Source organism: Lepus europaeus, unplaced genomic scaffold (genome assembly GCF_033115175.1).
Source record: "Lepus europaeus isolate LE1 unplaced genomic scaffold, mLepTim1.pri SCAFFOLD_35, whole genome shotgun sequence".
NCBI classification, from domain to species: domain Eukaryota; kingdom Metazoa; phylum Chordata; class Mammalia; order Lagomorpha; family Leporidae; genus Lepus; species Lepus europaeus.
The window spans coordinates 2,166,502-2,238,590 of NW_026909223.1; the positions used below are offsets into that span (position 1 = coordinate 2,166,502).

The following is a 72,089-nucleotide window of genomic DNA, read 5'->3' on the forward strand; positions in this document are numbered from 1 at the left end:
CATGTTTGTTTGCCCCAGTTCCTCTAGCTTTCTCACTAGGATATATGAATGTGTAGAATTGGTGTCTCCATGTGGAAACAATTATTGTTTCAAAGCACAAAATTATATGTTCCCTGTTAAAAATATTCAATACAATAAAGTAAATCGATAGTATCTAGAAAACACAAACACAGATCTGTTACAAGATCTTGGATTGAGTTAGCCAAAACAAAAAGGATATTTCTGGTTTCATCCAGTCGAATTCGGACAAAGTGGTCTGGAATTTGTACACGATGTATACAGACAATCACAGTAAACATGGTATTGGAGAAAAGCAAAGTCTTTTCCTTGTTTAAGTGCATAAAATGTCATCAATAGAAACAGAAATGTCACGCTTGTTTGTGGGAGTTCCTCTAGCATTCTCCCTAGAAAATATGAATGTGTAGAGCTGGTGTCTCCATGTGGAACCAATAAGTGTTTCCAAGCACAAAATAAATGTTCCCTGATAAAAACATTCAAAACAATAAAGTTCGTCGATAATATCCAGAAAACACAAACACAGAGGCTTTCACAATATTTCGGATTGAGTTAGCCAAAACACAACTGGATATTTCTGGTTACATCGACTCATATCCGGACAAAGTGGTGTGGAATTCGTATGCATTGGACCGACATAGTCACACAGAAATTGGTTTTGGAGAAAAGCAATGTCTCTTCGTTAGGCCAGTACCTAAAATGACATCTACACAAACAGAAATATGATGATGGTTTGCCACAGTTCCTCTAGCTTTCTCTCTAGAAAATAGGAATCTGTAGAGCTGGTGTCACCATGTGGAAACAATTACTGTTTCTCAGCACAAAATTCAATGCTCCTTGATAAAAAACCTTCAAAACAATAAAGTCCGTGGATAATATCCAGAAAACACAAACACAGGGGCCATCGCAAAAACTGGGATCGAGTTAGCCAAAACACAACCGGATATTTCTGGTTTCATCCTCTCATATCCGAACAAAGTTGTGTGGAATTCAGATACAATAGATACAGGCAATCACAGGAAAAATAGTTTTGGAGAAAAGCAAAGTCTTTTCTTTAGGCAAGTGCATAAAATGTCATCTACAAAAACAGAAATATCATCTTTGTTATCAGCAGTTCCTCTAGCTTTCTCCCTATAAAATATGAATATGTAGAGCTGGTGCCTCAATGTGGAAACAATTAGTGTGTCCCAGCACTAAATTAAATGTTCCCTGATAAAAAACATTCAAAACAAGACAGTATGTCGATAATATCTGGAAAACACAAACAGAGAGGCTCACACAAATCTGGGATTGAGTTAGCCAAAAAACAACCGAATATTTCTGGTTTCATCCAGTCATATCCGGACTAAGTGGTGAGCAATTCATAGGAAATGGACCGGGAAAATCACAGTAAAATGGTTTTGGAGAAAAGCAAAATCTTTTCGTTAGGCAAGTGCATTAATGTCATGTATACAAACAGAAATACCAGGTTTGTTTTCTGCAGTTGCTCTAGCTTTCTCCCTAGAAAATACGAATGTGTAGAGGTGGTGTCTCCATGTGGAACCAATTAGTGTTTCCCAGCACAAAATTGAATGTTCCCTGATAAAAAACATTCAAAACAATAAAGTCCATCGATAATATCCAGGAAACACAAACACAGAGGCTTTCGCAAATCTGGGATTGAGTTAGCCAAAACACAAACGGATATTTCTGCTTTCTTCCAGTCATATCTGGACAAAGTGGTGTGGAATTCGTATGTAATGGACTGAAAATTTCACAGTAAAATGGTTTTGGAGGAAAGCAAAGACTTTTTGTTAGGCAAATGCATAAAATGTGATGTATAAAAAGAGAAATATCATGATTGATTGCCGCAGTTCCTCTAGCATTCTCCCTAGACAATACGAATGCATAGAGCTGTTGTCTCCAAGTGGAAAAAATTAGTGTTCCCAAAGATAAAATGAAATGTTCCCTGATAAAAAATATTCAAATCCATAAAGTCCTTCCAAAAATATCCGGAAAACACAAACAAAGCTGCTGTAGCAATATCTGGGATTGAGTTAGCCAAATCAAAACCGAATATTTCCGGTTTAATCCAGGTATATCCAGGCAAGGTGGTGTGGCATTCATATGCAATGGACTGAGAAAAAAATGCAAAAAGTGTTAGGAGGAAAGCAAAGTCTTTTCATTAGGCAAGTGCGTAAATGTCATCTATAGAAACAAAAATATCATCTTTGTTTGCCACAATTCCTCTAGCTTTCTCCCTAGAAAATATGAATGTGTAAGCTGGTGTCTCCATGTGATACCAATTACTGTTTCCAAGCACAAAATTAAATGTTCCCTGACAAAAAAAATTGAAAACAATAGAGTCCTTCGATAATATTAGAAAACACAAACACAGAAGCTGTCGCAAAATCTGGGATTGAGTTAGCCAAAATAAAATCGGATAGTTCTGGTTTCATCCAGTCAAATGCAGACAAACTGGTGTGGAATTCATATGCAATGGGCCTAGAAAATCACAGTAAAAATGGTTTTAGAGAAAAGCAGTCTTTTCATTAGGCAAGTACAAAAAATGTCCATCTATACAAACAGAAATATGATGTTTGTTTGCCGCAGTTCCTCTAGCTTTCTCCTTAGAAAATAGGAATGTGTAGAGCTGGTATCTCCATGTGGTACCAATTAGTGTTTCCAAGCACAAAATTAAATGTTCCCTGATAAAAAAAAAAACTTTCAAAACAATAAAGTCCATCGATAATATCCAGAAAACAAAAACACAAAGGCTTTCACAATATCGGGGATTGAGTCAGCCAAAACACAACCGGATATTTCTGGTTTCATCCAATCATATCTGGACAAAGTGGGGTGAAACTCTTATTCAATGAACCGAGAAAATCACAGTAAAAATGGTTTTGGAGGAAAGCAAAGTCTTTTCGTTAGGCAAGTGCATAAAATGTCAACTATACAAACAGAAACATCATGTTTGTTTGCCGCAGTGTCATTAGCTTCCACCCTAGAAAATACGAATGTGTAGAGCTGTTGTCTCCATGTGAAAGGAATTAGTGTTTCCCAGGACAAAATTAAATGATCCGTGATAAAAAACATTCAAAACAATAAAGTCCCTCGATAATATCCAGAAAATACAAACACAGAGGCTTTCACAATATTTCGGATTGAGTTAGCCAAAAAAAACCCGGATATTTCTGGTTTCATCCAGTGATATCCGGACAAAGTGGTGTGTAATTCGTATGCAATGGACTGAGAAAATCACAGTAAAAATGGTTTTGGAGAAAAGCAAAATCTTTTCGTTAGGCAAGTGTATACAATGTCATCTTCTCAAACAGAAATATGTTTGTTTGCCGCAGTTCATCTAGCTTTCTCCTTAGGAAATCCCAATGTGTAGAGCTGGTGTCTCCATGTGGAACCAACTATTGTTTCCCAGCACAAAATTAAATGTTCCCTGATTTAAAACATTCCAAACAATAAATTCCATCTATAATACCCCGAAAACACAAACGATGCTTTCGCAATATCTGAGATTGAGTTAGCAAAACACAACCGGATATTTCTGGTTTCATCCAGTCATATCCGGACAAAGTGTTTTGGCATACATATGCAATGGACCAAAAAAATCACAGTAAAAATGGCTTTGGAGATAAGAAAAGTTTTTCGTTAGGTAAGTGCATAAAATGTCCATCTATACAAACAGAAATATCATGTTTGTTTCCCGCAGTTCCTCTAGCTTTATCCTTCGAAAATACGAATGTGCAGAGCTGGTGTCTCCATGTGGAAGCATTAATGTGTTTCCAAGCACAAAATTAAAAGTTCCCTGATAAAAAACATTCAAAAGAATAAAGTCCATCGATAATATCCAGAAAACACAAACACAGAGGGTGTAGCAATATCTGGGATTGAGTTAGCCAAAACACAACCGGATATTTCTGGTTTCATCCAATCATATCTGGAGAAACTTGTGTGGAATTCGTATGCAATGCACCGAGAAAATCAGAGTAAAAATGGTTTTAGAGAAAAGCAGTCTTTTCATTCGTCAAGTGTATAATATGTCATCTATACAAACAGAAATATCATGTTTCCTTGCCGCAGTTCCTCTAGTTTTCTCCCTAGAAAATACGAAAATGTACAGCTGGTGTCTCCATGTGGAGTCAACTAGTGTTTCTCAGAACAAAATTAAATGCTCCCTGATTAAAAAAAATTCAAAACCATAAAGTCCATCGATAATATCCAGAAAACACAAACACAGAATCTTTCACAATATTTCTGATTGAGTTAGCCAAAACTCAACTGGATATTTCAGGTTTCATCCAGTCATATCTGGACAAACTGGTGTGGAATTCGTATGCAATGGACTGAGAAAATCATAGTAAAAATGGTTTTGGAGAAAAGCAAAGTCTTTTCTTTAGGCTACTGCATAAAATGGCACCTGTACAAACAGAAATATCATGTTTGTTTGCCGCATTTCCTCTAGCTTCCTCCCTAGGAAATACGAATGTGTAAAACTGGTGTCTCCATGTGGAACGAATGAGTGTTTCCCAGCAGAACATTAAATGTTCCCTGATAAAAACATTCAAAACAATAATGTCCATCGATAATATCCAGAAAACACAAACACAGAGGCTGTAGCAATATCTAGGATTGAGTTAGCAAAAACACAACCAGATATTTCTGATTGCATCCAGTAATATCCGGACAATGTATTGTGGCATTTGTATACAAGGACCGAGATAGTCACAGTAAAATGGTTTTGGAGAAAAGCAAAGTCTTTACTTTAGGCAAGTGCATAAAATGTCCATCTTTACAAACAGAAATATCATGTTTGTTTGCCAGAGATCCTCTAGATTTCTCCCTAGATAATACGAATGTGTAGAGCTGGTGTCCCCATGTGGAACCAACTATTGTTTCCCAGCACAAAACTAAATGTTCCCTTATAAGAAACATTCCAAACAATAAAGTCAATCGTTAATATCCGGAAAACACAAACACAGAGGCTTTCGCAATATCTGAAATTGAGTTAGCCAAAACACAACCGGATATTTCTGGTTTCATCCAGTGGTATCCGGACACAGTGGTGTGACATTCATATAAAATGGACATAGACAATCACAGGAAAAAATGGTTTTGGAGAAAAGCAAAGTCTTTTCATTAGGCAAGTGCATAAAAGTCCATCTATACCTACAGAAATATCATGTTTGTTTGCTGCAGTTCCTCTAGCTTTCTCCCTAGAAAATACGAATGTGTAGAGCTGGTGTCTGCTTGTGGAACCAGTTAGTGTTTCCAAGCACAAAATTAAATGTTCCCTAATAAAAAACATTCAAACAATAAAGTCCATCGATAATATCTGGAAAACACAAACACAGAGGCTGTAGCAATATCTGGGATGAGTGAGCCAAAACACATCCGGATATTTCTGGTTTCATCCAGTCATATGCGGACAAAGTGGAGTGTAATTCGTATGCAATGAATCGAGAGAATCACATTTAAATTATTTTGGAGAAAAGCAAAGTCTTTTCGTTAGGCAAGTGCATAAAATGTCATGTATACAAACAGAAATATCATGTTTGTTTTCTGCAGTTACTCTAGTTTTCTCCCTAGAAAATACGAATGTGTAGAGCTGGTGTCTCCATGTGGAGTCAACTAGTGTTTCTATGGTACAAAATTAAATGTTCCCTGATAAAAAAATTCAAAACAATGAAGTCTGGTGGAGACACCAGCTCTACACATTCATATTTTCTAGGGAGACTGCTAGAGGAACTGCAGCAAACAAACATGATATTTCTGTATGTATAGACGGACTTTTATGCACTTGCCTAAAGAAAAGTCTTTGCTTTTCTCCAAAACCATTTTTCCTGTGATTGTCTATATCCATTTTATATGAATGTCACACCACTGTGTCCGGATACCACTGGATGAAACCAGAAATATCCGGTTGTGTTTTGGCTAATTCAATTTCAGATATTGCGTAAGCCTCTGTGTTTGTGTTTTCCGGATATTAACGATTGACTTTATTGTTTGGTATTTTTTTTATAAAGGAACATTTAATTTTGTGCTGGGAAACAATAGTTGGTTCCACATGGGGACACCACCTCTACACATTCATATTTTCTAGGGAGAAATCTAGAGGAGCTGTGGCAAAAAAACATGATATTTCTGTTTGTAAAGATGGATATTTTATGCACTTGCCTAAAGTAAAGACTTTGCTTTTCTCCAAAACCATTTTTACTGTGATTTTCGGTCCATCGTATACGAACTCCATACCACTTTCCAGATATGACTGGATGAATCCAGAAATATCCGGTTGTGGTTTGGCTAACTCAATCCGAAATATTGTGAAAGCCCTTGTGTTTGTGTTTTCTGTATATTATCGATGGACTTTATGGTTTTGAATGTTGTTTAACAGGGAACATTTAATTTTGTGCTGGGAAACACTAATTGGTTCCACATGGAGACACCAGCGTGACACATTCATATTTTCTAGGGAGAAAGCTAGAGGAACTGCGGCAAACAAATATGATATTTTTGTTTGTATAGATGACAATTTATACACTTGCCAAAGGAAAAGACTTTGCTTTTCTCCAAAACCATTTCACTGTGATTTTCTTGGTCCATTGCATTCGAATTCCACACCATTTTGTCCGGATATGACTGGATGAAAAAAGAAATATCTGGTTGTGCTTTGGCTAACTCAATCCCAGATATTGCTACAGCCTCTGTGGTTGTGTTTTCCAGATATTATAAACTTGCCACATTTTCTCTAGACTTTCTACGGACAAAATTAAATGTTCCCTGATAAAAACATTCAAAAGAATAAAGTCTATCGATAATATCCAGAAAACACAAAAACAGAGGCTTTCACAATATTTTGGATTGAGATAGGCAAAACACAACCGGATATCTCTGGTTTCTTCCAGTCATATCCTGACAAAGTGGTGTGGAATTCATATGGAATGGACTGAGAAAATCACAGTAAAATAGTTTTGGAGAAAAGCAAAGTCTTCTCCTTCAACAAGATCATAAAATGTCATCTATACAAACAGAAATATCATGTTTGTTTGCCACAGTTTGTCTAGCTTTCTCCCTAGAATATATGAATGTGTCACGCTGGTGTCTCCATGTGTAATCAACTAGTGTTTCTACAGTACAAAATTAAATGTTCCATGATAAAAAAACATTCAATACAAAAAGTCCGTTGGTAATATCCGGAGAACACAAACACAGAGGCTGTCGCAATATCTGGGATTGATTTAGCCAAAACACAACCGGATATTTCTGGTTTCATCCAGTCATATCTGGACAATGTGGTAAGGAATTCGTATGCAATGGACTGTGAAAATCATAGTAAAATGGTTTTGGAGAAAAACAAAGTCTTTTCGTTCGACAAGCGCATAAAAGGTTATCTATTAAAACAGAAATATCATGTTTGTTTGCCGCAGTTCCTCTAGCTTTCTCCCTAGAAAATACGAATGTGTAGAGCTGGTGTCTCATGTGGGACCAATTAGTGTTTCAACGGTACAAAATTAAATGTTCCCTGATAAAAACATTCAAAACAATAAAGTCCATTGATGATATCCATAAAATGTCATCTATACAAACAGAAATATCATGTGGTGTGGAATTCATATTCAATGCACCTAGGAAATCAGAGAAAAATGGTTTTGGAGAAAAGCAAAGTCTTTTCGATAGGCAAATGCATAAAATGTCATCTATTCAAACAGAAATATCATGTTTATTTGACGCAGTTCCTCAAGCTGGTGACTCCATGTGGAACCAATTAGTGTTTCTACAATACAAAATTAAATGTTCCCTGATAAAAAAACATTCAAAACAAAAAAGTCAGTTGATAATATCTGGAAAACACAATCACAGAGGCTGTAACAATATCTGGGATTGAGATAGCCAAAAGACAACCGGATATTTCTGGTATCATAAAGTCATATTCGGACAAAGTGGTGTGGAATTCCTATGCAATGGATCGAGTAAATCACAGTAAAAATGGTTTTGGAGAAAAGCAAATCTTCTCATTAGGCAAGTGTATAAAATGTCATCTATACAAACAGAAATTCATGACTGTTTGCCTAAGTTCCTGTAGATTTCTCCGTAGAAAATTAGAATGTGTAGATCTGGTGCTCCATGTGGAGTCAACTAGTGTTTCCCAGCACAAAATTAAATGTTCCCTGATAAAATCATTAAAAACAATAAATCCTGTCGATAGTATCCAGAAAATATTATCACAGTGCCTGTAGCAATATCTGGGTTTAAGTTAGCCAAAACACAATTGGATAATTCTTGTTTTATCCAGGCAGAGGCGGACAAAGTGGTGTGGAATTCGTATACAGTGCACCGAGACAATCACAGTATAAATGGTTTTGGAGAAAAGCAAAGACATTTCGTTAGGCAACTACATAAAATGTCATCTATACAAAGAGAACGTCATGTTTGTTTGCCGCAGTTCCATCTAGCTTTCTGCCTAGAAAATACGAATGTGTAGAGCTGGTGTCTCCATGTGGAACCAATTAGTGTTTCTACGGTACAAAATTAAATGTTCCCTGACAAAAACATTCAAAACAATAAAGTCCATCGATAATATCCAGAAAACACAAACACAGAGGCTTTCACAATATTTCGGATTGTGTTAGCCAAAACACAACCGGATATTTCTGGTTTAATTCAGTCATATCTGGAGAAAGTCGTGTGGAATTCGCATGCAATGTACCAATAAAATCAGAGTAAAAATGGTTTTGGAGAACAGCAAAGTCTTTTCGTTAGGCAAGTGAATAAAACGTCATCTATTCAAGCAGAAACATCATGTTTGTTTGCCATAGTTTCTCTAGATTTCTCCCTAGAAAATATGAATGTGTAGAGCTGGTGTCTCCATGTGGAGTCAACTAGTGTTTCCCAAAACAAAATTAAATGTTCCCTGATAAAAAAAACATTCAAAACAATAAAGTCTGTCGATCATATGTGGAAAATATTATCACAGAGCCTGTAGCAATATCTGGGATTGAGTTAGCCAAAACACAACCGGATATCTCTGGTTTCATCCAGTCATATCTGGACAAACTGGTGTGGAATTCGTATGCAATGGACCGAGAAAATCATAGTAAAAATGGTTTTGGAGAAAAGCAAAGTCTTTTCGTTAGGCAAGTGAATAAAATGTCATCTATACAAACAGAAGTATCATGTTTGTTTGCCGCAGTTCCTCTAGTTTCTCCCTAGAAAATACGAATGTGTAGAGCTGGTGTCTCCATGTGGAGTCAACTACTGTTTCCCAGCACAAAATTAAATGTTCTCTCATAAAAAACATTCAAAACAATAAAGTCTGTCGATAATATCCAGAAAACATTATTACAGAACCTGTAGCAATATCTGGGATTGAGTTAGCCAAAACACAATCGGAAAATTCTGGTTTCATCCAGGCAGAGCCGGAAAAGTGGTGTGGAATTCGTATACATTGGACCGAGACAATCACAGTATAAACGGTTTTGAAAAAAAGGAAAGTCTTTTCGTTAGGCAAATGTATAAAATGTCATCTATTCAAACAGAAATATCATGTTGTTTGCGCAGTTCCTCTAGCTTCTCCCTAGAAAATACGAATGTGTAGAGCTGGTGTCTCCATGTGGAACCAATTAGTGTTTGTATGGTACAAAATTAAATGTTCCCTGATAAAAACATTCAAAAGAATAAAGTCATCGATAATATCCAGAAAAACAAACACTGAAGCTGTACCAATATCTGGGATATAGTTAGCCAAAACACAACCGGATATTTCTGGTTTCATTCAGGCATATCCGGACAAAGTGGTATTGAATTCATATACAATGGATTGAGAAAATCACAGTAAAAATCGTTTTGGAGAAAAGCAAAGTCTTTTCATTATGCAAGTGCATAAAATGTAATCTATAAAAACAGAAATGTCATGTTTGTTTGCCACAGTTCCTCTAGCTTTCTCCCTAGAAAATACGAATGTGTAGAGCTGGTGTCTCCATGTGGAACCAATTAGTGTTTCCCAGCACAAAATTAAATGTTCCCTGATAAAAAACATTCTAAAAAATAAAGTAGGTCGATAATTTCCAGAGAACACAAACACAGAGGCTGTAGCAATATCTGGGATTGAGGTAGCCAAAACACAACCGGATATTTCCAGTTTCAGCCAGTCATATCTGGACAAAGTGGTGTGGAATTCGTATGCAATTGACCGAGAAAATCACAGTAAAAATGGTTTTGGAGAAAAGCAAAGTCTTCTCTTTAGGCAAGTGCATAAAAAGCCATCTATACAAACAGAAATACCATGTTTATTTGCCGCAGTTCCTCTAGTTTCTCCCTAGAAATTACGATTGTGTAGAGCTGGTGTCTCCATGGGGAACTGTAGGACCCCCAGAGTTGGTGTCCCACAAATCGACCGAACCCCAGATACACGAGCTCCACACCAATCGATGCAAAGGGCAAGAGGGAAGTTTATTTCATTTGCAAATGGGCCGTCTCAGCAGCACCCTCTAGTGCGGTGCAGTGAGAGCGGCCCCGATCATTAGTTTTACAAAGTATTTAAAGCTTAAAACCACAACATTAGCATACTTTAACTATGTTACAATGTCATTGGGTAACTTAAATGATTACAGGATACAGGGAGAAGTTACATGCTGTACGTGCCTTGTGGTTTTCATCTTTAGCTTGAGCAAGCAAGGGCAGGGGTCGTAAAGCCGGGTATGTAGTGTGTGGTAACTTGTAGTGTTGTAACAGGATATAGGTTGGGTACATTTTCTGTTAACTTCAGCCTTTATAGTTCCTAAAAACGGTTACATATTGCAAGCTCAGCCATCTTATGAAAGCGGTCACATTTCTTGCAAGCTTATTGCAAGCCCAGCCAATTTGTACAGAAGCAGAACAATGTGCGGTTAGTTTGAGCAACTCCATCTTAAACCAGCCTAATCCTTTCATTCCCTCCTTTTGTGTTTGGCAATTTTTAATCTTAAAATTTAAAGAATAGCTGCATCTTCCGTTCTTACACTTTGGTACTGGTGGGTCAGAACCAAGGCGTGGGTGATAGATAATCTATCTTTAACAAACTGAAGAAGCCTATTTATTATGCAGGGTCCAAAGGTTAGAATTAAAAGTAATATTATTAAGGGTCCTGTAATGGTGGAAATTAGGGTCGTTAACCAAGGGGATGAATTATACCAGCTCTGAAACCATGACTGTCCTGCCTCAAAATGGCTCTGTCGTTGTTTTAGTCTTTCCCTTAATTTTGTCATGCTATCTCTGACTACTCCAGTGTGATCCGCATAGAAACAACACTCTTCCTTTAGGGCTGCACAGAGTCCCCCTTCCTTTAAAAATACCAGGTCCAGCCCCCTTCTATTTTGTAACACTACCTCGGAAAGTGATGTTAAGGACTTTTCTAAAGCACTGACAGTTTCCTCTAGGGCTTGTAAGTCTGAATGCATAGCTTTCTGTAACAATTGAAACTGATTTATCTTTGACAGAGCAGCGGCTCCGGTACCTATGCCTGCTCTGATACCCCCGACTGTGAGTCCTCCCAATATGAGGGCTAGCGTCATGGTTAGGGGTTCCCTAGGGAACCGGTGATTTCCCTCATATTGTAGGTAGACTTCCTCAGGGTTGTGTATTGTGACCCGAGGCCATACCTCAACCAGGACACACCATTCATGAGTTTGATTATGAGCTCGTCCTGCCAAACAGGGGGTCAGACCTGTGTTGCATGCCCAAAATGTCCCATTTGGTCCTGTTAAGTAATAGGTGCCTGGTTTGAGAGTTATAGTTTTATTACAGAGACCCTGATATTGAGGGGGAACGGAGCCTACGCAAAGCCCCTGTCCTGATACTTCTGTAAGAGTTAGTCGGTGGGATGGCAGGTTGGAGCACTGAGGAGGGACAATAGTATGGTTGGTCCAATTCCCAACGACAGCTACTCCCTCATAATAAGGGGGTGGTGAGGCAAGGCACAGCCAGCAATCCCGTGTCCTATCGGGGTCAGAGCCATTTAGTGCTTGGAAGGCCCCATGTATTAGGTTTAAGAGGCGGTCTCCTGTGCCCGGCCGTGGAGCAGGAGATGAGACCAGCCGTGGGGCAGGAGACGAGCTAGGACTCACAGCTGCCCCTGTCGTCAGGGAGGGTGGAGAGGTCGGGGGTTGGCCCTGGGATCTTGGGGGTGTAACCCTAGACACAGGCCTCTGATCTGTTAACACAGGCCTCGGCCTCTGATTCGCCAACACTAGGTTGGGGCCTATAGACTGAGAGATAGCTTTTTCTTTAAGTTGAATTTTAAATAGGAACCCAGGATCGTAGTCAGAAACATAAAACCTTAAACCCCAAGTCCTTCCCCTTTGCCAGTCAGCAATGTTGGCCTTTTTTTTCCCTTTTCTGTGAAGGAAATGTTTAGGGGCATAGAGCAGGAGGGCCCTGTTCCTGGGGTGAAATTACGGTACACAGTAATCCAATCCCAACTAGAGGAGGGTTTCCAATATGCGTGACCCGTGGTCTCACATCCCCAGGCTTTACAGTAAAGAGATTCTGGCCCCCCGCACCTCCATCTTTCTTCCATTTTTCTGCCATCCTTAGGGCACACGTAAAACTCTTGTTGTTGTAGCTGGCATCTTTTTGTCTTATATCTGCACCCAAGCCACCCAGCGCCGTAGACCATGGGGATATACCCTCCAGCGGCGCTGGCGGGGACTCCTTCCTTGGGGAGTTCGGCTGGGCTCCAGTCCGGTATATCCCAGGTGTCTATTCCTGCTACCAGCTTACACACATCAGGGTGCAATGAAGGCCACCACGTCCCAGAAGGGGCCACGTGGGAAACGGACCACACGACCTCAGCGGTACCAGATATCACCTCCCACGTGAGCCTCCTTGGGGTATGTGGGCTGCCCATAATCGGGGTAAGAAAAATCAAAAGTATTACAAGTACTAAACAGTTTTTAAGAGTCTTATCTTGAGTGGGTTTTGAGTGCGTTGTGTCTTCCATACTGTCCGGTCAGCGGGGCAATCGTCCTGAGTTTTGTCCTCCTCCAGTAGAGCTTGCTTCACATGGAACGCGTGGACCCAGGCGGCGAATCCGTCGACTTTTACCGCGGTTGGTGTGGTCCAGCGCGGCTCAAGAGTCCTGGTTTGGGTGCCCGCGAACGCCAGCTGCTTTTCTATATGCTTATAAATCAGCTGCAAGGCACAGAAGCAAGTCTGCAGGGTAGGGGAAGTTGCAAAAAAGTCAATACTGGGTCCTAACAAATCCGTCGCGGGCGGGGGACCCCCCATACAATATTTTATGAGGTGTTAATTTACATATAAAAGGTGTGTTGCAAGCCCTAAACAAAGTCATCGGCAGCAATTTGACCCAGTCTCTAGTGCCAGTCTCCACTATTAATTTAGTTAAAGTCTCTTTAATTGTTTTGTTTATACATTTTACCTGACTAAATTTTTAGCACCTTGGCCACCAACTAACTTACCCTATAAACACAATGTAACTTTTTATTTTGAACACCTGTGTCACCATTTGACTTACCCGGGGACGAAAGCGGGTCCATTGTCTGACCCCTGGTCTAGCTCCCCGCACTCTTATTTTTTAGGTATTTTGGAACATTTAGGCTTTCTCCAGGTGGAGGACTGGTTACCGCCCTATGGAGGGCCTAATAATTTTTTTTTTTTGGTAAGGGCGGCGGTGCTGTTTTTACACCTGCCGTAACCCCCTTTTTATTTAATTGAGAATGGCCTCTGTCTTAGGTTGCCCTCAGTCATCGCTGTCCTTACCCATCATCGGTAACTCTGGCAGCTTGGTCTAGAGCCCTGTCTTAGGTTGGTGCAGGATGCTGAGTGTCTTACCCGTCTTTGAGTACCATTCCAGTCTAATATTAGGTGAAAGATAAAACATACAGCCAAATATTAATTATTTTTAATTATAAAGAAGGTTTGGTAGTAAACTTAATCCAATTTTTCGGCTATATTGAACAGTTCAATATCAGTAAGATTAATTGTTTTGGTTACTAACGTTTGTTTCCTTTTTTCTTTGGGCGGCATTTTTGTTTGGACAATCTCTGGCCCAATGTCCTTTTTCTTTGCAACACACACACTGGTCTCGTTCTATTCGTGGTCTATTATCGTCTCCCGGATATTTTTCTATTTGACCTTTATTATAACCTGACCTGTCCCGTCGGTTGGAGATATTTACTGCGGTGACCAAGATTTTTGTTAGGTTTTTATATTTTTTACGTACCTTAGCCAAATTGGTAGGGCATCTCCCTGCCCCTCTGAGACCTGTCAGGAGAATCTGGTGATAGAGACGGAGTCGTTCCCTACCGGCTGCCGTATTGAAATCCCAATCTGGTCTGGTTAACGGAAATGCTGCGTCAATTTCGTTTGGCAGTTGGGTGGGTTGAACATTGTCCCCCGGAACACTCTTTCGAGCTTCCGTGAGAACTCGCTGTCTTTCTTCCGTGGTCAGGAGGGCCTGCAGAAGCTGCTGGCAATCATCCCAAGTTGGTTGGTGGGTTAAAAAAATGGATTCGATTAACCCTGTTAAGGCCTGTGGGTCTTGGAAAAAAGTCGGGTTAAACGCTTTCCAATTGTACAAGTCTGAAACTGAAAACGGTAGGGGTGTCGCGGATAGGGGCGGAGTGGGTTTGGGGCCCGACTCCGCCGCCGGGGTGGTTGCTGGCAACTCAGGACTGGGCTCCATCCTCAGGGCGGTGGCGGGTGTAGCGGGACCAAGCTCCGCCACCACCCTGTTGGAGAAGAGAAAAGGTTTTACCCATTTTGGGGGATTTTGCGCCAGGTCCTCCCAAACAAAGATGTAGGGCACTTGATCCGGGTGCCCCTCTTTTCCTTCCTTACAGACCTGGCTCTTTACCTGTAAGATAATATGAGAGTCAAAAGTCCCATCCCGTGGCCACCCGATATTGAAGGCTGGCCATTCGGAGGTGCAGAAACCCATCCAATTCTTTTTCCGCACCTCCACGGACAAGTTTTGGGCTCGCTCTCGGACCTCTTCCCAATGATCTAAAGTGAGGCTTAAAGGTGTAGTTAATTCCTGTCCCATATTGGGAAAGAAAAATAAGTAAATTATAACACAGAACGCAATTACAAAATATACAAACATACTGCGCGCAACAATGGAACGAGACAAAACTGAAACTAAAACCCTAGATGGGAGCGGCCGCCTGACAGGCAGGCTCGGGAGCGGCTGTCTAGCAGCCAGGCTCTCCCTTTGGCTCGGGAGCGGCTGCCTAACAGCCAGGCTCTCCCGAAGAAGGAGGGAGACAAAATCCACCTCCTTCTCCTCCCAGACTGCCACTGGAGCGTCCTCCAGAGGCTCAAGCCAGGGGGTTCGGACACGTCTGTCCCCTCCTAGGCTCACTACAGATACAGGTCCTGTACAGGCACAATTTCAAAAGGGCGCCTACAGAAACAATCAACAGAAAATTTTACAGATTCACAGAAAAGAAGGAACTTACCTCCGATTGGAGGATGGAGCGTGGGTCTGGGGTCTCGGATCCCAGACGAGCCCCCAAACTGTAGGACCCCCGGAGCAGGTGTCCCACAAATCGACCGAACCCCAGATACACGAGCTCCACACCAATCGATGCAAAGGGCAAGAGGGAAGTTTATTTCATTTGCAAATGGGCCGTCTCAGCAGCACCCTCTAGTGCGGTGCAGTGAGAGTGGCCCCGATCATTAGTTTTACAAAGTATTTAAAGCTTAAAACCACAACATTAGCATACTTTAACTATGTTACAATGTCATTGGGTAACTTAAATGATTACAGGATACAGGGAGAAGTTACATGCTGTACGTGCCTTGTGGTTTTCATCTTTAGCTTGAGCAAGCAAGGGCAGGGGTCGTAAAGCCGGGTATGTAGTGTGTGGTAACTTGTAGTGTTGTAACAGGATATAGGTTGGGTACATTTTCTGTTAACTTCAGCCTTTATAGTTCCTAAAAACGGTTACATATTGCAAGCTCAGCCATCTTATGAAAGCGGTCACATTTCTCACAAGCTTATTGCAAGCCCAGCCAATTTGTACAGAAGCAGAACAATGTGCTGTTAGTTTGAGCAACTCCATCTTAAACCAGCCTAATCCTTTCAGAACCAATTAGTGTTTCCTAGCACAAATTTAAATGTTGCCTGATAAAAACATTCAAAACCATAAAGTCCATGAATTATATCCAGAAAACACAAACACAGAGGCTTTCAATAATTTCGGATTGAGTTAGCCAAAACACAACCGAATATTTCTGGTTTCATCCAGGCATATCTGGACAAACTTATGTGGAATTCATATGCAATGGACCGAAAAATCACAGTAAAAATGGTTTTGTAGAAAAGCAAAGTCTTTCTGTTAGGCCAGTGCATAAAATGTCATCTATACAAACAGAAATATCATGTTTGTTTGCCGCGGTTCCTCTAGATTTCTTCTTAGAATATATGAATGTGTAGAGCTGGTGTCTCCATGTGGACCCAATTGGTGTTTCGAAGCACAAAATTAAATGTTCCCTAATAAAAACATTCCAAACCATAAAGTCCATCGATAGTATCCAGAAAACAAAAACACAGAGGCTTTCACAATATTTGGGATTGAGTTAGCCGAAACACAACAGGATATTTATGGTTTCATCCAGTCATACCTGGACAAAGCGGTGTGGAATTCTCATGCAATGGACCGAGAAAATCACAGTAAAAATGGTTTTGGAGAAAAGTAAAGTCTTTTCCTTCATCCAGTGAATAAAATGTCATGTAAACAAACAGAAATATCATCTTTGTTTGCCGCAGTTCCTCTGGCTTTCTACATAGAAAATATGAATATGTAGAGCTGGTGTCTCCATGTAGAACCAATTAGTGTTTCCCAGCACAAAATTCAATGTTCCCTGATAAAAAACATTCAAATAATAAATCCATGGATAATATCCGAAAACAGAAACACAGAGCATGTAAAATTATCTGGGATTGAGTTAGCCAAAAAACAACCGGATACTTCTAGTTTCATCCAGTCAGATCCGAACAAAGTGGTGTATAATATGTATGCAATGGACAAGAAAATCACAGTAAAATGGTTTTAGAGAAAAGCAAAGTCTTTTTTTTAGGCAAGTACATAAAATGTCAGCTATACAAACAGAAATATCCTGTTAGTTTTCCGCAGTTCCCCTAGCTTTCTCCCTAGAAAATCTGAATGTGTAGAGCTGGTGTCTCCATGTTGAGTCAACTAGAGTTTCCCAGCACAAAATTAAAGGTTCCCTGATAAAAAACATTCAAAACAAAAAGTGCTTTGATAATATGCAGAAAACACAAACACAGAAGCTGTAGCAATATCTGGGATTGAGTTAGCCAAAACACAACCAGATATTTCTTGTTTCATTCAGTCATATCTGGACAAAATGGTGTGGAATTCAAATGCAATGGCCGAGAAAATCACAGTAAAATGGTTTTAGAGAAAAGCAAAGTCTTTTCCTTCAGCTAGTGCATAAAATGTCAGAAACAGAAATATCATGATTGTTTGCCGCTTTTTCTCTAGATTTCTCCCTAGAAAATATGAATGTGTAGAGCTGGTGTCTCCATGTGGAACCAATTACTGTTTCTACGGTACAAAATTAAATGTTCCATGATAAAAAACATTCAACACAAAAAGTCCGTTGATAATATCCGGAAAACACAAACACAGAGGCTGTAGCAATATCTGGGATTGAGTTAGCCAAAACACAACCGGATATTTCTGGTTTCATCCAGGCATATCCGGAGAAAGTGGTGAGGAATTCGTATGCAATGGACTGAGAAAATCACAGTAAAATGGTTTTGCAGAAAAGCAAATTCTTTTCTTTAGGCAAGTGCATAGAATGTCATGTATACAAAGATAAATATCATGTTTGTTTTCCGCAGTTCTTCTACCTTTCTCCCTAGAAAATATGAATGTGTAGAGCTGGTGTCTCCATGTGAAACCAATTAGTGTGTCTCAGCACAAAATTAAATGTTCCCTGATAAAAAAAACATTCAAAACAATAAAGTCCATCGATAATATCCAGAAAACACAAACACAGAGGATTTCACAATATTTCGGATTGAGTTAACCAAAACACTACCAAATATTTCTGGTTTCATCCTGTCATATCCCGATAAAGTTCTGTGGCATTCGTCCATCGATAATATCTGGAAAACACATACACAGAGGCTGTCGAAATATCTGGGATTGTGTTAGCCAAAACGCAACCGGATATCTCTGGTTTCATCCAGTCATATCCGGACAAAGTGGTGTGGAATTCGTATGAAATGGACCGAGAAAATCAGAGTAAAAATGGTTTTGGAGAAAAGCAAAGTCTTCTCTTTAGGCAAGTGCATAAAATGTCATCTATACAAACAGAAATATCATCTTTGTTTGCTGCAGTTCCTCTATCTTTCTTCCTAGAAAATACAAATGTGTAGAGCTGGTGTATGCATGTGCTACCAATTAGGGTTTTTATGGTAGAAAAATAAATGTTCCCTGATAAAAACATTCAAAAGAATAAAGTCCATCGATAATATCCAGAAAACACAAACACAGAGCCTGTAGCAATATCTGGGATTGAGTTAGCCAAAACAAAACCGGATATTTCTGCTTTCATAAAGTCATATCTGGACAAACTAGTGTGGAATTCATATGCAATGGACCGAGGTAGTCACAGTAAAAATGGTTTTGGAGAAAAGCAATGTCTTTTCCTTCAACAAGTGCACAAAATGACATCTATTCAAACAGAAATATCATGTTTGTTTGCCGCAGGTCCTCTAGCTTCCTCCCTTGAAAATATGAATGTGTAGAGCTGGTGTCTCCATGTGGAAACAATTAGTGTTTCCAAGCACAAAGTCAAATGTACCCTGATAAAAAACATTCAAAACAATAAAGTCCATCGTTAATATCCAGAATACACCAACAAAGAGGCTGTCGCAATATCTGGGATTCAGTTAGCCAAAACACAACCGGATATTTCCGGTTTCATCCACTCATATCTGGAAAAAGTGGTCTGGAATCCATATGCAATGGACTGAGAAAATCACAGTAAAAATGGTTTTGGAGAAAAGCAAAGTCTTTTCGTTAGGCAAGTGCATAAAATGTCATGTAAACAAACAGAAATATCATCTTTGTTTGCCGCAGTTCCTCTTGCTTTCTCCCTAGAAATTACGAATATGTAGAGCTGGTGTCCCCATGTAGAACCAGTTAGTGTTTCATAGCATACAATTAAATGTTCCCTGATAAAAAAAAAACTTTCAAAACAATAAAGTCCATCAATAATATCTAGAAAACACAAACACAGAGCCTGTCGCAATATCTCTAATTGGGTTACCCAAAGCAAAACCGGTTATTTCCGGTTTCATCCAGTCATATGCGGACAAAGTGGTGCGGAATTCGTATGCAATAGACCGAGAAAATCACAGTGAAAATGGTTTTGGAAGAAAGCAAAGTCTTTTCGTTAGGAAGTGCATAAAATATCATGTATACAATCAGAAATATCATGTTTGTTTCCCACAGTTATTCTAGCATTCTCCTAGAAAATTCGAATGTGTAGAACTGGTGTCTCCATGTGGAACCAATTAGAGTTTCCCAGTACAAAATAAAATATTCGTGATAAAAAACATTCAAAACAATGAAGTGCATCGATAGTATCCAGAAATCACAAACACAGAGTTTGTAGCAAGATCTGGGATTGAGTGAGCCATAACACAAGAGGATATTTCTGGTTTCATCCAGGAATGTCCAGACAAAGTGCTGTGGAACTGGTATGCAATGGACTCAGATAATCACAGTCAAACTGGTTTTGGAGAATAGCAAAGTATTTATTAAGCAAGTGCATAAAATGTCATCTACACCAACACAAATATCATGTTTGTTTCCAGCAATTGCTGTAGTTTCCTGCCTAGACAGCACGAATGTGTTGAGTTTGTGTCTCCATGTGGAACTAATTACTGCTTCCCAGCACCAAAGAAAATATTCCCTGCTTAAATTCATTCAAAACCATAAAATCCGTTGATAATATCAAAAAACACAAAGCAGAGCCTGTAGCAAGATCTAGGATTGAGTTAGCCATAACACAAGAGGATATTTCTGGTTTCATCCAGTCAATTCCATGCAACCTGTTGTGGAACTGGTAGGCAATGGACTCAGAAAGTCACGCTCAAACTGGTTTTGGAGAAAAGCAAACTCGTTTTCTTGGCCAAGTGGATAAAAAGTCATGTTTGCAAATATAAATATCCTGTTTGTTTGCAACGATTGCTCTAGCTTTCTGCGTAGAAAACACAAATGTTAACAAGTTGCGCCTCCATATGGAAGCACTTAGCATTTCCAGCACAAAACAGAATTTCTTCTACTGAAATTCATTCTAAAACTTAAAGTCCAATTATAATATCAAGAAAACACAAACACAGTGGTTGTAGCAAGATCTGGGATTGAGTTAGCCACAACACAAGAGGATATTTCTGGTTTAATCCAGGCATATCCAGACAAAGTGCTGTGGAACTGGTATGCAATGGACTCAGAAAATCACAGTCATACTGGTTATGGAGAATAGCAAAGTAATTTCTTAGGGAAGTGTATAAAATGTCATCTACACCAACACAAATATCATGTTTGTTTCCAGCAATTGCTGTAGTTTTCTGGCAAGACAGCACGAATGTGTTGAGTTTGTGTCTCCATGTGGAACTAATTAGTGTTTCCCAGCAGCAAAGAAAATATTCCCTGCTTAAATTCATTCAAAACCATAAAATCCATTGATAATATCAAAAAACACAAAGCAGAGCCTGTAGCAAGATCTAGGATTGAGTTAGCCATAACACAGAGGATATTTGTGGTTTCGTCCAGTCATTTCCATTCAACCTGTTGTGGAACTGGTAGGCAATGGACTCAGAAAATCACCCTCAAACTGGTTTTGGAGAAAAGCAAACTCTTTTTCTTGGCCAAGCGCCTAAAAAGTCATGTTTACGAATATAAATATCCTGTTTGTTTGCAATGATAGCTCTAGCTTACTGCGTAGAGAACACGAATGTGAAGACGTTTGGCCTGCATAGGGAAGCACTTAGCATTTCCAGCACAAAACAGAATTTCTTCTACTGAAATTCATTCTAAAACGTAAAGTCCATTGATAATATCAAGAAAACACAAACACAGTGGTTGTAGCAAGATCTGGGATTGAGTTAGCCATAACACAAGAGGACATTTCTGGTTTCATCCAGGCATATCTGGACAAAGTGCTGTGGAACTGGTATGCAATGGACTCAGATAATCACAGTCAAACTGGTTTGGGAGAATAGCAAAGTATTTTCTTAGGCAAGTGCATAAAATGTCATGTATACAAACAGAAATATCATGTTGGATTGCCTCAGATCCTCTAGCGTGCTCCGTAGAGAATATGAATATTTAGAGCTGGTTTCTCCATGTAGAACCAACTATTGTTCCCAAGCACAAAATGAAATGTTCCCTGATAAAAAACATTCAAAACAATGAATTCCATCGATTATTTCCAGACAAGAGAAACACAGTGTTGTCGCAATATCTGGGATTGAGGTAGCCAAAACACAACCGGATATTTCTGGTTTCATAAACTCATATCAGAACAAAGTGGTGTGGAAATCATATGCAATGGACCGGGAAAATCATAGTAAAAATGGTTTGGAGTAAAGCAAAGTCTTTTCGTTAGCAAGTGCATAAAATGGCACCTGTACAAACAGAAATATCATGTTTGTTTGCCGCAGTTCCTCTAGCTTTCTCCCTAGAAAATACGAATGCGTAGAGCTCGTGTCTTCATGTGGAACCCATTAGTGTTTCCAAGCACAAAATTAAATGTTCCCTGATAAAAAAACATTCAAAAATATAAAGTTCATCGATAATATGCGGAAAACACAAACAGAGATGCTTTATAAATATATATGGTATTCAGTTAAATAAAACAAAACCAGATATTTCTAGTTCCATAGAGACATTTCCAGACAAAGTGGAGTGGAATTTGGATACAATGGACACAGACAATCACAGTACAAATCGTTTTGGAGAAAAGCAAAGTCTTTTCGTTAGGCAAGTGCATAAAAGGTCACATATACAGAAATATGATTGTTTGCCACAGTTCCTCTAGCTTTCTCTCTAGAAAATAGGAATCTGTAGAGCTGGTGTCACCATGTGGAAACAATTACTGTTTCTCAGCACAAAATTCAATGCTCCTTGATAAAAACCTTCAAAACAATAAAGTCCGTGGATAATATCCAGAAAACACAAACACAGGGGCCATCGCAAAAACTGGGATTGAGTTAGCCAAAACACAACTGGATATTTCTGGTTTCATCCTCTCATATCCGAACAAAGTTGTGTGGAATTCAGATACAATAGATACAGGCAATCACAGGAAAAATAGTTTTGGAGAAAAGCAAAGTCTTTTCTTTAGGCAAGTGCATAAAATGTCATCTACAAAAACAGAAATATCATCTTTGTTATCAGCAGTTCCTCTAGCTTTCTCCCTATAAAATATGAATATGTAGAGCTGGTGCCTCAATGTGGAAACAATTAGTGTGTCCCAGCACTAAATTAAATGTTCCCTGATAAAAAACATTCAAAACAAGACAGTATGTCGATAATATCCGGAAAACACAAACAGAGAGGCTCTCACAAATCTGGGATTGAGTTAGCCAAAAAACAACCGAATATTTCTGGTTTCATCCAGTCATATCCGGACTAAGTGGTGTGCAATTCACAGGAAATGGACCAGGAAAATCACAGTAAAATGGTTTTGGAGAAAAGCAAAATCTTTTCGTTAGGCAAGTGCATTAATGTCATGTATACAAACAGAAATACCAGGTTTGTTTTCTGCAGTTGCTCTAGCTTTCTCCCTAGAAAATACGAATGTGTAGAGGTGGTGTCTCCATGTGGAACCAATTAGTGTTTCCCAGCACAAAATTGAATGTTCCCTGATAAAAAACATTCAAAACAATAAAGTCCATCGATAATATCCAGGAAACACAAACACAGAGGCTTTCGCAAATCTGGGATTGAGTTAGCCAAAACACAAACGGATATTTCTGCTTTCTTCCAGTCATATCTGGACAAAGTGGTGTGGAATTCGTATGTAATGGACTGAAAAATTCACAGTAAAATGGTTTTGGAGGAAAGCAAAGACTTTTTGTTAGGCAAATGCATAAAATGTGATGTATAAAAAGAGAAATATCATGATTGATTGCCGCAGTTCCTCTAGCATTCTCCCTAGACAATACGAATGCATAGAGCTGTTGTCTCCAAGTGGAAAAAATTAGTGTTCCCAAAGATAAAATGAAATGTTCCCTGATAAAAAATATTCAAATCCATAAAGTCCTTCCAAAAATATCCGGAAAACACAAACAAAGCTGCTGTAGCAATATCTGGGATTGAGTTAGCCAAATCAAAACCGAATATTTCCGGTTTAATCCAGGTATATCCAGGCAAGGTGGTGTGGCATTCATATGCAATGGACTGAGAAAAAAATGCAAAAAGTGTTAGGAGGAAAGCAAAGTCTTTTCATTAGGCAAGTGCGTAAATGTCATCTATAGAAACAAAAATATCATCTTTGTTTGCCACAATTCCTCTAGCTTTCTCCCTAGAAAATATGAATGTGTAAGCTGGTGTCTCCATGTGATACCAATTACTGTTTCCAAGCACAAAATTAAATGTTCCCTGACAAAAAAAAATTGAAAACAATAGAGTCCTTCGATAATATTAGAAAACACAAACACAGAAGCTGTCGCAAAATCTGGGATTGAGTTAGCCAAAATAAAACCGGATAGTTCTGGTTTCATCCAGTCAAATGCAGACAAACTGGTGTGGAATTCATATGCAATGGACCTAGAAAATCACAGTAAAAATGGTTTTAGAGAAAAACAGTCTTTTCATTAGGCAAGTACAAAAATGTCCATCTATACAAACAGAAATATGATGTTTGTTTGCCGCAGTTCCTCTAGCTTTCTCCTTAGAAAATAGGAATGTGTAGAGCTGGTATCTCCATGTGGTACCAATTAGTGTTTCCAAGCACAAAATTAAATGTTCCCTGATAAAAAAAACTTTCAAAACAATAAAGTCCATCGATAATATCCAGAAAACAAAAACACAGAGGCTGTCACAATATCTGGGATTGAGTTAGCCAAAACACAACCGGATATTTCTGGTTTCATCCAATCATATCTGGACAAAGTGGGGTGAAACTCGTATTCAATGGACCCAGAAAATCACAGTAAAAATGGTTTTGGAGGAAAGCAAAGTCTTTTCGTTAGGCAAGTGCATAAAAGGTCAACTATACAAACAGAAATATCATGTTTGTTTGCCGCAGTTCATCTAGCTTTCTCCCTAGGAAATCCCAATGTGTAGAGCTGGTGTCTCCATGTTGAACCAACTATTGTTTCCCAGCACAAAATTAAATGTTCCCTGATTTAAAACATTCCAAACAATAAATTCCATCTATAATACCCCGAAAACACAAACGATGCTTTCGCAATATCTGAGATTGAGTTAGCAAAACACAACCGGATATTTCTGGTTTCATCCAGTCATATCCGGACAAAGTGTTTTGGCATACATATGCAATGGACCAAAAAAATCACAGTAAAAATGGCTTTGGAGATAAGAAAAGTTTTTCGTTAGGTAAGTGCATAAAATGTCCATCTATACAAACAGAAATATCATGTTTGTTTCCCGCAGTTCCTCTAGCTTTATCCTTCGAAAATACGAATGTGCAGAGCTGGTGTCTCCATGTGGAAGCATTAATGTGTTTCCAAGCACAAAATTAAAAGTTCCCTGATAAAAAACATTCAAAAGAATAAAGTCCATCGATAATATCCAGAAAACACAAACACAGAGGGTGTAGCAATATCTGGGATTGAGTTAGCCAAAACACAACCGGATATTTCTGGTTTCATCCAATCATATCTGGAGAAACTTGTGTGGAAATCGTATGCAATGCACCGAGAAAATCAGAGTAAAAATGGTTTTAGAGAAAAGCAGTCTTTTCAATCATCAAGTGTATAATATGTCATCTATACAAACAGAAATATCATGTTTCCTTGCCGCAGTTCCTCTAGTTTTCTCCCTAGAAAATACGAAAATGTAGAGCTGGTGTCTCCATGTGGAGTCAACTAGTGTTTCTCAGAACAAAATTAAATGCTCCCTGATTAAAAAAAATTCAAAACCATAAAGTCCATCGATAATATCCAGAAAACACAAACACAGAATCTTTCACAATATTTCTGATTGAGTTAGCCAAAACTCAACTGGATATTTCAGGTTTCATCCAGTCATATCTGGACAAACTGGTGTGGAATTCGTATGCAATGGACTGAGAAAATCATAGTAAAAATGGTTCTGGAGAAAAGCAAAGTTTTTTCGTTAGGCAAGTGCATAAAATGGCACCTGTACAAACAGAAATATCATGTTTGTTTGCCGCATTTCCTCTAGCTTCCTCCCTAGGAAATACGAATGTGTAAAACTGGTGTCTCCATGTGGAACGAATGAGTGTTTCCCAGCAGAACATTAAATGTTCCCTGATAAAAACATTCAAAACAATAAAGTCCATCGATAATATCCAGAAAACACAAACACAGAGGCTGTAGCAATATCTAGGATTGAGTTAGCAAAAACACAACCAGATATTTCTGATTGCATCCAGTAATATCCGGACAATGTATTGTGGCATTTGTATACAAGGACCGAGATAGTCACAGTAAAATGGTTTTGGAGAAAAGCAAAGTCTTTACTTTAGGCAAGTGCATAAAATGTCCATCTTTACAAACAGAAATATCATGTTTGTTTGCTGCAGTTCCTCTAGCTTTCTCCCTAGAAAATACGAATGTGTAGAGCTGGTGTCTGCATGTGGAACCAGTTAGTGTTTCCAAGCACAAAATTAAATGTTCCCTGATAAAAAACATTCAAAACAATAAAGTCCATCGATAATATCTGGAAAACACAAACACAGAGGCTGTAGCAATATCTGGGATGAGTGAGCCAAAACACATCCGGATATTTCTGGTTTCATCCAGTCATATGCGGACAAAGTGGAGTGTAATTCGTATGCAATGAATCGAGAGAATCACATTTAAATTATTTTGGAGAAAAGCAAAGTCTATTCGTTAGGCAAGTGCCTAAAATGTCATGTATACAAACAGAAATATCATGTTTGTTTTCTGCAGTTACTCTAGTTTTCTCCCTAGAAAATACGAATGTGTAGAGCTGGTGTCTCCATGTGGAGTCAACTAGTGTCTCTATGGTACAAAATTAAATGTTCCCTGATAAAAACATTCAAAACAATAAAGTCCATTGATGATATCCATAAAATGTCATTTATACAAACAGAAATATCATGTGGTGTGGAATTCATATTCAATGCACCGAGGAAATCAGAGAAAAAATGGTTTTGGAGAAAAGCAAAGTCTTCTCAATAGGCAAATGCATAAAATGTCATCTATTCAAACAGAAATATCATGTTTATTTGACGCAGTTCCTCTAGCTGGTGACTCCATGTGGAACCAATTAGTGTTTCTACAATACAAAATTAAATGTTCCCTGATAAAAAAAACATTCAAAACAACAAAGTCAGTTGATAATATCTGGAAAACAAAATCACAGAGGCTGTAACAATATCTGGGATTGAGATAGCCAAAAGACAACCGGATATTTCTGGTATCATAAAGTCATATTCGGACAAAGTGGTGTGGAATTCCTATGCAATGGATCGAGTAAATCACAGTAAAAATGGTTTTGGAGAAAAGCAAATCTTCTCATTAGGCAAGTGTATAAAATGTCATCTATACAAACAGAAATTCATGATTGTTTGCCTAAGTTCCTGTAGATTTCTCCGTAGAAAATTAGAATGTGTAGATCTGGTGCTCCATGTGGAGTCAACTAGTGTTTCCCAGCACAAAATTAAATGTTCCCTGATAAAATCATTCAAAACAATAAATCCTGTCGATAGTATCCAGAAAATATTATCACAGTGCCTGTAGCAATATCTGGGTTTAAGTTAGCCAAAACACAATTGGATAATTCTTGGTTCATCCAGGCAGAGGCGGACAAAGTGGTGTGGAATTCGTATACAATGCACCGAGACAATCACAGTATAAATGGTTTTGGAGAAAATCAAAGACATTTCGTTAGGCAACTACATAAAATGTCATCTATACAAAGAGAACGTCATGTTTGTTTGCCGCAGTTCATCTAGCTTTCTGCCCAGAAAATACGAATGTGTAGAGCTGGTGTCTCCATGTGGAACCAATTAGTGTTTCTACGGTACAAAATTAAATGTTCCCTGACAAAAACATTCAAAACAATAAAGTCCATCGATAATATCCAGAAAACACAAACACAGAGGCTTTCACAATATTTCGGATTGTGTTAGCCGAAACACAACCGGATATTTCTGGTTTAATTCAGTCATATCTGGAGAAAGTCGTGTGGAATTCGCATGCAATGTACCAATAAAATCAGAGTAAAAATGGTTTTGGAGAACAGCAAAGTCTTTTCGTTAGGCAAGTGAATAAAACGTCATCTATTCAAGCAGAAACATCATGTTTGTTTGCCATAGTTTCTCTAGATTTCTCCCTAGAAAATATGAATGTGTAGAGCTGGTGTCTCCATGTGGAGTCAACTAGTGTTTCCCAAAACAAAATTAAATGTTCCCTGATTAAAAAAAACATTCAAAACAATAAAGTCTGTCGATCATATCCGGAAAATATTATCACAGAGCCTGTAGCAATATCTGGGATTGAGTTAGCCAAAACACAACCGGATATCTCTGGTTTCATCCAGTCATATTCAGACAAACTGGTGTGGAATTCGTATGCAATGGACCGGATTTGGAAAGTCACAGTAAAAATGGTTTTGGAGAAAAGCAAAATATTTTCATTAGGCAACTGCATAAAATGTAATCTATACAAACAGAAATATCATGTTTGTTTGCCGCAGTTCCTCTAGATTTCTCCATAGATAATACGAATGTGTAGAGCTGGTGTCTGCATGTGGAACCAAGTAGTGTTTCCCAGCACAAAATTAAATGTTCCCTGATAAAAAACATTCAAACCAATAAAGTCCGTTGATAATATCCAGAAAACACAAACACAGAAGCTATTGCAATATCTAGGATTGTGTTAGCCAAAACTCAACTGGATATTTCTGTTTACATCCAGTCATATGCGGACATAGTGGTGTGGAATTTGTATGCAATGGACTAGAAAATCACAGTAAAATGGTTTTGGAGAAAAGCAAAGTCTTTTCGTTAGGCAAGTGCATGAAATGTCATCTATACAAACAGAAATATCATGTTTGTTTGCCATAGGTCCTCTAGCTTTCTCCCTAGAAAATACGAATGCGTAGAGCTGGTGTCTCCATGTGGAATCAACTAGTGTTTCCCAGCACAAAATTAAATATTCCTGATAAAAAACATTCAAAATAATAAATCCATTGATAATATCCGGGAAACAGAAACACAAAGCCTGTAGCAATATCTGGGATTGAGTTAGTGAAAACACAACTGTATATTTCTGGTTTCATCAAGGCATATCTGGATAAAGTGGTGTGGCATTGGTATGCAATGGACCAAGACAATCACAGTAAAAATGGTTTTGGAGAAAAGTAAAGTCTTCGTTAGGCAAGTGCATGAAATGTCATCTATATAAACAGAAATATCATGTTTGTTTGCCACAGTTCCTCTAGCTTTCTCCTTAGAAATTATGAATGTGTAGAGCTGCTGTCTCTATGTGGAGTCAGCTAGTGTTTCCTAGCACAAAATTAAATGTTCACTATAAAAAACATTCAAAACAATAAAGTCTGTCGATATTATCTGGAAAGCAGTAACACAGAGGCTGCAGCAATATCTGGAATTGAGTTAGCCAAAATACAACCGCATATTTCTGGTTTCATCCAGTCAAATCCAGACAAAGTGGTGTATAATACGTATGCAATAGACCAGAAAATCACAGTAAAATGGTTTTGGAGAAAAGCAAAGTCTTTTTTTTTTAGGGAAGTGCATAAAATGTCAGCTATACATACAGAAATATCATGTTAGTTTGCCGCAGTCCCCTAGATTTCTCCCTAGAAAATACGAATGTGTAGAGCTGGTGTCTCCATGTTGAGTCAACTAGAGTTTCCCAGCACAACATTAAATGTACCCAGATAAAAAACATTCAAAACAAAAAGTGCTTTGATAATATGCAGAAAACACTAACACAGAAGCTGTAGCAATACCTGGTGTCGAGTTAGCCAAAACACAACCAGATATTTCTTGTTTCATTCAGTCATATCTGGACAAAATGGTGTGGAATTCAAATGCAATGGCCGAGAACATCACAGTAAAATGGTTTTAGAGAAAAGCAAAGTCTTTTCCTTCGGCTAGTGCATAAAATGTCATGTATACAAGCAGAAATATCATGTTTGTTTGCCATAGTTTCTCTAGATTTCTCCCTAGAAAATACGAATGTGTAGAGCTGGTGTCTCCATGTGGAGTCAACTAGTGTTTCCCTAAACAAAAGAAAATGTTCCCTGATAAAAAACATTCAAAACAATAAAGTCTGTCGATCATATCTGGAAAATATTATCACAGAGCCTGTAGCAATATCTGGGATTGAGTTAGCCAAAACACAACCGGATATCTCTGGTTTCATCCAGTCATATCCGGACAAATTGTTTTGGAATTCGTATGCAATGGACCGAGAAAATCACAGTAAAAATGGTTTTGGAGAAAAGCAAAGATTTTTCGTTAAGCAAGTGCTTAAGATGTCATCTATACAAACAGAAATATCATTTCTGTTTGCCACAGTTCCTCTAGCTTTCTCCCTAGAAAATATGAATGTGTAGAGCTGGTGTCACCATAAGGAACCAATTCTTGTTTCTATGGTACAAAATTAAAAGTTCCCTTATAAAAACATTCAAAACAATAAAGTCCATCGATAATATACAGAAAACACAAACACAGAGGCTTTGACAATATTTTGGATTGAGTTAGCCAAAACACAACTGGATATTTCTGGATTCATCCAGTCATATCTGGACAAAGTGGTGTGGAATTTGTATACAATGCACCGAGAAAATCACAGTAAAAACGGTTTTGGAGAAAAGCAAATCTTTTCTTTAGGCAAGTGCATAAAATGTCATGTTACAAACAGTAATATCATGTTTGTTTGCCGCATTTCCTCTAGCTTTCTCCCTAGAAAATAAGAATGTGTAGAGCTGGTGTCTCAATATGGAGTCAACTAGTATTTCCCAGCACATAATTAAATGTTCCCTGATAAACAGCATTCAAAACAATAAAGTCCATCGATAATATCCAGAAAACAAAAAACACAGAGCCTTTCACAATATTTCGGATTGAGTTAGTAAAACACAACCGGATATTTCTGTTTTCATCCAGTCATACCCGGACAAAGTGGTGTGGAATTCGTATGCAATGGACTGATAAAATCAGAGTAAAAATGGTTTTGGAGAAAAGCAAAGTCTTCTCTTTAGGCAAGTGCATAAAATGTCATCTATACAAACAGAAATATCATGTTTCTTTGCCGCAGTTCCCCTAGATTTCTCCCTAGAAAATACGAATATGTAGAGCTGGTGTCTCCATATGGAACCAATTAGTGTTTCTACGGTACAAAATTAAATGTTCCCTGATAAAACCATTCAAAACAATAAAGTCCATCGATAATATCCAGAATACACAAACCGAGAGGCTTTCACAATATTTCGGATTCTGTTAGCCAAAACACAACCGGATATTTCTGCTTTCTTACAATCATATCCGGACAACGTGGTGTGGAATTCATATGCAATGGACCGAGTAAATCACAGTAAAATGATTTTAGAGAAAAGCAAAGTCTTTTCCTTCAGCCAGTGCATAAAATGTCATCTATACAAACAGAAATATCATGATTGTTTGCCGCAGTTCATCTAGCTTCCTCACTAGAAAATACGAATGTGTAGAGCTGGTGATCCAGTGGAGTCAGGTAGTGATTCTACGGTATAATATTAAATGTTCTATGATAAAAAACATTCAATGAAAAAGGTCCGTTGATAATATCTGGAAAACACAACCACAGAGGTTGTAGCAATATCTGGGATTGAGTTAGCCAAAACACAACCGGATATTTCTGGTTTTATCCAGTCATATCCTGACAAAGTGGTGTGGAATTCATATGTAATGCACCGAGAAAATCACAGTAAAATGGTTTTTATAGAAAACCAAAGTCTTTTCCTTCAGCAAGTGCATAAAATGTCATCTACACCAACAGAAATATCATGTTTGTTTGCCGCAGTTCCTCTAGCTTTCTCCCTAGAAAATATGAATGTGTAGAGCTGGAGTCTACATGTGGAACCAATTAGTGTTTCTATGGTACAAAATTAAAGGCTCCCAGATAATAAACATTCAAAACAATAAAGTCCATCCTTAATATCCAGAAAACACAAACACAGAAGCTATAGCCATACTTGGATTGAGTTAGCCAAAACACAACTGGATATTTCTGGGTTCATCCAGTCATATCTGGACAAAGTGGTCTGATATTAGTATACAATGGACCGAAAAATCACAGTAAAAATGGTTTTGGAGAAAAGCAAAGTCTTTTCCTTTGGCCAGTGCATAAAATGTCACCTTTACAAACAGAAATATGATGTCTTTTTGCCGCAGTTTCTCTAGCTTTCTGCCTAGAAAAGACGAAAGTGTAGAGCTTGTGTCTCCATGTGGAACCACTTAGTGTTTCCTAGCACAAAATTAAATGTTCCCTGATAAAAAACCTTCAAAACAATAAAGTCTGTCGATAATACTAGAAAACACAAACACAGAGGCTGTAGCAATATCTGGGATGGAGTTAGCGAAAACATAACCGGATATTTATGATGTCTTCCAATCATATCCGGACAAAGTGGTGTAGAATTCGTATGCAATGGACCGAGAAAATCACAGTACAAATGGTTTTGGAAAAAGCAAAGACTTTTCGTTAAGCAAGTGCTTAAAATGTCATCTATACTAACAGAAATATCATTTTTGTTTGCCGCAGTTCCTCTAGATTTCTTCTTAGAAAATACCAATGTGTGGAGATTGTGTCTCCATGTGGAATCAACTAGTGTTTCCCAGCACAAAATTAAATGTTCTCTGATAAAAAACATTCAAAACAATAAAGTCCGTCAATAATATCCAGAAAACACATAGACAGAGGCTGTAGCAATATCTGGGATTGAGTTAGCCAAAACACAACCGAATATTTCTGGTTTCATCCACGTACATCTGGACAAAGTGGTGTGGAATGCAATGGACCAAGAGAATCACAGTAAAAATGGTTTTGGAACAAAGAAAAGTATTTTAGCTTGGCAAGTGATGAAATGTCATCTATACAAACAGAAATATCATGTTTCTTTTCCGCAGTTCCTCCAGCTTTGTTCCCAGAAAATAGGAATGTGTAGAGCTGGTGTCTCCATGTAGAACCAATTAGTGTTTCCCAACAAAAAATTTAATGTTGCCTTGTAAAAAAAACATTCAAAACAATAAAGTCCATCGATAATATCCAGAAAACACAAACACAGAGGCTTTCAAAATATTTCAGATGGAGTTAGCAAAAACACAACCGGATATATCTCGTTAAATCCAGTCATATCCAGAAAAAGTGTTATGGAATTCGTATGCAATGGACTGATAAAATCAGAGTAAAAATGGTTTTGGAGAAAAGCAAAGTCTTTTCTTTAGGCAAGTGTATAAATTGTCATCTATTCAAACAGAAATGTCATGATTGTTTGCCACAGTTCATCTTGCTTTCACTCTAGAAAATATGAATGTGTAGAGCTGGTGTCTGCATGTGGAACCAATTAGTGTTTCTACGGTACAAAATTAAATGTTCCCTGATAAAAACATTCAAAACAATAAAGTCTGTTGATAATATCTGGAAAACACAAACACAGAGGCTTTCACAATATCTGGGATTGAGTTAGCCAAAACACAACCGGATATTTCTGGTTTCATCCAGTCATATCCGGACAAAGTTGTGTGGAATTCATATTCAATGGACCGGACTTGGAAAGTTACAGTAAAAATGGTTTTGGAGAAAAGCAAAATATTTTCGTTAGGCAACTGCATAAAATGTAATCTATACAAACAGAAATATCATGTTTGTTTGCCGCAGTTCCTCTAGCTTTCTCCCTAGAAAATACGAATGTGTAGAGCTGGTGTCTGGATGTGGAACCAAGTAGTGTTTCCAAGCACAAAATTAAATGTTCCCTGATAAAAGACATTCAAACCAATAAAGTCCGTTGATAATATCCAGAAAACACAAACACAGAAGCTGTTGCAATATCTAGGATTGAGTTAGCCAAAACTCAACTGGATATTTCTGTTTTCATCCAGTCATATGCGGAGAAAGTGGTGTGGAATTCGTATGCAATGGACTAGAAAATCACAGTAAAATGGTTTTGGAGAAAAGCAAAGTCTTTTCGTTAGGCAAGTGCATGAAATGTCTTCTATACAAACAGAAATATCATGTTTGTTTGCCATAGGTCCTCTAGCTTTCTCCCTAGAAAACACGAATGTGTAGAGCTGGTGTCTCCATGTGGAATCAACTAGTGTTTCCCAGCACAAAATTAAATATTCCTGATAAAAATATTCAAAATAATAAATCCGTTGATAATATCTGGGAAACAGAAACACAGAGCCTGTAGCAATATCTGGGATTGTGTTAGTGAAAACACAACCGGATATTTCTGGTTTCATCAAGGCATATCTGGATAAAGTGGTGTGGCATTGGTATGCAATGGACTGAGAGAATCACAGTAAAAATCGTTTTGGAGAAAAGTAAAGTCTTTTCGTTAGGCAAGTGCATGAAATGTCTTCTATATAAACAGAAATTTCATGTTTGTTTGCCACAGTTCCTCTAGCTTTCCCCTTAGAAATTACGAATGTGTAGAGCTGGTGTCTCTATGTGGAGTCAGCTAGTGTTTCCTAGCACAAAATTAAATGTTCCCTGATAAAAATCATTCAAATTAATAAAGTCTGTCGATATTATCTGGAAAACAGTAACACAGAGGCTGCAGCAATATCTGGAATTGAGTTAGCCAAAACACAACCGCATATTTATGGTTTCATCCAGTCAAATCCGGACAAAGTGGTGTATAATACGTATGCAATGGACCAGAAAATCACAGTAAAATGGTTTTGGAGAAAAGCAAAGTCTTTTTTTTAGGCAAGTGCATAAAATGTCAGCTATACAAACAGAAATATCCTGTTAGTTTGCCGCAGTTCCCCTAGCTTTCTCCCTAGAAAATCTGAATGTGTAGAGCTGGTGTCTCCATGTTGAGTCAACTAGAGTTTCCCAGCACAAAATTAAAGGTTCCCTGATAAAAAACATTCAAAACAAAAAGTGCTTTGATAATATGCAGAAAACACAAACACAGAAACTGTAGCAATACCTGGTGTCGAGTTAGCCAAAACACAACCAGATATTTCGGGTTTCATTCAGTCATATCTGGACAAAATGGTGTGGAATTCGAATGCAATGGCCAAGAACATCACAGTAAAATGGTTTTAGAGAAAAGCAAAGTCTTTTCCTTCAGCTAGTGCATAAAATGTCATGTATACAAGCAGAAATATCATGTTTGTTTGCCGCTGTTTCTCTAGATTTCTCCCTAGAAAATATGAATGTGTAGAGCTGGTGTCTCCATGTGGAACCAATTACTGTTTCTACGGTACAAAATTAAATGTTCCATGATAAAAAACATTCAACACAAAAAGTCCGTTGATAATATCCGGAAAACACAAACACAGAGGAGGTAGCAATATCTGGGATTGAGTTAGCCAAAACACAAGAGGATATTTCTGGTTTCATCCAGGCATATCCGGAGAATGTGGTGAGGAATTCGTATGCAATGGACCGAGAAAATCACAGTAAAATGGTTTTGGAGAAAAGCAAATTCTTTTCTTTAGGCAAGTGCATAGAATGTCATGTATACAAAGATAAATATCATGTTTGTTTTCCGCAGTTCCTCTACCTTTTTCCCTAGAAAATATGAATGTGTAGAGCTGGTGTCTCCATGTGAAACCAATTAGTGTGTCTCAGCACAAAATTAAATGTTCCCTGATAAAAAAACATTCAAAACAATAAAGTGCATCGATAATATCCAGAAAACACAAACACAGAGGATTTCACAATATTTTGGATTGAGTTAGCCAAAACACAACCAAATCTTTCTGGTTTCATCCTGTCATATCCCGATAAAGTTTTGTGGCATTCGTCCATCGATAATATCTGGAAAACACATACACAGAGGCTGTCGAAATATCTGGGATTGTGTTAGCCAAAACACAACCGGATATCTCTGGTTTCATCCAGTCATATCCGGACAAAGTGGTGTGGAATTCGTATGAAATGGACCGAGAAAATCAGAGTAAAAATGGTTTTGGAGAAAAGCAAAGTCTTCTCTTTAGGCAAGTGCATAAAATGTCATCTATACAAACAGAAATATCATCTTTGTTTGCTGCAGTTCCTCTAACTTTCTTCCTAGAAAATACAAATGTGTAGAGCTTGTGTATGCATGTGCTACCAATTAGGGTTTTTATGGTAGAAAAATAAATGTTCCCTGATAAAAACATTCAAAAGAATAAAGTCCATCGATAATATCCAGAAAACACAAACACAGAGCCTGTAGCAATATCTGGGATTGAGTTAGCCAAAACAAAACCGGATATTTCTGCTTTCATAAAGTCATATCCGGACAAACTGGTGTGGAATTCATATGCAATGGACCGAGGTAGTCACAGTAAAAATGGTTTTGGAGAAAAGCAATGTCTTTTCCTTCAACAAGTGCACAAAATGTCATCTATTCAAACAGAAATATCATGTTTGTTTGCCGCAGGTCCTCTAGCTTCCTCCCTTGAAAATATGAATGTGTAGAGCTGGTGTCTCCATGTGGAAACAATTAGTGTTTCCAAGCACAAAGTCAAATGTACCCTGATAAAAAACATTCAAAACAATAAAGTCCATCGATAATATCCAGAATACACCAACAAAGAGGCTGTTGCAACATATGGGATTGAGTTAGACAAAACACAACCGGATATTTCTGGTTTCATCTAGTCCTATCATGACAAAGTGTTGTGAAATTCGTATACAATGGACACACTCAATCACAGTTAAAATGGTTTTGGAGAAAACCAAAGTCTTTTCGTTAGGCAAGTGCATAAAATGTCATCTATACAAACAGAAATATCATGTTTGTTTGGACAGTTCCTCTAGCTTTCTCCCTAGAAAACAAGAATGTGTAGAGCTAGTGTCTCCATGTGGAACCAATTAGTATTTCAAGCAAAAAGTTAAATGTTCACTCATAAAAAACATTCAAAACGATAAAGACCATCGATAATATCCAGAAAACACAAACACGGAGGCTGTCACAATATCAGGGATTGAGTTAGACAAAACACAACCGGATATTTCTGGTTTCCTCCAGTCATACCCGGACAAAGTGGTGTGGAATTCATATGCAATGGACCGAGAAAAACACTGTAAAAATGGTTTTGAGAAAAGCAAAGTCTTTTCGTTAGGCAAGTGAATAAAATGTCATGTAAACAAACAGAAATATCATGTTTGTTTGCCGCAGTTCCTCTTGCTTTCTCCCTAAAAATTATGAATGTGTAGAGTTGGTGTCCCCATGTAGAACCAGTTAGTGTTTCATAGCATACAATTAAATGTTCCCTGATAAAAAAAAACTTTCAAAATAATAAAGTCCATCGATAATATCTAGAAAACACAAGCACAGAGCCTGTCGCAATATCTGGGATTGGGTTAGCCAAAGCAAAACCGGTTATTTCAGGTTTCATCCAGTCATATGCGGACAAAGTGGTGCGGAATTCATATGCAATAGACCGAGAAAATCACAGTGAAAATGGTTTTGGAAGAAAGCAAAGTCTTTTCGTTAGGAAGTGCATAAAATATCATGTATACAATCAGAAATATCATGTTTGTTTCCCACAGTTATTCTAGCATTCTCCTAGAAAATTCGAATGTGTAGAGCTGGTGTCTCCATGTGGAAACTATTAGAGTTTCCCAGTACTAAATAAAATATTCCCTGATGAAAAACATTCAAAACAATGAAGTGCATCGATAATATCCAGAAAACACAAACACAGAGTTTGTAGCAAGATCTGGGATTGAGTGAGCCACAACACAAGAGGATATTTCTGGTTTCATCCAGGCATATCCAGACAAAGTGCTGTGGACTGGTATGCAATGGACTCAGATAATCACAGTTAAACTGGTTTTGGAGAATAGCAAAGTATTTTCTTAGGCAAGTGCATAAAATGTCATCTACACAAACACAAATGTCATGTTTCTTTAGAGCAATTGCTGTAGTTTCCTGCCTAGACAGCACGAATGTGTTGAGTTTGTGTCTCCATGTGGAACTAGTGTTTTCCAGCACCAAAGAAAATATTCCTTGCTTAAATTCATTCAAAACCATAAAGTCCATTGATAATATCAAAAAACACAAAGCAGAGCCTGTAGCAAGATCTAGGATTGAGTTAGCCATAACACAAGAGGATATTTGTGGTTTCGTTCAGTCAATTCCAGGCAACCTGTTGTGGAGCTGGTAGACAATGGACTCAGAAAATCACCCTCAAACTGGTTTTGGAGAAAAGCAAACTCGTTTTCTCGGCCAAGTGTATAAAAAGTCATGTTTGCAAATATAAATATCCTGTTTGTTTGCAACGATTGCTCTAGCTTTATGCGTAGAAAACACAAATGTGAACAAGTTGCGCCTCCATATGGAAACACTTATTATTTCCAGCACAAAACAGAATTTCTTCTACTGAAATTCATTCTAAAATGAAAAGTCCATTGATAATATCAAGAAAACACAAACACAGAGGTTGTAGCAAGATCTGGGATTGAGTTAGCCACAACAAAAGAGGATATTTCTGGTTTCATCCAGCCATATCGGGACAAAGTGCTGTGGAACTGGTATGCAATGGACTCAGATAATCACAGTCAAACTGGTTTTGGAGAATAGCAAAGTATTTTATTGGCAAGTGCATAAAATGTCATCTACACCAACACAAATATCATGTTTGTTTCCAGCAATTGCTGTAGTTTTATGCCTAGAGAGCACGAATGTGATGAGTTTGTGTCTCCCTGTGGAACTAATTAGTGTTTTCCAGCAGCAAAGAAAATATTCCCTGCGTAAATTCATTCAAAATCATAAAGTCCATTGATAATATCAAGAAACACAAAGCAGAGCCTGTAGCAAGATCTGGGATTGAGTTTGCCATAATACAAGATGATATTTCTGGTTTCATTCAGTCATTTCTAGACAAATTGTAGTGGAACTGGTATGCAATGGACTCAGAAAATCACCCTCAAACTGGTTTTGGAGAAAAGCAAACTCTTTTCCTTGGCCAAGTGCCTAAAAAGTCATGTTTGCAAATATAAATATCCTGTTTGTTTGCAATGATAATAGCTCTAACTTTCTGCATAGAAAACACAAATGTGAACATGTTCGGCCTGCATATGGAAGCACTTAGCATTTCCAGCACAAAACAAAATTTCCTTTATTGAAATTCATTCTAAAACGTAAAGTCCATTGATAATATCCAGAAAACACAAACACACAGGTTGTAGCAAGATCTGGGATTGAGTTAGCCACAACACAAGAGGATATTTCTGGTTTCATCCAGGCATATCCGGACAAAGTGCTGTGGAACTGGTATGCAATGGACTCAGAAAATCACCCTCAAACTAGTTTTGGAGAATAGCAAAGTAATTTCTTAGGCAAGTGTATAAAATGTCATCTACACCAACACAAATATCACGTTTCTTTGCAGCAATTGCTGTAGTTTTCTCCCTAGACAGCACGAATGTGTTGAGTTTGTGTCTCCATGTGGAACTAATTACTGCTTCCCAGCACCAAAGAAAATATTCCCTGCTTAAATTCATTCAAAACCATAAACTCCATTGATAATGTCAAAAAACACAAAGCAGAGCCTGTAGCAAGATCTAGTATTGAGTTAGCCATAACACAGAGGATATTTGTGGTTTCGTTCAGTCATGTCCATTCAACCTGTTGTGGAACTGGTAGGCAATGGATTCAGAAAATCACCCTCAAACTGGTTTTGGAGAATAGCAAAGTATTTTCTTAGGCAAGTGCATAAAATGTCATCTACACCAACACAAATATCATGTTTCTTTGCAGCAATTGCTGTAGTTTTCTGCCAAAAAGAAAAACAAATGAATGAGTTTGTGTCTCCATGTGGAACTAATTAGTGTTTCCCAGCAGCAAAGAAAATATTCCCTGCTTAAATTCATTCAAAACCATAAAGTCCATTGATAATATCAAAAACACAAAGCAGAGCCTGTAGCAAGATCTGGGATTGAGTTAGCCACAACACAAGAGGATATTTCTGGTTTCATCCAGGCATATCCGGACAAAGTGCTGTGGAACTGGTATGCAATGGACTCAGAAAATCACAGTCAAACTGGTTTTGGAGAATAGCAAAGCAAAGTATTTTCTTAGGCAAGTGCATAAAATGTCATCTACACCAACACAAATATCATGTTTCTTTGCAGCAATTGCTGTAGTTTTCTGCCTAGAAAAAACAAATGAATGAGTTTGTGTCTCCATGTGGAACTAATTAGTGTTTTCCAGCAGCAAAGAAAATATTCCCTACTTAAATTCATTCAAAACCGTAAAGTCCATTGATAATATCAAAAAACACAAAGCAGAGCCTGTAGCAAGATCTGGGATTGAGTTTGCCATAACACAAGATGATATTTCTGGTTTCATTCAGTCATTTCTAGACAAATTGTAGTGGAACTGGTATGCAATGGACTCAGAAAATCACCCTCAAACTGGTTTTGGAGAAAAGCAAACTCTTTTCCTTGGCCAAGTGCCTAAAAAGTCATGTTTGCAAATATAAATGTCCTGTTTGTTTGCAATGATAATAGCTCTAACTTTCTGCATAGAAAACACAAATGTGAACATGTTCGGCCTGCATATGGAAGAACTTAGCATTTCCAGCACAAAACAGAATTTCTTCTACTGAAATTCATTCTAAAACGTAAAGTCCATTGATAATATCCAGAAAACACAAACACACAGGTTGTAGCAAGATCTGGGATTGAGTTAGCCACAACACAAGAGGATATTTCTGGTTTCATCCAGGCATATCCGGACAAAGTGCTGTGGAACTGGTATGCAATGGACTCAGAAAATCACCCTCAAACTAGTTTTGGAGAATAGCAAAGTAATTTCTTAGGCAAGTGTATAAAATGTCATCTACACCAACACAAATATCACGTTTCTTTGCAGCAATTGCTGTAGTTTTCTCCCTAGACAGCACGAATGTGTTGAGTTTGTGTCTCCATGTGGAACTAATTACTGCTTCCCAGCACCAAAGAAAATATTCCCTGCTTAAATTCATTCAAAACCATAAACTCCATTGATAATGTCAAAAAACACAAAGCAGAGCCTGTAGCAAGATCTAGGATTGAGTTAGCCATAACACAGAGGATATTTGTGGTTTCGTTCAGTCATTTCCATTCAACCTGTTGTGGAACTGGTAGGCAATGGACTCAGAAAATCACCCTCAAACTGGTTTTGGAGAAAAGCAAACTCTTTTTCTTGGCCAAGTGCCTAAAAAGTCATGTTTACGAATATAAATATCCTGTTTGTTTGCAATGATAGCTCTAGCTTACTGCGTAGAGAACACGAATGTGAAGACGTTTGGCCTGCATATGGAAGCACTTAGCATTTCCAGCACAAAACAGAATTTCTTCTACTGAAATTCATTCTAAAACGTAAAGTCCATTGATAATATCAAGAAAACACAAACACAGTGGTTGTAGCAAGATCTGGGATTGAGTTAGCCACAACACAAGAGGATATTTCTGGTTTCATCCAGGCATATCCGGACAAAGTGCTGTGGAACTGGTATGCAATGGACTCAGATAATCACAGTCAAACTGGTTTTGGAGAATAGCAAAGTAATTTCTTAGGCAAGTGTATAAAATGTCATCTACACCAACACAAATATCATGTTTCTTTGCAGCAATTGCTGTAGTTTTCTGCATAGAAAAAACAAATGAATGAGTTTGTGTCTCCATGTGGAACTAATTACTGCTTCCCAGCACCAAAGAAAATATTCCCTGCTTAAATTCATTCAAAACCATAAAGTCCATTGATAATATCAAAAACACAAAGCAGAGCCTGTAGCAAGATCTGGGATTGAGTTAGCCACAACACATGAGGATATTTCTGGTTTCATCCAGGCATATCCAGACAAAGTGCTGTGGAACTGGTATGCAATGGACTCAGAAAATCACAGTCAAACTGGTTTTGGAGAATAGCAAAGTAATTTCTTAGGCAAGTGTATAAAATGTCATCTACACCAACACAAATATCATGTTTCTTTGCAGCAATTGCTGTAGTTTTCTGCCTAGAAAAAACAAATGAATGAGTTTGTGTCTCCATGTGGAACTAATTAGTGTTTTCCAGCAGCAAAGAAAATATTCCCTACTTAAATTCATTCAAAACCGTAAAGTCCATTGATAATATCAAAAAGCACAAAGCAGAGCCTGTAGCAAGATCTGGGATTGAGTTTGCCATAACACAAGATGATATTTCTGGTTTCATTCAGTCATTTCTAGACAAATTGTAGTGGAACTGGTATGCAATGGACTCAGAAAATCACCCTCAAACTGGTTTTGGAGAAAAGCAAACTCTTTTCCTTGGCCAAGTGGATAAAAAGTCATGTTTGCAAATATAAATGTCCTGTTTGTTTGCAATGATAATAGCTCTAACTTTCTGCATAGAAAACACAAATGTGAACATGTTCGGCCTGCATATGGAAGCACTTAGCATTTCCAGCACAAAACAAAATTTCCTTTAATGAAATTCATTCTAAAACGTAAAGTCCATTGATAATATCCAGAAAACACAAACACACAGGTTGTAGCAAGATCTGGGATTGAGTTAGCCACAACACAAGAGGATATTTCTGGTTTCATCCAGGCATATCTGGACAAAGTGCTGTGGAACTGGTATGCAATGGACTCAGAAAATCACCCTCAAACTAGTTTTGGAGAATAGCAAAGTAATTTCTTAGGCAAGTGTATAAAATGTCATCTACACCAACACAAATATCACGTTTCTTTGCAGCAATTGCTGTAGTTTTCTCCCTAGACAGCACGAATGTGTTGAGTTTGTGTCTCCATGTGGAACTAATTAGTGTTTTCCAGCACCAAAGAAAATATTCCCTGCTTAAATTCATTCAAAACCATAAACTCCATTGATAATATCAAAGAACACAAAGCAGAGCCTGTAGCAAGATCTAGGATTGAGTTAGCCATAACACAGAGGATATTTGTGGTTTCGTTCAGTCATGTCCATTCAACCTGTTGTGGAACTGGTAGGCAATGGATTCAGAAAATCACCCTCAAACTGGTTTTGGAGAAAAGCAAACTCTTTTTCTTGGCCAAGTGCCTAAAAAGTCATGTTTACGAATATAAATATCCTGTTTGTTTGCAATGATAGCTCTAGCTTACTGCGTAGAGAACACGAATGTGAAGACGTTTGGCCTGCATATGGAAGCACTTAGCATTTCCAGCACAAAACAGAATTTCTTCTACTGAAATTCATTCTAAAACGTAAAGTCCATTGATAATATCCAGAAAACACAAACACACAGGTTGTAGCAAGATCTGGGATTGAGTTAGCCACAACACAAGAGGATATTTCTGGTTTCATCCAGGCATATCCGGACAAAGTGCTGTGGAACTGGTATGCAATGGACTCAGATAATCACAGTCAAACTGGTTTTGGAGAATAGCAAAGTAATTTCTTAGGCAAGTGTATAAAATGTCATCTACACCAACACAAATATCATGTTTCTTTGCAGCAATTGCTGTAGTTTCCTCCCTAGACAGCACGAATGTGTTGAGTTTGTGTCTCCATGTGGAACTAATTACTGCTTCCCAGCACCAAAGAAAATATTCCCTGCTGAAATTCATTCAAAACCATAAACTCCATTGATAATATCAAAAAACACAAAGCAGAGCCTGTAGCAAGATCTAGGATTGAGTTAGCCATAACACAGAGGATATTTGTGGTTTCGTTCAGTCATTTCCATTCAACCTGTTGTGGAACTGGTAGGCAATGGACTCAGAAAATCACCCTCAAACTGGTTTTGGAGAAAAGCAAACTCTTTTTCTTGGCCAAGTGCCTAAAAAGTCATGTTTCCGAATATAAATATCCAAATGTTTGCAATGATAGCTCTAGCTTACTGCGTAGAGAACACAAATGTGAAGATGTTTGGCCTGCATATGAAAGCACTTAGCATTTCCAGCACAAAACAGAATTTCTTCTACTGAAATTCATTCTAAAACGTAAAGTCCATTGATAATATCAAGAAAACACAAATACAGTGGTTGTAGCAAGATCTGGGATTGAGTTAGCCACAACACAAGAGGATATTTCTGGTTTCATCCAGGCATATCCGGACAAAGTGCTGTGGAACTGGTATGCAATGGACTCAGATAATCACAGTCAAACTGGTTTTGGAGAATAGCAAAGTATTTTCTTAGGCAAGTGTATAAAATGTCATCTACACAAACACAAATATCACGTTTCTTTGCAGCAATTGCTGTAGTTTTCTCCCTAGACAGCACGAATGTGTTGAGTTTGTGTCTCCATGTGGAACTAATTACTGCTTCCCAGCACCAAAGAAAATATTCCCTGCTTAAATTCATTCAAAACCATAAACTCCATTGATAATATCAAAAAACACAAAGCAGAGCCTGTAGCAAGATCTAGGATTGAGTTAGCCATAACACAGAGGATATTTGTGGTTTCGTTCAGTCATTTCCATTCAACCTGTTGTGGAACTGGTAGGCAATGGATTCAGAAAATCACCCTCAAACTGGTTTTGGAGAAAAGCAAACTCTTTTTCTTGGCCAAGTGCCTAAAAAGTCATGTTTACGAATATAAATATCCTGTTTGTTTGCAATGATAGCTCTAGCTTACTGCGTAGAGAACACGAATGTGAAGACGTTTGGCCTGCATATGGAAGCACTTAGCATTTCCAGCACAAAACAGAATTTCTTCTACTGAAATTCATTCTAAAACGTAAAGTCCATTGATAATATCAAGAAAACAAACACAGTGGTTGTAGCAAGATCTGGGATTGAGTTAGCCACAACACAAGAGGATATTTCTGGTTTCATCCAGGCATATCCGGACAAAGTGCTGTGGAACTGGTATGCAATGGACTCAGATAATCACAGTCAAACTGGTTTTGGAGAATAGCAAAGCAAAGTATTTTCTTAGGCAAGTGCATAAAATGTCATCTACACCAACACAAATATCATGTTTCTTTGCAGCAATTGCTGTAGTTTTCTGCCTAGAAAAAACAAATGAATGAGTTTGTGTCTCCATGTGGAACGAATTAGTGTTTTCCAGCAGCAAAGAAAATATTCCCTACTTAAATTCATTCAAAACCGTAAAGTCCATTGATAATATCAAAAAACACAAAGCAGAGCCTGTAGCAAGATCTGGGATTGAGTTTGCCATAACACAAGATGATATTTCTGGTTTCATTCAGTCATTTCTAGACAAATTGTAGTGGAACTGGTATGCAATGGACTCAGAAAATCACCCTCAAACTAGTTTTGGAGAAAAGCAAACTCTTTTCCTTGGCCAAGTGGATAAAAAGTCATGTTTGCAAATAGAAATGTCCTGTTTGTTTGCAATGATAATAGCTCTAACTTTCTGCATAGAAAACACAAATGTGAACATGTTCGGCCTGCATATGGAAGCACTTAGCATTTCCAGCACAAAACAAAATTTCCTTTAATGAAATTCATTCTAAAACGTAAAGTCCATTGATAATATCCAGAAAACACAAACACACAGGTTGTAGCAAGATCTGGGATTGAGTTAGCCACAACACAAGAGGATATTTCTGGTTTCATCCAGGCATATCCGGACAAAGTGCTGTGGAACTGGTATGCAATGGACTCAGAAAATCACCCTCAAACTAGTTTTGGAGAATAGCAAAGTAATTTCTTAGGCAAGTGTATAAAATGTCATCTACACCAACACAAATATCACGTTTCTTTGCAGCAATTGCTGTAGTTTTCTCCCTAGACAGCACGAATGTGTTGAGTTTGTGTCTCCATGTGGAACTAATTAGTGTTTTCCAGCAGCAAAGAAAATATTCCCTGCTTAAATTCATTCAAAACCATAAACTCCATTGATAATATCAAAAAACACAAAGCAGAGCCTGTAGCAAGATCTAGGATTGAGTTAGCCATAACACAGAGGATATTTGTGGTTTCGTTCAGTCATGTCCATTCAACCTGTTGTGGAACTGGTAGGCAATGGACTCAGAAAATCACCCTCAAACTGGTTTTGGAGAAAAGCAAACTCTTTTTCTTGGCCAAGTGCCTAAAAAGTCATGTTTCCGAATATAAATATCCAAATGTTTGCAATGATAGCTCTAGCTTACTGCGTAGAGAACACGAATGTGAAGACGTTTGGCCTGCATATGGAAGCACTTAGCATTTCCAGCACAAAACAGAATTTCTTCTACTGAAATTCATTCTAAAACGTAAAGTCCATTGATAATATCAAGAAAACACAAATACAGTGGTTGTAGCAAGATCTGGGATTGAGTTAGCCACAACACAAGAGGATATTTCTGGTTTCATCCAGGCATATCCGGACAAAGTGCTGTGGAACTGGTATGCAATGGACTCAGATAATCACAGTCAAACTGGTTTTGGAGAATAGCAAAGTAATTTCTTAGGCAAGTGTATAAAATGTCATCTACACAAACACAAATATCACGTTTCTTTGCAGCAATTGCTGTAGTTTTCTCCCTAGACAGCACGAATGTGTTGAGTTTGTGTCTCCATGTGGAACTAATTACTGCTTCCCAGCACCAAAGAAAATATTCCCTGCTTAAATTCATTCAAAACCATAAACTCCATTGATAATATCAAAAAACACAAAGCAGAGCCTGTAGCAAGATCTAGGATTGAGTTAGCCATAACACAGAGGATATTTGTGGTTTCGTTCAGTCATTTCCATTCAACCTGTTGTGGAACTGGTAGGCAATGGATTCAGAAAATCACCCTCAAACTGGTTTTGGAGAAAAGCAAACTCTTTTTCTTGGCCAAGTGCCTAAAAAGTCATGTTTACGAATATAAATATCCTGTTTGTTTGCAATGATAGCTCTAGCTTACTGCGTAGAGAACACGAATGTGAAGACATTTGGCCTGCATATGGAAGCACTTAGCATTTCCATGACAAAACAGAATTTCTTCTACTGAAATTCATTCTAAAACGTAAAGTCCATTGATAATATCAGGAAAACACAAACACAGAGGTTGTAGCAAGATCTGGGATTGAGTTAGCCACAACACAAGAGGATATTTCTGGTTTCATCCAGGCATATCCGGACAAAGTGCTGTGGAACTGGTATGCAATGGACTCAGATAATCACAGTCAAACTGGTTTTGGAGAATAGCAAAGCAAAGTATTTTCTTAGGCAAGTGCATAAAATGTCATCTACACCAACACAAATATCATGTTTCTTTGCAGCAATTGCTGTAGTTTTCTGCCTAGAAAAAACAAATGAATGAGTTTGTGTCTCCATGTGGAACTAATTAGTGTTTTCCAGCAGCAAAGAAAATATTCCCTACTTAAATTCATTCAAAACCGTAAAGTCCATTGATAATATCAAAAAACACAAAGCAGAGCCTGTAGCAAGATCTGGGATTGAGTTTGCCATAACACAAGATGATATTTCTGGTTTCATTCAGTCATTTCTAGACAAATTGTAGTGGAACTGGTATGCAATGGACTCAGAAAATCACCCTCAAACTAGTTTTGGAGAAAAGCAAACTCTTTTCCTTGGCCAAGTGGATAAAAAGTCATGTTTGCAAATAGAAATGTCCTGTTTGTTTGCAATGATAATAGCTCTAACTTTCTGCATAGAAAACACAAATGTGAACATGTTCGGCCTGCATATGGAAGCACTTAGCATTTCCAGCACAAAACAAAATTTCCTTTAATGAAATTCATTCTCAAACGTAAAGTCCATTGATAATATCCAGAAAACACAAACACACAGGTTGTAGCAAGATCTGGGATTGAGTTAGCCACAACACAAGAGGATATTTCTGGTTTCATCCAGGCATATCCGGACAAAGTGCTGTGGAACTGGTATGCAATGGACTCAGAAAATCACCCTCAAACTAGTTTTGGAGAATAGCAAAGTAATTTCTTAGGCAAGTGTATAAAATGTCATCTACACCAACACAAATATCACGTTTCTTTGCAGCAATTGCTGTAGTTTTCTCCCTAGACAGCACGAATGTGTTGAGTTTGTGTCTCCATGTGGAACTAATTACTGCTTCCCAGCACCAAAGAAAATATTCCCTGCTTAAATTCATTCAAAACCATAAACTCCATTGATAATGTCAAAAAACACAAAGCAGAGCCTGTAGCAAGATCTAGGATTGAGTTAGCCATAACACAGAGGATATTTGTGGTTTCGTTCAGTCATTTCCATTCAACCTGTTGTGGAACTGGTAGGCAATGGATTCAGAAAATCACCCTCAAACTGGTTTTGGAGAAAAGCAAACTCTTTTTCTTGGCCAAGTGCCTAAAAAGTCATGTTTACGAATATAAATATCCTGTTTGTTTGCAATGATAGCTCTAGCTTACTGCGTAGAGAACACGAATGTGAAGACGTTTGGCCTGCATATGGAAGCACTTAGCATTTCCAGCACAAAACAGAATTTCTTCTACTGAAATTCATTCTAAAACGTAAAGTCCATTGATAATATCAAGAAAACACAAACACAGTGGTTGTAGCAAGATCTGGGATTGAGTTAGCCACAACACAACCGGATATTTCTGGTTTCATCCAGGCATATCCGGACAAAGTGCTGTGGAACTGGTATGCAATGGACTCAGATAATCACAGTCAAACTGGTTTTGGAGAATAGCAAAGTATTTTCTTAGGCAAGTGCATAAAATGTCATCTACACCAACACAAATATCATGTTTCTTTGCAGCAATTGCTGTAGTTTTCTGCCAAAAAAAAAAACAAATGAATGAGTTTGTGTCTCCATGTGGAACTAATTAGTGTTTCCCAGCAGCAAAGAAAATATTCCCTGCTTAAATTCATTCAAAACCATAAAGTCCATTGATAATATCAAAAACACAAAGCAGAGCCTGTAGCAAGATCTGGGATTGAGTTAGCCACAACACAAGAGGATATTTCTGGTTTCATCCAGGCATATCCGGACAAAGTGCTGTGGAACTGGTATGCAATGGACTCAGAAAATCACAGTCAAACTGGTTTTGGAGAATAGCAAAGTAATTTCTTAGGCAAGTGTATAAAATGTCATCTACACCAACACAAATATCATGTTTCTTTGCAGCAATTGCTGTAGTTTTCTGCCTAGAAAAAACAAATGAATGAGTTTGTGTCTCCATGTGGAACTAATTAGTGTTTTCCAGCAGCAAAGAAAATATTCCCTACTTAAATTCATTCAAAACCGTAAAGTCCATTGATAATATCAAAAAACACAAAGCAGAGCCTGTAGCAAGATCTGGGATTGAGTTTGCCATAACACAAGATGATATTTCTGGTTTCATTCAGTCATTTCTAGACAAATTTTAGTGGAACTGGTATGCAATGGACTCAGAAAATCACCCTCAAACTGGTTTTGGAGAAAAGCAAACTCTTTTCCTTGGCCAAGTGGATAAAAAGTCATTGTTGGACCTCTCAGTTGTAGAGATGCCCACTTGCTCGAGAGGACGCCCAAAAATCCAGACTCCAGACCAGTTGATGCAAAAAGCATGAGGTATTTATTGTACGTTTGCACAAACGGGCCCCCACCTAAGGCGGTGAGGAGCCCTGAGCGGCAGTTTCACACAGGTTATATAGTCAACAAATTAGCATATGGGATTGGCCGGTTTGGAGGGATAATTAGCATACCGGAGAGTGCTGAGGAGAGTGCTAAGGGAACCAGCTGAAGAGAATGCTGAGGAGAGTGCTGAGGGAACCAGCTGAAGAGAATACTGAGGAGAGTACTGAGGCTCTCTGAAGGGGAGAGGCAGCTCTGCTCTGGGCACGCCTAGAGTTTCTCTAAAGGGGACAGACTTTTCCTTCCCAGAGAACGTGCCCGCTGGACCCTGGGGAACATCCAACCCCCCAAGAAACCCCTGGTATCTGCCCAGGCCTAGCCTCCTGTCCCTCTCCCCCACAAGGGTCCTTCATTCCCTCCTTTTCTTTTTGCAAAGATTTTAATCTTAAAATCTATTGGACCGGCCTGGGGAGAACCTGCCTCACTGGAGGGAGGAAACTCTGTTCTTGCTGGACTAGGTTGGGTTCCACGTTAACAATTGTGGAGCATGGGGATTGGAAAAACAATGGGGAAAGGCCAGGAACATCATAAATATTAAACAGTTTTTGAAAGTCTTAGCTTGAGTGGGTTCTGAGTGCGCTGGAACTTCCATTTGGCTGGTCTATCCGGATCCTCGGGGCCCTGGGGAGGTGGTGCTCGCTTCACGTGTGAGGCGTGGACTCAAGCAGCGATTCCGTCGACCTTGAGAGCGGTGGGAGTTGTCAACAGCACAGTGAAGGGGCCTTTCCACCGGGGCTCTAGAGTCTTAGATTGGTGCCTTCGGATGTACACGGCATCACCGATTTGGAAAGGATGTGGAATGGTTGTCGTCTTAGGTTGGTAGGCTGCTGCAAGAGGTTTCCAGACCTGGTTCTGGATGATCTGGAGCGCTCTCAACCGGGCCTGTAACTTAGGGGCATCGGCAACGGAGTCACTGGCAAGGTCAAGCAAGCCTGCTACTGGTGGGGGCCCTCCATAAAGGATTTCGTATGGTGTCAGCCCGCAATGAGAGGGCGTATTTCGGACCCAGAACAACACCATAGGGAGGAGTTGGACCCAGTCTTTAACGCCAGTCTCCAACGCTAATTTGATCAAGGTCTCTTTAATTATTCTGTTCATTCCTTCTACCTGTCCTGAACTTTGGGGTCTATAGGCACAGTGCAATTTCCAATTTATGCCTAATGATTTGGCCACCAACTGACTTACCTGGGAGACAAACGCTGGGCCATTGTCGGACCCGATTACCTTAGGCAAGCCGAACCGGGGGAAGATCTCCTCTATAATCTTCTTGACGACCACCTGGGCGGTTTCCCGTTTTGTGGGGAATGCCTCAGTCCATCCGGAGAAGATGTCTACAAAAACTAGAAGATACTTATTCCCATAACTGCCCGGCCTTACTATTTTCTCTCCGAGCCTCCAAACCCTTATTTGTTCATCATACTCTGCACCGAGCCGCTGAATCGTATCTAAGTCTTGGTCCGAATAGAGGAAAGGTGGTTCCCTCGATACTTGGGTGGGCTCAATTGTCTTTAACGGGAGCACCTGTTGGCTCAGGGCTGCCGCCCTAGCGGCCTCGTCTGCCATCCTGTTTCCCCTTGCTACGGGATCGTCTCCTCGTTGGTGCCCAGGGCAATGAATTGCTGAGGAGAATGCTGAGGAGAGTGGCAGCTCTGCTCAGTTTCAGCGGCAAGGAGGAGGTCGTCCACATATTGCAGGAGGACCAAGTCCGGATGGTTGACTCAAAAGTCGGCCAAATCTAGGTGCAGAGCTTCATCAAACAAGGTAGGCGAGTTTTTAAATCCTTGAGGCAACCTTGTCCAGGTGAGTTGTCCTGAAAACCCGGTCTCTGGGTCTTTCCACTCAAAAGCAAAGATGGATTGGCTCTGAGGGCTCAGTCTTAAACAAAAGAATGCACCTTTTAGATTTAACACAGTGTACCATACGTGGGTCGGAGGCAAGGTACTTAGCAGATTGTAGGGGTTGGGCACTGTGGGATGCATATCCTCCGTTCTCCTGTTAACCTCCCGCAAGTCCTGTACCGGGCGGTAGTCACCCGTACCAGGCTTCTTTACTGGTAGTAGGGGGGTGTTCCAAGGTGAACGACAAGGTTTTAAAATGCCTAGGTGTAACAGTCTCTGGATATGTGGCCGGATACCTTCCTTAGCTTCCTTGCCCATCGGATATTGACGAACTGACACAGGAATGGCCGTGGGCTTCAGATCTATGATCAAGGGAGGCCGGCTGACGGCCAGCCCTATTCCTGCAGTCTCTGCCCAGGCCTGAGGAAAATCTTGGAGCTTAAAGGCCCTTTTTCTGAAGTCAGTACCGAGTGCTGGGCTCCCGTGTCAATCAGGAAGGTTACCGGTCTGCCCCCCACTTCAAGGGTTATCCTGGGCTCAGGGGGGCTCCTGGCCCTGACTCACCTAGTCGTCTTCTTCCAGGGACAGGATTGGAACTGGTCTCCTCTTTGGTCCCTGTGTTTTCTTCGGGCAATCTTTGACCCAGTGTCCTCTTTCTTTACAATAGGCACATTGATCTCTTTCCACCCGAGGCTTTCGTTTGTCTCCCAAGTCCCTATTTTGTCCTGGTCTACTCCTTTCTATATCCTGCACTACGGTGGCCAAAATTCTACTAAGCTCTCGATTACGTCTTTTATCTCTTTTGTCTTCCCTTTCCTCCTGCTCCTTGCGGATCCTTTCCTCCTTCTCCTCTCGGGTCTCCCTTTTGTTGTAAATCTTTTCTGCCTCCTTTATTAAATCTTGTATAGTATACCCCTGAAGCCCCTCTAGCCGCTGCAATTTATTGCGGATGTCCGGCGCTGACTGTCCTATAAAGGACATGATTACATCTCCCTGCCGGTCCTCTGCCAGGGGGTCAAACGGGGTGTACATACGGTAGGCTTCCATTAATCTTTCTAGGAAGCCTGCCGGCGTTTCCTCAGCCCCCTGTACTACTGCACGTACCTTGGCCAAATTAGTGGGGCGCTTTCCAGCCCCTCTGAGACCCGCAAGGAGAATCTGGCGATAAAGACGAAGTCGCTCCCTACCAGCAACGGTGGTGTAGTCCCAATCAGGACGGGTTGAGGGAAACGCCTCCTCGATTTCGTTTAGCAGTAGGGTCGGTCGGCCATCTGCTCCAGGGACGTTTTTCCGTGCCTCAAGGTAGACACGCTGCTTTTCCTCAGTAGTGAGGAGGGTCTGCAGAAGCTGCTGACAATCATCCCAGGTGGGCTGATGAGTCAATAAAATTGACTCAATCAGCCCAGTCAGAGCCTGGGGGTCCTGAGAGAAAGAGGGGTTATGGGTTTTCCAATTGTAAAGATCGGAAGGAGAAAATGGCCAGTACTGCATCTGGCCAGCCACCGAGCGAAGAGGAAAAGCCTGTGAAGTCCTGACGCTTCCCGAGCCCCCTGCCTGCCCCCGACGGAGGCGCAGGCGGCTGGAGGGCGGGGAAGGCGCTGAGACCTCTTCCCCTGCCCTCATGGAATCAGGGAATGGTGCAGAAGGTTGCACATCCCACTCTGGTTGTTGTGGGAGTTCCTGCGGGGGAGCAGGCTGGCCGGGAAGATAAGGTGGGGGAGAGTCAAAGAGCAGAAAGTCCTGATCAGCCGGAAGAACCGGTGGCTTGTCAGGTTTTGGATCTCGAATCTCCTTCAGAGGGTATAGGGAGGAGGTTGGCACAACCGGGATAGGAGGAGGGGGTAACGGGGTCCGTATGGGCTCCGTCGGGAAGGAGAAGGGTTCTACCCAGGGAGGGGGATTACGTGAAAGATCCTCCCACGTAGTAATGTAGGGCACCTGATCAGGGTGTCCGTTGGATCCTGGCTGAAAGACTCGCGCCTTAATCTGTAAAATAATATCGAGGTTAAAAGTGCCGTTCCTTGGCCAGCCGACCTCGAAGGCCGGCCACTCTGAGGAACAGAATTTTGCCCATTGTTTCCTTTTAATCTCCACTGAGAGGTGGCGCACGCGTTCTCGAACGTCCTTCCAGTGATCTAGAGTGAGACTTAAAGGGGTGGTTATTTGTTGACCCATGTGTGCAAGGATTTTAACCCAAACAAAAAGAACAGCCAATGCACAAACATATACAATAAGCCACATGGCTATTGCGCTAATTTTGGGAGCGGCTGCCTGACCAGCCCTCCCAGGGAAGGAGGGAGACTTGGTCTCCGACCCACCTCCAGACCACCCCGGGTGCGTCTCCCGGGGGAACGGACCGAGGGTTTCCCCTCATAACCCGGAGCGTCCTCCGGGGAACGGACCAGGGGTTGCTGGGCACGCCTGCCTCCCCCACTGGTCCCACAGAGTCAGGTCAGATACTGGCCAGTCAGAATACTTCAGTCAGAATCAGAATACTCAAGACGAAGAACAACAGACAGAAAACACTTAATTATACCTCCAACTGGTCCTGCAGAGAATGGGTCTGAGGGCGACCCCGAGCCCCACGTTGGGCGCCAAAATGTTGGACCTCTCAGTTGTAGAGATGCCCACTTGCTCGAGAGGACGCCCAAAAATCCAGACTCCAGACCAGTTGATGCAAAAAGCATGAGGTATTTATTGTACGTTTGTGCAAACGGGCCCCCACCTAAGGCGGTGAGGAGCCCTGAGCGGCAGTTTCACACAGGTTATATAGTCAACAAATTAGCATATGGGATTGGCCGGTTTGGATGGATAATTAGCATACCGGAGAGTGCTGAGGAGAGTGCTAAGGGAACCAGCTGAAGAGAATACTGAGGAGAGTGCTGAGGGAACCAGCTGAAGAGAATACTGAGGAGAGTACTGAGGCTCTCTGAAGGGGAGAGGCAGCTCTGCTCTGGGCACGCCTAGAGGTTCTCTAAAGGGGACAGACTTTTCCTTCCCAGAGAATGTGCCCGCTGGACCCTGGGGAACATCCAACCCCCCAAGGAACCCCTGGTATCTGCCCAGGCCTAGCCTCCTGTCCCTCTCCCCCACAAGGGTCCTTCAGTCATGTTTGCAAATATAAATGTCCTGTTTGTTTGCAATGATAATAGCTCTAACTTTCTGCATAGAAAACACAAATGTGAACATGTTCGGCCTGCATATGGAAGCACTTAGCATTTCCAGCACAAAACAGAATTTCTTCTACTGAAATTCATTCTAAAACGTAAAGTCCATTGATAATATCCAAAAACACAAACACACAGGTTGTAGCAAGATCTGGGATTGAGTTAGCCACAACACAAGAGGATATTTCTGGTTTCATCCAGGCATATCCGGACAAAGTGCTGTGGAACTGGTATGCAATGGACTCAGAAAATCACCCTCAAACTAGTTTTGGAGAATAGCAAAGTAATTTCTTAGGCAAGTGTATAAAATGTCATCTACACCAACACAAATATCACGTTTCTTTGCAGCAATTGCTGTAGTTTTCTCCCTAGACAGCACGAATGTGTTGAGTTTGTGTCTCCATGTGGAACTAATTACTGCTTCCCAGCACCAAAGAAAATATTCCCTGCTTAAATTCATTCAAAACCATAAACTCCATTGATAATGTCAAAAAACACAAAGCAGAGCCTGTAGCAAGATCTAGGATTGAGTTAGCCATAACACAGAGGATATTTGTGGTTTCGTTCAGTCATTTCCATTCAACCTGTTGTGGAACTGGTAGGCAATGGACTCAGAAAATCACCCTCAAACTGGTTATGGAGAAAAGCAAACTCTTTTCCTTGGCCAAGTGGATAAAAAGTCATGTTTGCAAATAGAAATGTCCTGTTTGTTTGCAATGATAATAGCTCTAACTTTCTGCATAGAAAACACAAATGTGAACATGTTCGGCCTGCATATGGAAGCACTTAGCATTTCCAGCACAAAACAGAATTTCTTCTACTGAAATTCATTCTAAAACGTAAAGTCCATTGATAATATCCAAAAACACAAACACACAGGTTGTAGCAAGATCTGGGATTGAGTTAGCCACAACACAAGAGGATATTTCTGGTTTCATCCAGGCATATCCGGACAAAGTGCTGTGGAACTGGTATGCAATGGACTCAGAAAATCACCCTCAAACTAGTTTTGGAGAATAGCAAAGTAATTTCTTAGGCAAGTGTATAAAATGTCATCTACACCAACACAAATATCATGTTTCTTTGCAGCAATTGCTGTAGTTTTCTCCCTAGACAGCACGAATGTGTTGAGTTTGTGTCTCCATGTGGAACTAATTACTGCTTCCCAGCACCAAAGAAAATATTCCCTGCTTAAATTCATTCAAAACCATAAACTCCATTGATAATGTCAAAAAACACAAAGCAGAGCCTGTAGCAAGATCTAGGATTGAGTTAGCCATAACACAGAGGATATTTGTGGTTTCGTTCAGTCATTTCCATTCAACCTGTTGTGGAACTGGTAGGCAATGGATTCAGAAAATCACCCTCAAACTGGTTTTGGAGAAAAGCAAACTCTTTTTCTTGGCCAAGTGCCTAAAAAGTCATGTTTACGAATAAAAATATCCTGTTTGTTTGCAATGATAGCTCTAGCTTACTGCGTAGAGAACACGAATGTGAAGACGTTTGGCCTGCATATGGAAGCACTTAGCATTTCCAGCACAAAACAGAATTTCTTCTACTGAAATTCATTCTAAAACGTAAAGTCCATTGATAATATCAAGAAAACACAAACACAGTGGTTGTAGCAAGATCTGGGATTGAGTTAGCCACAACACAAGAGGATATTTCTGGTTTCATCCAGGCATATCCGGACAAAGTGCTGTGGAACTGGTATGCAATGGACTCAGATAATCACAGTCAAACTGGTTTTGGAGAATAGCAAAGTATTTTCTTAGGCAAGTGCATAAAATGTCATCTACACCAACACAAATATCATGTTTCTTTGCAGCAATTGCTGTAGTTTTCTGCCAAAAAAAAAAAAAAACAAATGAATGAGTTTGTGTCTCCATGTGGAACTAATTAGTGTTTCCCAGCAGCAAAGAAAATATTCCCTGCTTAAATTCATTCAAAACCATAAAGTCCATTGATAATATCAAAAACACAAAGCAGAGCCTGTAGCAAGATCTGGGATTGAGTTAGCCACAACACAAGAGGATATTTCTGGTTTCATCCAGGCATATCCGGACAAAGTGCTGTGGAACTGGTATGCAATGGACTCAGAAAATCACAGTCAAACTGGTTTTGGAGAATAGCAAAGTAATTTCTTAGGCAAGTGTATAAAATGTCATCTACACCAACACAAATATCATGTTTCTTTGCAGCAATTGCTGTAGTTTTCTGCCTAGAAAAAACAAATGAATGAGTTTGTGTCTCCATGTGGAACTAATTAGTGTTTTCCAGCAGCAAAGAAAATATTCCCTACTTAAATTCATTCAAAACCGTAAAGTCCATTGATAATATCAAAAAACACAAAGCAGAGCCTGTAGCAAGATCTGGGATTGAGTTTGCCATAACACAAGATGATATTTCTGGTTTCATTCAGTCATTTCTAGACAAATTGTAGTGGAACTGGTATGCAATGGACTCAGAAAATCACCCTCAAACTGGTTTTGGAGAAAAGCAAACTCTTTTCCTTGGCCAAGTGGATAAAAAGTCATTGTTGGACCTCTCAGTTGTAGAGATGCCCACTTGCTCGAGAGGACGCCCAAAAATCCAGACTCCAGACCAGTTGATGCAAAAAGCATGAGGTATTTATTGTACGTTTGCACAAACGGGCCCCCACCTAAGGCGGTGAGGAGCCCTGAGCGGCAGTTTCACACAGGTTATATAGTCAACAAATTAGCATATGGGATTGGCCGGTTTGGAGGGATAATTAGCATACCGGAGAGTGCTGAGGAGAGTGCTAAGGGAACCTTCTGAAGAGAATGCTGAGGAGAGTGCTGAGGGAACCAGCTGAAGAGAATACTGAGGAGAGTACTGAGGCTCTCTGAAGGGGAGAGGCAGCTCTGCTCTGGGCACGCCTAGAGTTTCTCTAAAGGGGACAGACTTTTCCTTCCCAGAGAACGTGCCCGCTGGACCCTGGGGAACATCCAACCCCCCAAGAAACCCCTGGTATCTGCCCAGGCCTAGCCTCCTGTCCCTCTCCCCCACAAGGGTCCTTCATTCCCTCCTTTTCTTTTTGCAAAGATTTTAATCTTAAAATCTATTGGACCGGCCTGGGGAGAACCTGCCTCACTGGAGGGAGGAAACTCTGTTCTTGCTGGACTAGGTTGGGTTCCACGTTAACAATTGTGGAGCATGGGGATTGGAAAAACAATGGGGAAAGGCCAGGAACATCATAAATATTAAACAGTTTTTGAAAGTCTTAGCTTGAGTGGGTTCTGAGTGCGCTGGAACTTCCATTTGGCTGGTCTATCCGGATCCTCGGGGCCCTGGGGAGGTGGTGCTCGCTTCACGTGTGAGGCGTGGACTCAAGCAGCGATTCCGTCGACCTTGAGAGCGGTGGGAGTTGTCAACAGCACAGTGAAGGGGCCTTTCCACCGGGGCTCTAGAGTCTTAGATTGGTGCCTTCGGACGTACACGGCATCACCGATTTGGAAAGGATGTGGAATGGTTGTCGTCTTAGGTTGGTAGGCTGCTGCAAGAGGTTTCCAGACCTGGTTCTGGATGATCTGGAGCGCTCTCAACCGGGCCTGTAACTTAGGGGCATCGGCAACGGAGTCACTGGCAAGGTCAAGCAAGCCTGCTACTGGTGGGGGCCCTCCATAAAGGATTTCGTATGGTGTCAGCCCGCAATGAGAGGGCGTATTTCGGACCCGGAACAACACCATAGGGAGGAGTTGGACCCAGTCTTTAACGCCAGTCTCCAACGCTAATTTGATCAAGGTCTCTTTAATTATTCTGTTCATTCCTTCTACCTGTCCTCAACTTTGGGGTCTATAGGCACAGTGCAATTTCCAATTTATGCCTAATGCTTTGGCCACCAACTGACTTACCTGGGAGACAAACGCTGGGCCATTGTCGGACCCGATTACCTTAGGCAAGCCGAACCGGGGGAAGATCTCCTCTATAATCTTCTTGACGACCACCTGGGCGGTTTCCCGTTTTGTGGGGAATGCCTCAGTCCATCCGGAGAAGATGTCTACAAAAACTAGAAGATACTTATTCCCATAACTGCCCGGCCTTACTATTTTCTCTCCGAGCCTCCAAACCCTTATTTGTTCATCATACTCTGCACCGAGCCGCTGAATCGTATCTAAGTCTTGGTCCGAATAGAGGAAAGGTGGTTCCCTCGATACTTGGGTGGGCTCAATTGTCTTTAACGGGAGCACCTGTTGGCTCAGGGCTGCCGCCCTAGCGGCCTCGTCTGCCATCCTGTTTCCCCTTGCTACGGGATCGTCTCCTCGTTGGTGCCCAGGGCAATGAATTGCTGAGGAGAATGCTGAGGAGAGTGGCAGCTCTGCTCAGTTTCAGCGGCAAGGAGGAGGTCGTCCACATATTGCAGGAGGACCAAGTCCGGATGGTTGACTCAAAAGTCGGCCAAATCTAGGTGCAGAGCTTCATCAAACAAGGTAGGCGAGTTTTTAAATCCTTGAGGCAACCTTGTCCAGGTGAGTTGTCCTGAAAACCCGGTCTCTGGGTCTTTCCACTCAAAAGCAAAGATGGATTGGCTCTGAGGGCTCAGTCTTAAACAAAAGAATGCACCTTTTAGATTTAACACAGTGTACCATACGTGGGTCGGAGGCAAGGTACTTAGCAGATTGTAGGGGTTGGGCACTGTGGGATGCATATCCTCCGTTCTCCTGTTAACCTCCCGCAAGTCCTGTACCGGGCGGTAGTCACCCGTACCAGGCTTCTTTACTGGTAGTAGGGGGGTGTTCCAAGGTGAACGACAAGGTTTTAAAATGCCTAGGTGTAACAGTCTCTGGATATGTGGCCGGATACCTTCCTTAGCTTCCTTGCCCATCGGATATTGACGAACTGACACAGGAATGGCCGTGGGCTTCAGATCTATGATCAAGGGAGGCCGGCTGACGGCCAGCCCTATTCCTGCAGTCTCTGCCCAGGCCTGAGGAAAATCTTGGAGCTTAAAGGCCCTTTTTCTGAAGTCAGTACCGAGTGCTGGGCTCCCGTGTCAATCAGGAAGGTTACCGGTCTGCCCCCCACTTCAAGGGTTATCCTGGGCTCAGGGGGGCTCCTGGCCCTGACTCACCTAGTCGTCTTCTTCCAGGGACAGGATTGGAACTGGTCTCCTCTTTGGTCCCTGTGTTTTCTTCGGGCAATCTTTGACCCAGTGTCCTCTTTCTTTACAATAGGCACATTGATCTCTTTCCACCCGAGGCTTTCGTTTGTCTCCCAAGTCCCTATTTTGTCCTGGTCTACTCCTTTCTATATCCTGCACTACGGTGGCCAAAATTCTACTAAGCTCTCGATTACGTCTTTTATCTCTTTTGTCTTCCCTTTCCTCCTGCTCCTTGCGGATCCTTTCCTCCTTCTCCTCTCGGGTCTCCCTTTTGTTGTAAATCTTTTCTGCCTCCTTTATTAAATCTTGTATAGTATACCCCTGAAGCCCCTCTAGCCGCTGCAATTTATTGCGGATGTCCGGCGCTGACTGTCCTATAAAGGACATGATTACATCTCCCTGCCGGTCCTCTGCCAGGGGGTCAAACGGGGTGTACATACGGTAGGCTTCCATTAATCTTTCTAGGAAGCCTGCCGGCGTTTCCTCAGCCCCCTGTACTACTGCACGTACCTTGGCCAAATTAGTGGGGCGCTTTCCAGCCCCTCTGAGACCCGCAAGGAGAATCTGGCGATAAAGACGAAGTCGCTCCCTACCAGCAACGGTGGTGTAGTCCCAATCAGGACGGGTTGAGGGAAACGCCTCCTCGATTTCGTTTAGCAGTAGGGTCGGTCGGCCATCTGCTCCAGGGACGTTTTTCCGTGCCTCAAGGTAGACACGCTGCTTTTCCTCAGTAGTGAGGAGGGTCTGCAGAAGCTGCTGACAATCATCCCAGGTGGGCTGATGAGTCAATAAAATTGACTCAATCAGCCCAGTCAGAGCCTGGGGGTCCTGAGAGAAAGAGGGGTTATGGGTTTTCCAATTGTAAAGATCGGAAGGAGAAAATGGCCAGTACTGCATCTGGCCAGCCACCGAGCGAAGAGGAAAAGCCTGTGAAGTCCTGACGCTTCCCGAGCCCCCTGCCTGCCCCCGACGGAGGCGCAGGCGGCTGGAGGGCGGGGAAGGCGCTGAGACCTCTTCCCCTGCCCTCATGGAATCAGGGAATGGTGCAGAAGGTTGCACATCCCACTCTGGTTGTTGTGGGAGTTCCTGCGGGGGAGCAGGCTGGCCGGGAAGATAAGGTGGGGGAGAGTCAAAGAGCAGAAAGTCCTGATCAGCCGGAAGAACCGGTGGCTTGTCAGGTTTTGGATCTCGAATCTCCTTCAGAGGGTATAGGGAGGAGGTTGGCACAACCGGGATAGGAGGAGGGGGTAACGGGGTCCGTATGGGCTCCGTCGGGAAGGAGAAGGGTTCTACCCAGGGAGGGGGATTACGTGAAAGATCCTCCCACGTAGTAATGTAGGGCACCTGATCAGGGTGTCCGTTGGATCCTGGCTGAAAGACTCGCGCCTTAATCTGTAAAATAATATCGAGGTTAAAAGTGCCGTTCCTTGGCCAGCCGACCTCGAAGGCCGGCCACTCTGAGGAACAGAATTTTGCCCATTGTTTCCTTTTAATCTCCACTGAGAGGTGGCGCACGCGTTCTCGAACGTCCTTCCAGTGATCTAGAGTGAGACTTAAAGGGGTGGTTATTTGTTGACCCATGTGTGCAAGGATTTTAACCCAAACAAAAAGAACAGCCAATGCACAAACATATACAATAAGCCACATGGCTATTGCGCTAATTTTGGGAGCGGCTGCCTGACCAGCCCTCCCAGGGAAGGAGGGAGACTTGGTCTCCGACCCACCTCCAGACCACCCCGGGTGCGTCTCCCGGGGGAACGGACCGAGGGTTTCCCCTCATAACCCGGAGCGTCCTCCGGGGAACGGACCAGGGGTTGCTGGGCACGCCTGCCTCCCCCACTGGTCCCACAGAGTCAGGTCAGATACTGGCCAGTCAGAATACTTCAGTCAGAATCAGAATACTCAAGACGAAGAACAACAGACAGAAAACACTTAATTATACCTCCAACTGGTCCTGCAGAGAATGGGTCTGAGGGCGACCCCGAGCCCCACGTTGGGCGCCAAAATGTTGGACCTCTCAGTTGTAGAGATGCCCACTTGCTCGAGAGGACGCCCAAAAATCCAGACTCCAGACCAGTTGATGCAAAAAGCATGAGGTATTTATTGTACGTTTGTGCAAACGGGCCCCCACCTAAGGCGGTGAGGAGCCCTGAGCGGCAGTTTCACACAGGTTATATAGTCAACAAATTAGCATATGGGATTGGCCGGTTTGGATGGATAATTAGCATACCGGAGAGTGCTGAGGAGAGTGCTAAGGGAACCAGCTGAAGAGAATACTGAGGAGAGTGCTGAGGGAACCAGCTGAAGAGAATACTGAGGAGAGTACTGAGGCTCTCTGAAGGGGAGAGGCAGCTCTGCTCTGGGCACGCCTAGAGGTTCTCTAAAGGGGACAGACTTTTCCTTCCCAGAGAATGTGCCCGCTGGACCCTGGGGAACATCCAACCCCCCAAGGAACCCCTGGTATCTGCCCAGGCCTAGCCTCCTGTCCCTCTCCCCCACAAGGGTCCTTCAGTCATGTTTGCAAATATAAATGTCCTGTTTGTTTGCAATGATAATAGCTCTAACTTTCTGCATAGAAAACACAAATGTGAACATGTTCGGCCTGCATATGGAAGCACTTAGCATTTCCAGCACAAAACAGAATTTCTTCTACTGAAATTCATTCTAAAACGTAAAGTCCATTGATAATATCCAAAAACACAAACACACAGGTTGTAGCAAGATCTGGGATTGAGTTAGCCACAACACAAGAGGATATTTCTGGTTTCATCCAGGCATATCCGGACAAAGTGCTGTGGAACTGGTATGCAATGGACTCAGAAAATCACCCTCAAACTAGTTTTGGAGAATAGCAAAGTAATTTCTTAGGCAAGTGTATAAAATGTCATCTACACCAACACAAATATCACGTTTCTTTGCAGCAATTGCTGTAGTTTTCTCCCTAGACAGCACGAATGTGTTGAGTTTGTGTCTCCATGTGGAACTAATTACTGCTTCCCAGCACCAAAGAAAATATTCCCTGCTTAAATTCATTCAAAACCATAAACTCCATTGATAATGTCAAAAAACACAAAGCAGAGCCTGTAGCAAGATCTAGGATTGAGTTAGCCATAACACAGAGGATATTTGTGGTTTCGTTCAGTCATTTCCATTCAACCTGTTGTGGAACTGGTAGGCAATGGACTCAGAAAATCACCCTCAAACTGGTTATGGAGAAAAGCAAACTCTTTTCCTTGGCCAAGTGGATAAAAAGTCATGTTTGCAAATAGAAATGTCCTGTTTGTTTGCAATGATAATAGCTCTAACTTTCTGCATAGAAAACACAAATGTGAACATGTTCGGCCTGCATATGGAAGCACTTAGCATTTCCAGCACAAAACAGAATTTCTTCTACTGAAATTCATTCTAAAACGTAAAGTCCATTGATAATATCCAAAAACACAAACACACAGGTTGTAGCAAGATCTGGGATTGAGTTAGCCACAACACAAGAGGATATTTCTGGTTTCATCCAGGCATATCCGGACAAAGTGCTGTGGAACTGGTATGCAATGGACTCAGAAAATCACCCTCAAACTAGTTTTGGAGAATAGCAAAGTAATTTCTTAGGCAAGTGTATAAAATGTCATCTACACCAACACAAATATCACGTTTCTTTGCAGCAATTGCTGTAGTTTTCTCCCTAGACAGCACGAATGTGTTGAGTTTGTGTCTCCATGTGGAACTAATTACTGCTTCCCAGCACCAAAGAAAATATTCCCTGCTTAAATTCATTCAAAACCATAAACTCCATTGATAATGTCAAAAAACACAAAGCAGAGCCTGTAGCAAGATCTAGGATTGAGTTAGCCATAACACAGAGGATATTTGTGGTTTCGTTCAGTCATTTCCATTCAACCTGTTGTGGAACTGGTAGGCAATGGATTCAGAAAATCACCCTCAAACTGGTTTTGGAGAAAAGCAAACTCTTTTTCTTGGCCAAGTGCCTAAAAAGTCATGTTTACGAATAAAAATATCCTGTTTGTTTGCAATGATAGCTCTAGCTTACTGCGTAGAGAACACGAATGTGAAGACGTTTGGCCTGCATATGGAAGCACTTAGCATTTCCAGCACAAAACAGAATTTCTTCTACTGAAATTCATTCTAAAACGTAAAGTCCATTGATAATATCAAGAAAACACAAACACAGTGGTTGTAGCAAGATCTGGGATTGAGTTAGCCACAACACAAGAGGATATTTCTGGTTTCATCCAGGCATATCCGGACAAAGTGCTGTGGAACTGGTATGCAATGGACTCAGATAATCACAGTCAAACTGGTTTTGGAGAATAGCAAAGTATTTTCTTAGGCAAGTGCATAAAATGTCATCTACACCAACACAAATATCATGTTTCTTTGCAGCAATTGCTGTAGTTTTCTGCCAAAAAAAAAAAAAAACAAATGAATGAGTTTGTGTCTCCATGTGGAACTAATTAGTGTTTCCCAGCAGCAAAGAAAATATTCCCTGCTTAAATTCATTCAAAACCATAAAGTCCATTGATAATATCAAAAACACAAAGCAGAGCCTGTAGCAAGATCTGGGATTGAGTTAGCCACAACACAAGAGGATATTTCTGGTTTCATCCAGGCATATCCGGACAAAGTGCTGTGGAACTGGTATGCAATGGACTCAGAAAATCACAGTCAAACTGGTTTTGGAGAATAGCAAAGTAATTTCTTAGGCAAGTGTATAAAATGTCATCTACACCAACACAAATATCATGTTTCTTTGCAGCAATTGCTGTAGTTTTCTGCCTAGAAAAAACAAATGAATGAGTTTGTGTCTCCATGTGGAACTAATTAGTGTTTTCCAGCAGCAAAGAAAATATTCCCTACTTAAATTCATTCAAAACCGTAAAGTCCATTGATAATATCAAAAAACACAAAGCAGAGCCTGTAGCAAGATCTGGGATTGAGTTTGCCATAACACAAGATGATATTTCTGGTTTCATTCAGTCATTTCTAGACAAATTGTAGTGGAACTGGTATGCAATGGACTCAGAAAATCACCCTCAAACTGGTTTTGGAGAAAAGCAAACTCTTTTCCTTGGCCAAGTGGATAAAAAGTCATTGTTGGACCTCTCAGTTGTAGAGATGCCCACTTGCTCGAGAGGACGCCCAAAAATCCAGACTCCAGACCAGTTGATGCAAAAAGCATGAGGTATTTATTGTACGTTTGCACAAACGGGCCCCCACCTAAGGCGGTGAGGAGCCCTGAGCGGCAGTTTCACACAGGTTATATAGTCAACAAATTAGCATATGGGATTGGCCGGTTTGGAGGGATAATTAGCATACCGGAGAGTGCTGAGGAGAGTGCTAAGGGAACCTTCTGAAGAGAATGCTGAGGAGAGTGCTGAGGGAACCAGCTGAAGAGAATACTGAGGAGAGTACTGAGGCTCTCTGAAGGGGAGAGGCAGCTCTGCTCTGGGCACGCCTAGAGTTTCTCTAAAGGGGACAGACTTTTCCTTCCCAGAGAACGTGCCCGCTGGACCCTGGGGAACATCCAACCCCCCAAGAAACCCCTGGTATCTGCCCAGGCCTAGCCTCCTGTCCCTCTCCCCCACAAGGGTCCTTCATTCCCTCCTTTTCTTTTTGCAAAGATTTTAATCTTAAAATCTATTGGACCGGCCTGGGGAGAACCTGCCTCACTGGAGGGAGGAAACTCTGTTCTTGCTGGACTAGGTTGGGTTCCACGTTAACAATTGTGGAGCATGGGGATTGGAAAAACAATGGGGAAAGGCCAGGAACATCATAAATATTAAACAGTTTTTGAAAGTCTTAGCTTGAGTGGGTTCTGAGTGCGCTGGAACTTCCATTTGGCTGGTCTATCCGGATCCTCGGGGCCCTGGGGAGGTGGTGCTCGCTTCACGTGTGAGGCGTGGACTCAAGCAGCGATTCCGTCGACCTTGAGAGCGGTGGGAGTTGTCAACAGCACAGTGAAGGGGCCTTTCCACCGGGGCTCTAGAGTCTTAGATTGGTGCCTTCGGACGTACACGGCATCACCGATTTGGAAAGGATGTGGAATGGTTGTCGTCTTAGGTTGGTAGGCTGCTGCAAGAGGTTTCCAGACCTGGTTCTGGATGATCTGGAGCGCTCTCAACCGGGCCTGTAACTTAGGGGCATCGGCAACGGAGTCACTGGCAAGGTCAAGCAAGCCTGCTACTGGTGGGGGCCCTCCATAAAGGATTTCGTATGGTGTCAGCCCGCAATGAGAGGGCGTATTTCGGACCCGGAACAACACCATAGGGAGGAGTTGGACCCAGTCTTTAACGCCAGTCTCCAACGCTAATTTGATCAAGGTCTCTTTAATTATTCTGTTCATTCCTTCTACCTGTCCTCAACTTTGGGGTCTATAGGCACAGTGCAATTTCCAATTTATGCCTAATGCTTTGGCCACCAACTGACTTACCTGGGAGACAAACGCTGGGCCATTGTCGGACCCGATTACCTTAGGCAAGCCGAACCGGGGGAAGATCTCCTCTATAATCTTCTTGACGACCACCTGGGCGGTTTCCCGTTTTGTGGGGAATGCCTCAGTCCATCCGGAGAAGATGTCTACAAAAACTAGAAGATACTTATTCCCATAACTGCCCGGCCTTACTATTTTCTCTCCGAGCCTCCAAACCCTTATTTGTTCATCATACTCTGCACCGAGCCGCTGAATTGTATCTAAGTCTTGGTCCGAATAGAGGAAAGGTGGTTCCCTGGATACTTGGGTGGGCTCAATTGTCTTTAACGGGAGCACCTGTTGGCTCAGGGCTGCCGCCCTAGCGGCCTCGTCTGCCATCCTGTTTCCCCTTGCTACGGGATCGTCTCCTCGTTGGTGCCCAGGGCAATGAATTGCTGAGGAGAATGCTGAGGAGAGTGGCAGCTCTGCTCAGTTTCAGCGGCAAGGAGGAGGTCGTCCACATATTGCAGGAGGACCAAGTCCGGATGGTTGACTCAAAAGTCGGCCAAATCTAGGTGCAGAGCTTCATCAAACAAGGTAGGCGAGTTTTAAATCCTTGAGGCAACCTTGTCCAGGTGAGTTGTCCTGAAAACCCGGTCTCTGGGTCTTTCCACTCAAAAGCAAAGATGGATTGGCTCTGAGGGCTCAGTCTTAAACAAAAGAATGCACCTTTTAGATTTAACACAGTGTACCATACGTGGGTCAGAGGCAAGGTACTTAGCAGATTGTAGGGGTTGGGCACTGTGGGATGCATATCCTCCGTTCTCCTGTTAACCTCCCGCAAGTCCTGTACCGGGCGGTAGTCACCCGTACCAGGCTTCTTTACTGGTAGTAGGGGGGTGTTCCAAGGTGAACGACAAGGTTTTAAAATGCCTAGGTGTAACAGTCTCTGGATATGTGGCCGGATACCTTCCTTAGCTTCCTTGCCCATCGGATATTGACGAACTGACACAGGAATGGCCGTGGGCTTCAGATCTATGATCAAGGGAGGCCGGCTGACGGCCAGCCCTATTCCTGCAGTCTCTGCCCAGGCCTGAGGAAAATCTTGGAGCTTAAAGGCCCTTTTTCTGAAGTCAGTACCGAGTGCTGGGCTCCCGTGTCAATCAGGAAGGTTACCGGTCTGCCCCCCACTTCAAGGGTTATCCTGGGCTCAGGGGGGCTCCTGGCCCTGACTCACCTAGTCGTCTTCTTCCAGGGACAGGATTGGAACTGGTCTCCTCTTTGGTCCCTGTGTTTTCTTCGGGCAATCTTTGACCCAGTGTCCTCTTTCTTTACAATAGGCACATTGATCTCTTTCCACCCGAGGCTTTCGTTTGTCTCCCAAGTCCCTATTTTGTCCTGGTCTACTCCTTTCTATATCCTGCACTACAGTGGCCAAAATTCTACTAAGCTCTCGATTACGTCTTTTATCTCTTTTGTCTTCCCTTTCCTCCTGCTCCTTGCGGATCCTTTCCTCCTTCTCCTCTCGGGTCTCCCTTTTGTTGTAAATCTTTTCTGCCTCCTTTATTAAATCTTGTATAGTATACCCCTGAAGCCCCTCTAGCCGCTGCAATTTATTGCGGATGTCCGGCGCTGACTGTCCTATAAAGGACATGATTACATCTCCCTGCCGGTCCTCTGCCAGGGGGTCAAACGGGGTGTACATACGGTAGGCTTCCATTAATCTTTCTAGGAAGCCTGCCGGCGTTTCCTCAGCCCCCTGTACTACTGCACATACCTTGGCCAAATTAGTGGGGCGCTTTCCAGCCCCTCTGAGACCCGCAAGGAGAATCTGGTGGTAAAGACGAAGTCGCTCCCTACCAGCAACGGTGGTGTAGTCCCAATCAGGACGGGTTGAGGGAAACGCCTCCTCGATTTCGTTTAGCAGTAGGGTCGGTTGGCCATCTGCTCCAGGGACGTTTTTCCGTGCCTCAAGGTAGACACGCTGCTTTTCCTCAGTAGTGAGGAGGGTCTGCAGAAGCTGCTGACAATCATCCCAGGTGGGCTGATGAGTCAATAAAATTGACTCAATCAGCCCAGTCAGAGCCTGGGGGTCCTGAGAGAAAGAGGGGTTATGGGTTTTCCAATTGTAAAGATCGGAAGGAGAAAATGGCCAGTACTGCATCTGGCCAGCCACCGAGCGAAGAGGAAAAGCCTGTGAAGTCCTGACGCTTCCCGAGCCCCCTGCCTGCCCCCGACGGAGGCGCAGGCGGCTGGAGGGCGGGGAAGGCGCTGAGACCTCTTCCCCTGCCCTCATGGAATCAGGGAATGGTGCAGAAGGTTGCACATCCCACTCTGGTTGTTGTGGGAGTTCCTGCGGGGGAGCAGGCTGGCCGGGAAGATAAGGTGGGGGAGAGTCAAAGAGCAGAAAGTCCTGATCAGCCGGAAGAACCGGTGGCTTGTCAGGTTTTGGATCTCGAATCTCCTTCAGAGGGTATAGGGAGGAGGTTGGCACAACCGGGATAGGAGGAGGGGGTAATGGGGTCCGTATGGGCTCCGTCGGGAAGGAGAAGGGTTCTACCCAGGGAGGGGGATTACGTGAAAGATCCTCCCACGTAGTAATGTAGGGCACCTGATCAGGGTGTCCGTTGGATCCTGGCTGAAAGACTCGCGCCTTAATCTGTAAAATAATATCGAGGTTAAAAGTGCCGTTCCTTGGCCAGCCGACCTCGAAGGCCGGCCACTCTGAGGAACAGAATTTTGCCCATTGTTTCCTTTTAATCTCCACTGAGAGGTGGCGCACGCGTTCTCGAACGTCCTTCCAGTGATCTAGAGTGAGACTTAAAGGGGTGGTTATTTGTTGACCCATGTGTGCAAGGATTTTAACCCAAACAAAAAGAACAGCCAATGCACAAACATATACAATAAGCCACATGGCTATTGCGCTAATTTTGGGAGCGGCTGCCTGACCAGCCCTCCCAGGGAAGGAGGGAGACTTGGTCTCCGACCCACCTCCAGACCACCCCGGGTGCGTCTCCCGGGGGAACGGACCGAGGGTTTCCCCTCATAACCCGGAGCGTCCTCCGGGGAACGGACCAGGGGTTGCTGGGCACGCCTGCCTCCCCCACTGGTCCCACAGAGTCAGGTCAGATACTGGCCAGTCAGAATACTTCAGTCAGAATCAGAATACTCAAGACGAAGAACAACAGACAGAAAACACTTAATTATACCTCCAACTGGTCCTGCAGAGAATGGGTCTGAGGGCGACCCCGAGCCCCACGTTGGGCGCCAAAATGTTGGACCTCTCAGTTGTAGAGATGCCCACTTGCTCGAGAGGACGCCCAAAAATCCAGACTCCAGACCAGTTGATGCAAAAAGCATGAGGTATTTATTGTACGTTTGTGCAAACGGGCCCCCACCTAAGGCGGTGAGGAGCCCTGAGCGGCAGTTTCACACAGGTTATATAGTCAACAAATTAGCATATGGGATTGGCCGGTTTGGATGGATAATTAGCATACCGGAGAGTGCTGAGGAGAGTGCTAAGGGAACCAGCTGAAGAGAATACTGAGGAGAGTGCTGAGGGAACCAGCTGAAGAGAATACTGAGGAGAGTACTGAGGCTCTCTGAAGGGGAGAGGCAGCTCTGCTCTGGGCACGCCTAGAGGTTCTCTAAAGGGGACAGACTTTTCCTTCCCAGAGAATGTGCCCGCTGGACCCTGGGGAACATCCAACCCCCCAAGGAACCCCTGGTATCTGCCCAGGCCTAGCCTCCTGTCCCTCTCCCCCACAAGGGTCCTTCAGTCATGTTTGCAAATATAAATGTCCTGTTTGTTTGCAATGATAATAGCTCTAACTTTCTGCATAGAAAACACAAATGTGAACATGTTCGGCCTGCATATGGAAGCACTTAGCATTTCCAGCACAAAACAGAATTTCTTCTACTGAAATTCATTCTAAAACGTAAAGTCCATTGATAATATCCAGAAAACACAAACACACAGGTTGTAGCAAGATCTGGGATTGAGTTAGCCACAACACAAGAGGATATTTCTGGTTTCATCCAGGCATATCCGGACAAAGTGCTGTGGAACTGGTATGCAATGGACTCAGAAAATCACCCTCAAACTAGTTTTGGAGAATAGCAAAGTAATTTCTTAGGCAAGTGTATAAAATGTCATCTACACCAACACAAATATCACGTTTCTTTGCAGCAATTGCTGTAGTTTTCTCCCTAGACAGCACGAATGTGTTGAGTTTGTGTCTCCATGTGGAACTAATTACTGCTTCCCAGCACCAAAGAAAATATTCCCTGCTTAAATTCATTCAAAACCATAAACTCCATTGATAATATCAAAAAACACAAAGCAGAGCCTGTAGCAAGATCTAGGATTGAGTTAGCCATAACACAGAGGATATTTGTGGTTTCGTTCAGTCATGTCCATTCAACCTGTTGTGGAACTGGTAGGCAATGGACTCAGAAAATCACCCTCAAACTGGTTTTGGAGAAAAGCAAACTCTTTTTCTTGGCCAAGTGCCGAAAAAGTCATGTTTCCGAATATAAATATCCTGTTTGTTTGCAATGATAGCTCTAGCTTACTGCGTAGAGAACACGAATGTGAAGACGTTTGGCCTGCATATGGAAGCACTTAGCATTTCCAGCACAAAACAGAATTTCTTCTACTGAAATTCATTCTAAAACGTAAAGTCCATTGATAATATCAAGAAAACACAAACACAGTGGTTGTAGCAAGATCTGGGATTGAGTTAGCCACAACACAAGAGGATATTTCTGGTTTCATCCAGGCATATCCGGACAAAGTGCTGTGGAACTGGTATGCAATGGACTCAGATAATCACAGTCAAACTGGTTTTGGAGAATAGCAAAGTATTTTCTTAGGCAAGTGCATAAAATGTCATCTACACCAACACAAATATCATGTTTCTTTGCAGCAATTGCTGTAGTTTTCTGCCAAAAAGAAAAACAAATGAATGAGTTTGTGTCTCCATGTGGAACTAATTAGTGTTTTCCAGCAGCAAAGAAAATATTCCCTGCTTAAATTCATTCAAAACCATAAAGTCCATTGATAATATCAAAAACACAAAGCAGAGCCTGTAGCAAGATCTGGGATTGAGTTAGCCACAACACATGAGGATATTTCTGGTTTCATCCAGGCATATCCGGACAAAGTGCTGTGGAACTGGTATGCAATGGACTCAGAAAATCACAGTCAAACTGGTTTTGGAGAATAGCAAAGTAATTTCTTAGGCAAGTGTATAAAATATCATCTACACCAACACAAATATCATGTTTCTTTGCAGCAATTGCTGTAGTTTTCTGCCTAGAAAAACAAATGAATGAGTTTGTGTCTCCATGTGGAACTAATTAGTGTTTTCCAGCAGCAAAGAAAATATTCCCTACTTAAATTCATTCAAAACCGTAAAGTCCATTGATAATATCAAAAAACACAAAGCAGAGCCTGTAGCAAGATCTAGGATTGAGTTAGCCATAACAGAGAGGATATTTGCGGTTTCGTTCAGTCATTTCCATTCAACCTGTTGTGGAACTGGTAGGCAATGGATTCAGAAAATCACCCTCAAACTGGTTTTGGAGAAAAGCAAACTCTTTTCCTTGGCCAAGTGGATAAAAAGTCATGTTTGCAAATAGAAATGTCCTGTTTGTTTGCAATGATAATAGCTCTAACTTTCTGCATAGAAAACACAAATGTGAACATGTTCGGCCTGCATATGGAAGCACTTAGCATTTCCAGCACAAAACAAAATTTCCTTTAATGAAATTCATTCTCAAACGTAAAGTCCATTGATAATATCCAGAAAACACAAACACACAGGTTGTAGCAAGATCTGGGATTGAGTTAGCCACAACACAAGAGGATATTTCTGGTTTCATCCAGGCATATCCGGACAAAGTGCTGTGGAACTGGTATGCAATGGACTCAGAAAATCACCCTCAAACTAGTTTCGGAGAATAGCAAAGTAATTTCTTAGGCAAGTGTATAAAATGTCATCTACACCAACACAAATATCATGTTTCTTTGCAGCAATTGCTGTAGTTTTCTGCCTAGAAAAAACAAATGAATGAGTTTGTGTCTCCATGTGGAACTAATTAGTGTTTCCCAGCAGCAAAGAAAATATTCCCTGCTTAAATTCATTCAAAACCGTAAAGTCCATTGATAATATACAAAAAACACAAAGCAGAGCCTGTAGCAAGATCTGGGATTGAGTTTGCCATAACACAAGATGATATTTCTGGTTTTATTCAGTCATTTCTAGACAAATTGTAGTGGAACTGGTATGCAATGGACTCAGAAAATCACCCTCAAACTGGTTTTGGAGAAAAGCAAACTCTTTTCCTTGGCCAAGTGGATAAAAAGTCATGTTTGCAAATATAAATGTTCTGTTTGTTTGCAATGATAATAGCTCTAACTTTCTGCATAGAAAACACAAATGTGAACATGTTCAGCCTGCATATGGAAGCACTTAGCATTTCCAGCACAAAACAAAATTTCCTTTAATGAAATTCATTCTCAAACGTAAAGTCCATTGATAATATCCAGAAAACACAAACACACAGGTTGTAGCAAGATCTGGGATTGAGTTAGCCACAACACAAGAGGATATTTCTG

The 72,089-nt window shown here is 41.1% G+C and overlaps 2 protein-coding genes across 2 annotated transcripts; both read right to left on the bottom strand.

The window, feature by feature from the left end:
• Positions 1–12,833: 12,833 nt before the first annotated feature.
• LOC133754965 (uncharacterized) lies at positions 12,834–52,992 on the bottom strand. The gene is made up of 7 exons (XM_062185291.1): positions 52,981–52,992; positions 51,400–52,305; positions 14,904–15,040; positions 14,311–14,735; positions 13,837–13,859; positions 12,988–13,197; positions 12,834–12,884 (listed from the first exon to the last, which is right to left on the bottom strand). The coding sequence occupies exons 1-7, from the start codon at positions 52,990–52,992 to the stop codon at positions 12,834–12,836; spliced, it is 1,764 nt and encodes a 587-aa protein (XP_062041275.1).
• Positions 52,993–59,094: 6,102 nt separating this feature from the next.
• LOC133754966 (uncharacterized) lies at positions 59,095–60,687 on the bottom strand (the record flags this gene model as incomplete). Its single annotated transcript, XM_062185292.1, has 2 exons — positions 60,676–60,687; positions 59,095–60,000 (listed from the first exon to the last, which is right to left on the bottom strand). Coding segments are annotated over exons 1-2 (918 nt in total), but the record flags the coding sequence as incomplete, so codon positions are not given.
• Between the last annotated feature and the right edge of the window lie 11,402 nt (positions 60,688–72,089).

Excerpts from the sequence above, each read along its gene's own strand:
- LOC133754965 (XM_062185291.1), bottom strand. Across the intron at positions 14,736-14,903 it reads TGGCCAGCCTTCAATATCGG|GGTGGTGGCGGAGCTTGGTC; the intron begins GTGGCCACGGGA and ends CTTCTCCAACAG. Across the intron at positions 13,198-13,836 it reads GGAATGGTACTCAAAGACGG|ACTTGCTTCTGTGCCTTGCA; the intron begins GTAAGACACTCA and ends CCTACCCTGCAG.